The sequence below is a fragment of the Triticum urartu genome, chromosome 1 (assembly GCF_003073215.2).
Source record: "Triticum urartu cultivar G1812 chromosome 1, Tu2.1, whole genome shotgun sequence".
Lineage (NCBI taxonomy): Eukaryota > Viridiplantae > Streptophyta > Magnoliopsida > Poales > Poaceae > Triticum > Triticum urartu.
Window position 1 is genome coordinate 360,574,023 of NC_053022.1, and position 72,089 is coordinate 360,646,111.

A 72,089-nucleotide genomic window follows, 5' to 3' on the forward strand; every position below is an offset into this window, starting at 1 on the left:
ATCATTGGAATATACAAGCCAAGTTCTATAATGTAAAATTCCCACTAGTATATGAAAGTGATAACATGAGAGACTCTCTACTATGAAGATTATGGTGCTACTTTGAAGCACAAGTGTGGTAAAAGGATAGTAACATTGTCCCTTCTCTCTTTTTCTCTCATCATTTTTTATTTGGGCCTTTTTATGGCCTCTTTTTATTTGGGCTTCTTTGGCCTCTTTTATTTTATTTTATTTTTCATCTGGAGTCTTATCCCGACTTATGGGGGAATCATAGTCTCCATCATTCTTTCCTCACTGGGACAATGCTCTAATAATGATGATCATCACAATTTTATTTTTCTTATAACTCAACAATTACAACTCGATACTTAGAACAAAATATGACTCTATGTGAATGCATCTGACGGTGTACCGAGATATGCAATATGACAATGATGGAGTGTGTCATGATGAACTAGATGGTGGAAAGTTGCATGGCAATATATCTCGTAATGGCTATGGAAATGCCATAATAGGTAGGTATGGTGGCTGTTTTGAGGAAGGTATATGGTAGGTGTATGATACCGGCGAAAGGTGCGCGGTATTAGAGAGGCTAGCAAAGGTGGAAGGGTGAGAGTGCGTATACTCCATGGACTCAACATTAGTCATAAAGAACTCATATACTTATTGCAAAAATCTAGAAGTTATCAAAGCAAAGTATTACGCGCATGCTCCTAGGGGATAGATTGGTAGGAAAAGACCATCGCTCGTCCCCGACCGCCACTCATAAGGAAGACAATCAATAAACAAATCATGCTCCGACTTCATCACATAACGGTTCACCATACGTGCATGCTACGAGAATCACAAACTTTAACACAAGTATTCTTTAAATTCAAAACGACTCAACTAGCATGACTTTAATATTATCACCTCCATATCTCAAAACAATTATCATGCTTCAATCTTTTCTTAGTATTCAACACACTCAAAAGAAAGTTTCACAAATCTTGAATACCAAGCATATTATTATTAAGCAAATTACCATGCTATTTAAGAGACTCTCAAAATAATTTAAGTGAAGCATGAGAGATCAATAGTTTCTTTAAAACGAATCCACCACCGTGCTCTAAAAGATCTAAGTGAAGTACATAGAGCAAAATTATCTAGCTCAAAAGATATAAGTGAAGCACATAGAGCAAAACTACTTAGCTCAAAAGATATAAGTGAAGCACATAGAGTATTCTATCAAATTTTAATTCATGTATGACTCTCTCAAAAGGTGTGTACAGCAAGGATGATTGTGGCATACTAAGACACAAAGACACAAATCATACAAGACGCTCCAAGCAAAACACATATCATGTTGGTGAATAAAAATATAGCTCCAAGTAAATTACCGATGGAAGTGGACGAAAGAGGGGATGCCTTTCGGGGCATCCCCAAGCTTTGACTTCTTGGTGTCCTTGGATTATCTTGGGGGTGCCATGTTCATCCCCAAGCTTAGGTTCTTGCCACTCCTTGTTCCATGATCCATCAAAAGAATTCACCCAAAACTTGAAAACTTCACAACACAAAACTCAAAATAGAAAACTCGTGAGCTCCGTTAGCGAAAGAAAACAAAAGACCACTTCAAGGTACTGTAATGAACTCATTATTTATTTGTATTGGTGTTAAACCTAATGTATTACAACATCTCTATGGACTATAAACTATTTTACTAGCCATAGATTCATCAAAATAAGCAAACAACACACGAAAAACAGAATCTGTCAAAAACAGAACAGTCTGTAGTAATCTGTAGCTAGCGCAATATCTGGAACCCCAAAAATTCTAAAATAAATTGCTCGACGTGGGGAATTTATCTATTAATCATCTGCAAAAAGAATTAACTAAATATCACTCTTCAAATAAAAATGACAGCAGTTCTTGTGAGCGCTAAAGTTTCTGTTTTTTACAGCAAGTTCAACAAGACTTTCCCCAAGTCTTCCCAACGGTTCTACTTGGCACAAACACTAATTAAACACAAAAAACACAACCAAAACAGAGGCTAAATAATTTATTTATTACTAAACATGATAAAAAGGCAAGGAATAAAAATAAAATTGGGTTGCCTCCCAACAAGCGCTATCATTTAACGCCCCTAGCTAGGCATAAATGTGAGGATAGATCTAGGTATTGCCATAATAGTAAGATAGATTATTGAAACTCATTTCATATTCTCTATGTTCGGCAGCAAGCTTTCTTTGAGGCAAGCAAAATTAATCAAAAGGACTAAATTTAACGGGACAAAAGTCCCCAAGATCAACCTTGGGAGGTATAGGTTCCTCCTTTGGTCCTTCGTAATGCTCAACCAATTCATCATTATAAGCATTCTTTTGACAGAACTTTGTAAGCCTATATTCAAGAGAATATCCTAGCTCATCATTTTGAATAGCCAAATCATCATTAAGTTCAGAAATTCTATCAACTAAAATATTGGTAGGAACCCTTCTTCTAAGATTTTCATTGAAAGCAACATAATCTAGAGATTAAAAACGCATTATTTCTTCTTGATCAAAGAGGATAGTTTCTATGGGAGGACGGCAAGCGTCCACCCTGTAATGCGCAAAGATTTCTTTGGCTTCTCTTATTATGAATCTAAACTCATGAGCCAAAAAGATAGTAGCGGCACGCTTAACAGAAGAATGCTCAATATTAGAAAATTCCAGAAAAATCCTTTGTATGGAAGGATGCATGTGCATGAATTGTCTTTCAAGTTCAACTACAAGCATGTCAATAGCGTCCGCAAGACTACTTGTTCTGTGAAGGATAGAACTACCCATAGAAGGTAAAGCACCGGCACAAGTAAAGAAATCTTGAATAAATCATTTTCCAATAATATTACCACTACCAACACGAAATTTTTTTGTATGAAAGACGGTAGGTTCTTTAGCAGGAGCATTAGAATTTTCCATGATATTGTCATCGCTCATATTGTCGATAACTTCCCCAGTTTCAGACATAACGACAAGCAAGAAAACTAGCACACGAGCAAACAAGAGGCAAACGCAAAGGAGAGGGAGGATAGGGAGAGAGAGGGCGAATAAAATGGCAAGGGTGAATTGGGGGGGAGAGGAAAACGAGAGGCAAATGGCAAATAATGTAATGCGAGAGATAGGGATTGTGATGGGTACTTGGTATGTTGAATTTTTGCGTAGACTTCCCGGCAACGGCGCCAGAAATCCTTCTTGCTACGTCTTGAGCTTGCGTTGGTTTTCCCCGAAGAGGAAGGGATGATGCAGCAGAGTAGCGTAAGTATTTCCCTCAGTTTTTGAGAACCAAGGTATCAATCCAGTAGGAGCCCACGCTCAAGTCCCTCGTACCTGCACAAAGCGATAGCTACTCGCAACCAATGCGATTAGGGGTTGTCAAGCCCTTCACGGTCACTTACGAGAGTGAGATCTGATAGATATAATATTTTTGGTATTTTGGGTATAAAGATGCAAAGTAAAAAAGCAAAGCGAGATTAAAGTGATGGAGATTGATATGATGATAATAGACCTGGGGGCCATATGTTTCACTAGTGGCTTCTCTCAAGAGCATAAGTATTCTACGGTGGGTGAACAAATTACTGTTGAGCAATTGACAGAATTGAACATAGTTATGAGAATGTCTAGGCATGATCATGTATATAGGCATCACGTCCGTGACAAGTAGATCGAAATGATTCTGCATCTACTACTATTACTCCACTCATCGACCGCTATCCAGCATGCATCTAGAGTATTAAGTTAAAAACAGAGTAATGCCTTAAGCAAGATGACATGATGTAGAGAGATAAATTCATGCAATATGATGAAAACCCCATCTTGTTATCCTCGATGGCAACAATACAATACGTGCCTTGCTGCCCCTACTGTCAATGGGAAAGGACACCGCAAGATTGAACCCAAAGCTAAGCACTTCTCCCATTGCAAGAAAGATCAATCTAGTAGGCCAAACCAAACTGATAATTCAAAGAGACTTGCAAAGATAACCAATCATACATAAAAGAATTCAGAGAAGATTCAAATATTGTTCATAGATAGACTTGATCATAAACCCACAATTCATCGATCTCAACAAACACACCGCAAAAAGAAGATTACATCGAATAGTTCTCCACAAGAGAGGAGGAGAACATTGTATTGAGATCCAAAAAGAGAGAAGAAGCCATCTAGCTAATAACTATGGACCCGTAGGTGTGAGGTAAACTACTCACACTTCATCGGAGGGGCTATGGTGTTTATGTAGAAGCCCTCCGTGATCGATGCCCCCTCCGGCGGAGCTCTGGAACAGGCCCCAAGATGGGATCTCGTGGATACAGAAAGTTGCGGCGGTGGAATTAGGTTTTTGGCTCCGTATCTGATCGTTTTGGGGGTACGTAGGTATATATAGGAGGAAGGAGTACGTCGGTGGAGCAACACGGGGCCCACGAGGGTGGAGGGCACGCCTGGGGGGAGGCGCGCCCCCTACCTTGTGGCCTCCTCTTTTGTGTCTTGACGTAGGGTCCAAGTCTCCTAGGTCTTGTTCGTTGAGAAAATCACGTTCCCGAAGGTTTCATTCCGTTTGGACTCCGTTTGATATTCCTTTTCTTCGAAACACTAAACAGGCAAAAAACAACAATTCTGGGCTGGGCCTCCGGTTAATAGGTTAGTCCCAAAAATAATATAAAAGTGGATAATAAAGCCCAATAATGTCCAAAACAGTAGATAATATAGCATGGAGCAATCAAAAATTATAGATACGTTGGAGACGTATCAAGCCTCCCCAAGCTTAATTCCTGCTCGTCCTCGAGTAGGTAAATGATAAAAACAGAATTTTTGATGCGGAGTGCTACTTGGCATAATTTTAATGTAATTCTTCTTAATTGTGGTATGAATATTCAGATCCGAAAGATTCAAGACAAAAGTTCATATTGACATAAAAATAATAATACTCCAAGCATACTAACTAAGCAATTATGTCTTCTCAAAATAACATGGCCAAAGAAAGTTCATCCCTACAAAATCATATAGTTTAGCCATGCTCCATTTTCGTCACACAAGAATGCTCTCATCATGCACAACCCCGATGAAAAGCCAAGCAATTGTTTCATACTTTAGTAATCCCAAACCTATAAACTTTCACGCAATATATGAGCGCGAGCCATGGACATAGCACTATGGGTGGAATAGAATATAATGAGGGGGGTTATGTGGAGAAGACAAAAAAGGAGGAAGTCTCACATCAATGAGGCTAATCAATGGGCTATGGAGATGCCCACCGATTGATGTTAATGCAAGGAGTAGGGATTGCCATGCAATGGATGCACTAGAGCTATAAATGTATGACGACTCAACAAAAAAAACTAAGTGGGTGTGCATCCAACTTGCTTGCTCACGAAGACCTAGGGCACTTGAGGAGGCCCATTGTTGGAATATACAAGCCAAGTTCTATAATGAAAATTTCCCACTAGTATATGAAAGTGACAAAACAAGAGACTCTCTATCATGAAGATTATGGTGCTACTTTGAAGCACAAGTGTGGCAAAGGATAGTAACATTGTCCCTTCTCTCCTTTTCTCTCTTTTTTTGGGCCTTCTCTTTTTTTATGGTTCCTCACTTGGGACAATGCTCTAGAAAATGATGATCATCACACTTCTATTTATTTACAACTTAATGATTACAACTCGATACTAGAAGAAAAGATGATTCTATATGAATGCCTCCGACGGTGTACCGGGATATGCAATGGACCAAGAGTGACATGTATGAGAGAATTATGAACGGTGGCTTTGCCACAAATACTATGTCAACTACATGATCATGCTAAGAAATATGACAATAATGAATGTGTCATGATAAACGGAATGGTGGAAATTTGCATGGCAATATATCTCGGAATGGCTATGGAAATGCCATAATAGGTAGGTATCACTACAAAAAAAAGACACATCCATGACATTTTGGGCCAAACGATTTTTTTTCCTGTCATACATATGACACTTCTATGAGGATAATTGTGACAAAACCCGGTATCATCATAGATGTGGTGGGCTCCTACTTCTATGACAAAAAATCATGACAGAAAATGGGCTTTTCGTCCTGGGCGGGCCGGAGACGCAGCTGCATGACATTCTTTGGGCCGTCCATGACGGAAAAAACCATGGTAGAAGCGAGGGGGAGGAAAATTTTGGGGAGTTCCCGGTTACGGTGGGAGGTCGGGGGCCGAGCGATGCGCGTTTCTCTCGTACACGTACGCGTGTGTGTGCGAGGCGTTGGCTCTAACTGAACCCGAGCGAGGCGTTGGGCTCTAACTGAACCCGAGTGATTGCACTGCAGGCTACGCGTTACTGAACCCGAGCGATCGATCGATGGCTGTTAACTGAACCCGATTGAGCGATTCCTTCGCTACTGCTGCTAACAGAACAGTGAGCGGTGGCGTTGCCTCTGGATGAAACATGAACCCGTGGTGTGGAGGGCTGGATGAACAATAGACGGTGGAGGGGTGCCCGTGGAGGGGTGGTTGAACAGGACCCCGTGGTGTGGAGGGCTGGATGGACAGTAGACGGTGGAGGGGTACCCGTGGAGGGGTGGTTGTCGGTGTCAAAACCGGCGGATCTCGGGTAGGGGGTCCCGAACTGTGCGTCTAGGCCGGATGGTAACAGGAGGCAGGGGACACGATGTTTTACCCAGGTTCGGGACCTCTTGATGGAGGTAAAACCCTAGTCCTGCTTGATTAATATTGATGATATGAGTAGTACAAGAGTAGATCTACCACGAGATCAGAGAGGCTAAACCCTAGAAGCTAGCCTATGGTATGATTGTTGTGATTGTTGTCCTACGGACTAAAACCCTTCGTTTTATATAGACACCGGAGAGGGTTAGGGTTACACAAGGTCGGTTACAAAGGAGGAGATATCCATATCCATACTGCCTAGCTTGCCTTCCACGCCAAGTAGAGTCCCATCCGGATACGAGACGAAGTCTTCAATCTTGTATCTTCATAGTCTAACAGTCCGGCCAATGGAGATAGTCCGGCTGTCCGGAGACCCCCTAATCCAGGACTCCCTCAGTAGCCCCTGAACTAGGCTTCAATGATGATGAGTCCGACGCGCAGTATTGTCTTAGGCATTGCAAGGCAGGTTCCTTATCCGAATACATCAGAAGAATTTGAATACGAGGATAGTGTCCGACCCTGCAAAATAAGTTCCACATTCCACCGTAGAGAGAATAATATTTTCGCAGATCTAATTTGCTGGCTTGTTTTGGCAGCATGACGTTATGTCATGGCCCGGTGATTATTCGAACCGTTTCTTTTAACCAGCCCCGCACATAACGCGAGGCAGTTTTTTCGACACATCTTGTCGAAGCAGAGATCGTGTCCCCTTATTACGGGATTCTCATCAATACGGGCGTGGGTAACCCAACCGCGCCATCAATTGCGGCACTTGGGGGATAAGCGAGTTTTACCAGGCAAGTGGGGACGCTTAGTTTCGTCCGCCCATATAAAGGGATAAGGATTCACCTTTCTATCCACGCCTTCTTCCTCCTTTGCTCATCCATTTTCGCACACTCAAGCTCTAGCGCCCAAGTCCACACTTCCACCTCAACCTTCTCCAACCATGTCCGGAGCGGGAGGCGAGTGGATGGTCTCCTCCGTCACGGAGGGAGACATCAAGAAACTGAGGAGAGCCGGATACCTGCCCAACGACATCGCGCATCGGCTCCCAGATGTGGGGCAGCTCATCCCCACCCCCAGGCCCCATGATAGGGTAGTATTCCTCACCCATTTCCTTTGCGGACTGGGATTCCCTCTCCATCCCTTCGTCCGGGGGCTCATGTTTTATTACGGCCTGGATTTCCACGATCTGGCCCCGAACTTCATCCTCAACATCTCAACATTTATCATCGTGTGTGAGGCCTTCCTCCGCATCAAGCCCCACTTCGGCTTATGGCTGAAGACCTTTAATGTCAAGCCGAAGGTGGTGGGTGGCCGCCAGGCAGAGTGCGGAGGCGCCATGGTGGGCAAAATGCCCAACATAACATGGCTCAAGGGCTCCTTTGTGGAAACCATAAAGGGGTGGAAATCGGGGTGGTTCTATATCACCGAGCCACGCGACCTTGCATGGGTAGCGGCCCCTGAGTTCCGATCTGGCATCCCCACGCGGCTCACCTCCTGGAAAGAGAAGGGCCTGTCCTGGGGTAATTCGAAAGAGCCGACCGGACTCCAAACATGTATTCAAAACATGGTGGACAAGAAGATCAAGCTTGTCAACATAGTCCAAGTCATGCTCATCCGCTGGATACTCCCGTGCCAACAACAGAGTTCAACTTGTGGGAGTTCAATCCGGCACAACACCGAACTCTGAACAGGCTCTTCGACACGACTCATGAAGACGCCTGGAGGGTGCTGTTTAAAAGTGCCGAGGTCCCCCCCTATTACGGAGGATCATGGATTCAGCGCGAAGCGCCAAGACAGTGCGGTAAGCTGCTCTACCTTTCACAGGATACTTATTTTTTTCATATAGATTGACTCTATGCGGGATCTAAACTCCCGTACCTTTGACAGGACTGGCAAAAGATGGCCGGACAGATCGACTGTCCGGCTCATTTCCCCGAAGGCCCCGCAGACGCTCTTCTGGCGAAGATGTTGACTCCGGCCCCTTATAAGGTGCCGGAGAAGACCAAGAAGGCCAAGGGAACTCGAAAGAGTTCCCGACGCCAGGCGTCATCGGACTCATCATCCGATGACTCTGCAGCGCACTCTTCCCCCGAAGACGAGGAAGAAGAAGAAGAAGAAGATGCTCCCCCACCGACTGGGGGAGACAAGAAAAGGAAGGCCGCCCCAACTGGGGAGGCCAGAGGGTCCAAGAAGGGAAGGACTCTCCTTCCGGACAGCTCCACCGCCGCCAACGAAGGCGAAGACGAGTGGTTGCCCAGGGTCAAGCCCCCGAGGAGATCGTAAGTATTCGGATACCAGAGTAACTCATAGGATTCCTTGGTCGCACTGTTTTTCCTAACGCCGAACGCGATTATGCAGGCCACCACGAGCCAGCATCGATGTATCATCGGACGGCTCCTTGGGCTTGTCGGACATGGATAGCGATCCAGTCCCGACCGCCACCTCCCCTCATCCTGCCGACAACGCCGAGGTGTTTTCTCAAGAGGCATCGGATCGAGGGGAAACAGTCCTGGAGGCGCATCAAGGAGACCTTCCGGACTCCGGGAGCCGCGGGGACGGGGCCCCCGAGAGCTCCGAGTTCGGCTCTCAGCCGAACACCGTGTCGGACCCTCCAGTGGTTCCGGACTCAGGCAGGCGGCCTCCTTCTAAGAGGAGCAAGACGCCTATGCCGGTGACCTCTATCCATCGAGAGGCGCCGGACAATCTGCTGGAAGCGCTTCGCAGCGCTTCCATCGACGAGGAGCACCGCACTATCATGACTGCGGTCATCCAGAAGGTTTAGTCTGCCAAGAGCGGATTGACTGAAGCCTGTGCCAGCCTTCTAACAGGCTTCGAGGTAAGTGTTTTAAAATGTAGTAGAAATATTACCGCATAAACAGTAGCCCCTGATGCTTTGTTCGGTGTTCACAAAGAAAAGCCGAGCAGAGGATCAAATAATATCGCAGGAGTATAATATAAGTATGTCAATATGCATATGCAGGCTTCGCTGCTGGCGTCCGCCGCACTGACTGCGGAGGTCACCATACTGAAGCAGGACCTCGAGGGGTCCAGGAAAGGCTCGACCTTGCTAAGAGGCAGCTCGAGGAGAAGAAGGGTAAGTAGTACCCTGTCGATAGATATGTATATATGAAAAAGGACGCGATTGCAAAATGACAGGATCATCGTATGTTTGCCAGGGGCCACGATCGAGGTGGCGACCCTGAAGCAAGCGCTAACCAAGGACGAAGATAAAGCGGCCAAGGAGCGCACCGAGCGAGAGAAGCATGAGGCTCGGGTGGGCGAGGTGCAGCAAGAGCTCCAAGCTCTCGTGACGAAGCACGAGGCGTTGGAGCTTGACTCGAAGACGCGAGAGTCTGAGCTTGCCGCGGCCCTTGAGAGCGTAAAGAGTACCAAGGCCGAGGCCCAGAAGGCCCTCTAGGAGATCGACACAATGAAGAAGATAGCGGCGGGTAAGGCTTTCTATATGCAAAGCAAGCATGTAAAAGTAAATTACCGATTACTTACCCGGATCCGGAGCTCTTCAGGAGCATTCGCAGATTTGCCCCGCAGTGTGTCCGATGCCGCACAATTTTACCAGGCCGAGGACGGAAGCTCGACGAAGAAGCTGTTCTGGTCTCAGTATGCTGAGGCCGAACATCCGGTGCCGATGAGCGACCAGCTGAAGCAGATGGTCAAGCTACATAAGGCGGCCGATCAGGCCATGAAGGGCTTTATAGTCCGGCTGTGGCCTGGCGACGCCCTTCCGAACAGCTTCTTCGGCCTGGTGAGGCGGCTTGTGGATGCCTGCCCACGGCTGGAGGTTGTCAAGCGATCCGTCTGCATTGAAGGTGCACGCCGGGCTTTCGCCCGTGTGAAATTGCAATGGGTCAAGCTAGACGCCGTGAAGCTGATCAAGGAGGGGCCGCCAGAGGGCAAGGAGCACCGCCACCCTGAGGTGTACTACGAGGGTGTTCCGCCGGGCGCCCGTCTCATCGCGGATGAGTGTTCAAAAGATGTAATATTTGAGTAAACTTGCTCGTTTATCCTGTATTTATGAAAACTTGTTTCATATGCGCTATGCAACGCTTGTTTGAATTTAAAAGATTACCTTCTGTTTGGCTGTTTATCCAATCTGAGAGATGGCTAGTCCTCGGCTTCTGCCCCCATGCCACGAGTGCTGGGGTGTTCGGGATAAACCTGAGCACTCTTTTTCCCATATTTGGGTCCTTCGAGGGAGGTGCTCAGCACAACGAACAAGGCAACCGGACTAATAATGCTTTATCACTCTCACTTAGCCATAGAATTCTATAATTTTAAATTTCGGCGAAGCCCCTGGTATTCGGAAGGCCGAATTCGGGGTGCGATACACGCTGTAAGCCGGACAGGGCCGACCCCTCGCCCTAAGCGGCATAAGTCTTTAAGGACTCAAAAAACCTCGCCGAACAGCGACCAGTCTCTCGCCTTATCATGACAGCCAGTTTTAGCTTTCTCTACTGAGGTGCTAAGCCCGGAAGAACCGGGGCACAATCGCAGTAGTTCTCCTAGCGCTACCATAGCCGATAGAGTGGAACGTAAGGTACCAAAACATAGGAGCCTGGCAAACCCAACATTTGACCAAAGACATGATTCGGAGTTGATGCATATAATGCTATAAGTTCGGGGTGCCGCACTTGTGAAATTGTTCGGACTTTTCACACCGCATTGTGGGGTACGCAAGCCCCTGGTGTATTGGCCGTACCAGAGTGTACGGTTGCAAGGCGTCATTAATGAACACATAGATATATGTATATATAACAAGAATGCAATAATAGTCGTAATGACATGCATTGTTTATTAAAAAATTGCGTTAAAGCAGAGTGATACATATAGTGCGATAAGCAAAGAGTAGGACTATGTCCCTTCCAAGGGCAAGCTGAGGAATGATATTAAATTGAATATTTCACTCGTTACTGTAATCAACCTGGGAATTCTGTGGTATAACGTAGTTGTCTGCCTCCTTGGTTGCTGCAAAATGTGTTCGGCAACAGTGCTGCCGGACAGTGTTTCCAGAGATTAAGGTCCTGAAAGAAAAAGAGAAATAACCAAACGGGAAGCCCCTAGTGCGGTTTAGGCCGCGTTTTGGGGCGTGCCGCAGTTGTGCCCCCCTCCCCACCTGTGCCCATGGTATTTTTAATGCGTAATTATGTACGCGCGGCACGATTTTCGCTATTGGGCTGGGATTGGGGTGGCCGCCGTATTGCTACACGAGCTCAGATCGCGCCAGGCGGTCTATTTGCCGATTGCCCCGAGCGCACTTGAAGGTGTCCAGGCTTTGAAGCGCCGAACTGGTTGATTGCCTTGAGAGGTTGCTTTGCGCTTCTGCTGCGAGGGCCGCTGTGTGCTCCTCTGTTCAGAGAGAGCGCTCTGTGTTTCCATTGACTGTAATAACTCCGCGAGGTCCTGGCATCTTGAGCTTGAGGTATGCATAATGCGGTACCACATTGAATCTAGCGAATGTGATTCGCCCGAGCAGCGCATGATAACCACTGCGGAACGGGACTATATCGAAGATTAACTCTTCACTTCGGAAATTATCCGGGGATCAGAAGACCACTTCCAGTGTCACTGAGCCTGTGCAATGGGCCTCTACACCTGGAATGACGCCCTTAAAGGTCGTTTTTGTGGGTTTGATCCTTGAGGGGTCTATACCCATTTTGCGCACCGTGTCCTGATAAAGCAGGTTTAGGCTACTGCCGCCGTCCATAAGGACTCGAGTGAGGTGAAATCCGTCGATGATTGGGTCTAGGACCAGTGCGATGAATCCGCCTTGACAGATACTAGTGGGGTGGTCCCTGCGATCGAAGGTGATCGGACAGGAGGACCAAGGGTTGAACTTTGGGGCGACTGGCTCCAACGCATATACGCCCCTGAGCGCACGCTTCCGCTCCCTCTTGGGGATGTGGGTTGCGTATATCATGTTCACCGTCCGCACTTGTGGGGGAAACCTCTTCTGTCCTCCAGTGTGCGGCTGCCGGGGCTCCTCCTCGTCATCACTATGCGGCCCCTTGTCCTTGTTTTCGGCAATTAACTTGCCGGCCTGCTTGAACACCCAACAATCCCTGTTGGTGTGATTGGCTGGCTTGTCTGGGGTGCCGTGTATTTGACACAAGCGATCGAGTATATGGTCCAAGTTGGACGGACCCGGCATACTTTGTTTGAAGGGCTTTTTCCGCTGACCGGGTTTAGAGCCTTTGAATCCGGCATTGACTGCCGTATCCTCAGTATTTTTGCTGTTAATGCGGTGCTTATGCTTGTTGCGACGTGACCTGCTATTGCCATCCTTGGTATCTGAGGTACCATGGTTCTTTGATATGTTATTACTGCGAGCCAGCCAGCTGTCTTCTCCCGCACAAAAGCGGGTCATGAGTGTCGTGGGAGCTGCCATAGATTTCGGCTTTTCCTGACCAAGGTGTCGGGCTAGCCACTCGTCTCGGATGTTGTGCTTGAAAGCCGCTAAGGCCTCCGCATCCGGACAGTCGACGATTTGATTTTTCTTTGTAAGGAACCGAGTCCATAATTGCCTGGCCAATTCTTCTGGCTGCTGAATTATGTGGCTCAAATCATCGGCGTCTGGTGGTCGCACATAAGTGCCCTGAAAGTTGTCGAGGAATGCAGCTTCCAGATCTTCCCAACAGCTAATGGAGTCCGCTGGCAAGCTGTTAAGCCAATGTCACGCTGGTCCTTTGAGCTTTAGTGAGAGGTATTTGATGGCGTGTAAGTCATCACCGCGGGCCATGTGGATGTGGAGGAGGAAGTCCTCAATCCATACTGCGGGATCTGTTGTGCCGTCGTATGATTCAATGTTTATAGGTTTGAAACCTTCTGGGAATTGATGTTCCATTACTTCGTCTGTGAGGCATAAGGGGTGTGCGACGCCTCTGTATTGGGCTATATCGGACGCAGCTCGAATGGGTCTTGCCCGCTGTGTTCGGCCCGGCCGGATTTGCTTTTACTGTATCCGGCGTGACGTTTGTCGTCTCGCAGAGTGGTGCGCCCTCGTGATCGGTAGATCGATCTTGAATGCTTTGCCTTGTCCTCCAATATGACTCGCAGGTATGGCGTATCTCCCCATGCCTTTTTATTTGAATGGCGTTTGGGTGGAGGCTGGGCTTTTGGCTGGAATGCCTCTCTATCGCGGCCACGAGGTGGCCGATCAACCGTATCATACGCTTCTTCCTCCAGTCGGGGTAGTAACCCGCGCCTTGGGTAACTCTTGGAGGGGCGCTCGAGTTTATATTCCTCGGTCGCGAGGACTTCAGTCCATTTTTCAGCTAGCAGATCTTGATCAGCTTGAAGCTGCTGCTGCTTTTTCTTCAGGCTATTTGCCGTGGCCATGAGCCGGCGCTTGAAGCGCTCTTGTTCGACGGGATCCTCTGGGACGGCGAATTCATCGTCGCCGAGGCTTTCCTCGTCTTCCGAGGGGGGATGTAATTGTCATCCTCCTCCTCTCCATCTGCCGCTCTCTCAGGAGAGCTGGCTCCTTCATCCTCCTGCTCTAAATCTTGCTGGAGGGGATTGTTGTTGTCTTCAGCACTATCCGGAGTATTATTATATCCTGTGCCGGTATCACCACTTTTTCTTTGGCGGGACTTAGAGCGGCGCCGCTGACATCGGCGCTTGGGTTGCTTCTTGGAGGGGTCATCCTCCGCTATCTCGTCGCCATTGCCTTCGTTGGGTGTATCCACCATGTATATGTCATATGACGAGGTGGCTTTCCAGTGCCCTATAGGTGCTGGTTCATGTTCATCTCCTACATCGTCGTCCATACCGTCGATGTCTTCGGAGTCGAAGTCGAGCATGTCGGTTAAATCATCGACAGTGGCTACGAAGTGGGTGGTGGGTGGGCGTCGAATTTCTTCGTCGTCCGCATCCCAATCCTGTTGGCCATAATCCGGCCAGGGCTCTCCTGACAAAGAGAGAGACCTTAGTGAATTCAGAATGTCGCCGAAGGGCGAGTGCTGAAAGATATCCGCGGCGGTGAATTCCATGATCGACGCCCAATCGGATTCGATTGGCCAGGGCGCGGGCGGTTCGGAGTCAGAAAAAGAGTCCGGCACCTTGGAGTCACGGGCTGCGTAGAGGATTAGGCTGGTGTTCGGCTCGATCGCCATTGAGACTGCAGCCCCTGAGGCGGTGTCTAACCACCCGTCCTCGATTGGCGCAGTTGGCTCCAAACTAAGGGTCAGAGCTGATGCGGGCGCGGCCTCTGGGGTACTGTTCGGCGGCAGAGCTAGGTCATACCCATCGCGACGGTGCAGCGCGCCCGACTGTGGCTCGAATCCGTCGAAGATCAAGTCTCCGCGGATGTCGGCCATGTAGTTCAAACTTCCAAATCTGACCTGATGGCCAGGGGCGTAGCTTTCAATCTGCTCCAGATGGCCAAGCGAATTAGCCCGCAGTGCAAAGCCGCCGAATACGAAGATCTGTTCGGGGAGAAAAGACTCACCCTGGACCACATCGCTATCGATGATAGTAGGAGCCATCAAGCCTAACGGCGACGACACAGAGGAACTCTCAATGAAAGCACCAATGTCGGTGTCAAAACCGGCGGATCTCGGGTAGAAGGTCCCAAACTGTGCGTCTAGGCCGGATGGTAACAGGAGGCAGGGGACACGATGTTTTACCCAGGTTCGGGCCCTCTTGATGGAGGTAAAACCCTACGTCCTGCTTGATTAATATTGATGATATGGGTAGTACAAGAGTAGATCTACCACGAGATCAGAGAGGCTAAACCCTAGAAGCTAGCCTATGGTATGATTGTTGTGATTGTTGTCCTACGGACTAAAACCCTTCGGTTTATATAGACACCGGAGAGGGTTAGGGTTACACAAGGTCGGTTACAAAGGAGGAGATATCCATATCCGTACTGCCTAGCTTGCCTTCCACGCCAAGTAGAGTCCCATCCGGACACGAGACAAAGTCTTCAATCTTGTATCTTCATAGTCTAACAGTCCGGCCAATGGAGATAGTCCGGCTGTCCGGAGACCCCCTAATCCAGGACTCCCTCAGTGGTTGAACAGTAGCCGGTGGAGTAGCGCGCGGTGGAGGCTGGATGAACAGGAGCCCGTGGAGGCTGGAGGAGGTCGACGGTAGCCCGTGGAGGCTGGAGGAGGTCGACGATGGAGATGAACAGTATCCCGTGGAGTCCTGTTTTGCGGTACGCCACACCCCTCCCGATGAACAGGACCCCCGTTTCGACCGTAGCGCTCCAACACAAGTCCGTTTCGTCCGTTTTGCGGTACGCCACACCCCTCCCGATCAACAGGACCCCCGTTTCGACCGTAGGAGGTCCGTTTCCTCCGTTTTGTAGTACGCCACACCCCTCCCGATCCACAGGACCCCGTTCCGAACATAGGAGGTCCGTTTCCTCCGTTTTGTGGTACGCCAGGCCTCGTTTCCATCGCCTGTTCCATCCAAGCCCTCCTGATGAACACAACCATGCATTCCGTTCCGACCCAGCCGGTTGGCTCCCACGCGTTCCGTTGCCTCCCGATGAACACGACGCATTCCGTTGCCTCCTCATGAACATGACGCATTCTATTGCCTCCCCATGAACACGACGACGACGCTGTTTCTCCGTTCCGACCAAGCCATGTACACGAGACCTGGCCGTACGTATGCGTGAGTAGGCGTTCGAGACCCCACCCATATGTACACATACGTGGCCATATTTTCTTTCTTGCACCCTGGCCACTGTACGTACGTGTACATGCTACGTGCGCGCCTCTACTACGACACATACGCGCCTCTAGTACGACACGTCCACCAGTATATATGTACTTACACGTTCGCGACCAGAATGACAATGCTACATACGCTTCGACCAGGTGGGTCCCGACTGTCAGGCACTTCCTTGCGTGCGAAGATGTAGCTGGTGGGTCCCAACAGTCAGCGGGGCGAATCGTTTTTTTTCGAACACACTTCCTTGCGTGCGAAGATGTAACTCGTGGGTCCCAGCAGCCAGGGGGCGAATCATTTTTTTCGTGAAATACGGTGGCCCGTCCGGTGGGTCCCCTCTATCAGGTGGAGGAATAATTATTTTGCGCGTAATAAGGAGGCACTTCCTTGCGGCTGCCGTGGACCCAGCTGTCAGCCTCTCCACGTATAGTCCACGTTCGATGGAAGTCGTTCCTTGAACACGTTGACCACGCCGCACCGAGAGCACCAGGGCGGTGGACGACGGCGAGGCCTAGGAAGGGGACGACGCGGAGCCGGGGAAGACGCGACAGTGGATGCACACGCGGAGAGGAGTACGAGGGTTCACTGGTTCGGCTGTGCTGCCGTCGCCGCAGAATAACATGGGGTGTGGGTGAGTGGAGGGATGGCCTGGCCAGTGGTGGGAGCAGTAGGGGGCGGTGAGGCCTCCGCGGCAGCACAGCCGGCCACGGGAGGCAGGAGCAGGCGGCACGACCGGCGCTGCTTTGGGCGGCTGGAGCAAGAAGACTAGAGGTTGAAGAAGCATGACGGGCGTTGGATGGACATCGTACGGTCACTGCAGCTAGAATTGTTTATATTGACTAAGTTGACAAAGCCCTTGGTACGTCAACTTAGTAGGCCCACAGGTCAGCTTCTGAAATGGTGCGCCCCAGATGTCAGGGGGAGGAATCATTTTTTGGGCGGGTGAAGCTAGAATATCCGAGATTGAAGAAGAAGCACGGCATCCGTTGGATGGACATCCAACGGCCACTGCTGCTAGAACCGTGTGTTGACTATAAGTTGACAAAGCCTTGCATACGCGTCAACTCTGTTTTTTTAGGGGACGCGTCAACTTAGTAAGGCCAGAAGTGTGTGGCAGAGAACTTATAGCCCATTTGAGATTTGTAAGAATGTGTGGCCCATTTTTGAATTCTAATGGAATTTACTACAACCCATTTATAGTTTGTTAAAAGTACAACCCATTTCAACCAACCGTTCAAAACGGAATTCAATAAAATTTCCCACATTTTGATGAGATCCAAAATATTTTTATCCCAAAATTTCTAGTCAGATTAAATACAATTTCAATATAAATTTATATTACGTAAAAATTGAACGAAACATTGCGCTCGCAACAATTAATGAAATTAAAATTTTCAATATCCAAAAATAATATTTTATAAAGTAATCACGTGTTTGGTGCATTTTTTATAGTTACTGCCCAGTTTTTATAATTACATCCCATTTATTATTTCTTAAAGCCCATCTTCTTGTTAAGCCTAATGCATCCCTCCCAGGAAAGATTTGCAGCCCAGCGGGGCGGAGAATAACAACTTGACCTTGCCTGGGTATTCCTAAAAAAAGTATAGCTGGGCTAGCCATTTTCAGCTTGAAAAAAAAATTAATATCTGGGCTGGATATCTGGCCTGGGCTAGACGGGCCACAGCCCGCCCAGTTAATACCTGCAGCGATGTTTTCGTTGTTGTTCAGAGGAGAAAAATTAATATCTGGGCTAAACATCGAAAAACTCTGCAGTGCTCACACCTCAAAAACACAAATACTGCTCGAGCTGCTTGGTCCCAGCTGTCGGCCGCTTCTTGTGCAATTCTCTCGTTTATTGACTACTCCCTCCTTTCCGGTTTATAAGGCTCAATTCAAAAATCTCACCAACCAAGGTAGATGATGAGTGGTGGAATATTTTTTGTAGTTTGCAAAAGCACCCGATTAATGCTCTTGTTTTCCTCAAAAAATTATGTTTACGAATGCATTAATTGCAATGCATGCATGCATAAAGTGCATGCATTGGTTAGTTTTCTCTTAATACTTGCATGCAATGATTTAATGCACCTTGAAGTCTAAACATGTGATGGGGAACAACCAAATTGAGCCTTATAAAATGGAAAAACTAAAATTTTGAGATAAGCCCTATAAACCGGAAAGGAGGGAGTACTACATAGGTTGACAATGGTGTGGGACCGTGATGTCAGGAAACCAGGAGGAAGCAAAATAAATTATAGTTATATATATATAATAAGGAGGCACTTGCGTACGTGAGGCTATGGACCTGGTGGGTCCCCATTGTCATCCTCTCCAAGTAAAGTCATCTCCTCGCCCGCGCGCACTTTCCGCCCGAAACAGTCAGCGCTGCCCGCCCCGCTTCCCGGTGCAGGCGATTGCTCCGCCTTCAAACGACACAAGTGTCGTCCATCCGTCCATCTGCCGCCCACATTAATGATACGCGGTTGCCAAGGCGGCTACTCCGGCGCCACACGTCCGTCCCTCCGCCCGCCCACCATTGCTATATAAACTGTTGTGCCGGCCATAGCCGCACTCATCTGCATCCGTTCCCTTTCTCCTGTCCACACCACTACTGCCCACCATGGTTTCCTCATGCTCCAGCGCTCTTTGGGACAGGCAGACGACAGACCACAAGGAGATGGCAACCATTGCTGCCGACCGGCTGGCCGGTAGGCAGCCGGAGGACGACGACGTCCCAATGGAAAACATGGTAGTCGATGATCCGGCGCCAACCCCCTCCTTCGCGCCATCCTCGCTGGTGCATTGCACCATGACCATCGGTGAGGCCCGTGCCCAATATATGGACAGGGTGAGGCAGATGCATGAGGAGCAGTTCCGGGAGGCGCAAGATGACGCTGCCTACAACCACCATCTCCTCCAGGAGCACCTGCAGGCGGAGGAGAAGATCGCCGCGGAGCGGGCGGAGCAGGAGGCGCTGCTCGACTCGTACCGCTCCACCTGCAAGGGCCGCCTCGAGTGCTGGCGGTACCGCATGCAGGTGGCGGAGGCTGTGGCCACCTACAAAGAGGCTAGCAAAGAGAGCGATGAAGCAGGCGAGGCGATGTTTGGTGAGACCGAGGACGAGGCAGAGGACAATGCCAGCTCCGACGAGTCCCCTCTCCGCTGGCGTCGACGACGCCCTGCTCCGCCGAGGCCCCGTGGCGCCAACAACGAGGCAAAGGACACCGCCGGCTCCGCCGAGGCCCCTCCCCGCCAACAACGAGGCAGAGGACATCGCCTTCTCAGCCGAGGCCCCACCCTGCCGGCAACGAGACAGAGGACATCGCCGGCTCCGCCGAGGCCCCGCCCCGCTGCCAACGAGGCCGCGCCACACAGAAAATGAGGAAGAGTAGAACACGGTAGGTCGCCGCTGCTCGGGTCCAAGTAAGGCCACCGCTGCTACCCTCCGGTTGAAGCCAAGCTAGGCGGGTTGACCATTGACGGCCGGTTAGCTTCTTGGCGGCGACGTGGAGTCAGAGAGCTGCGCTGGAGAAGAACGCTGCTTCTATTTAACTGCTGGTGCAGTTGGCTGACTGACACATGGGCCCAACAAGCCACATGTCAGTTACGCAACTGCACCTGCAGTTAAGTCACTGAAGCTTCTGTTCGGCTTAGCGGGACACATGTGGGTAGCTTTGGTTAATTAATTATACCTCCAGCGCACCCCTTTTTAGTTGAAGAATGTATGAAATGTAATGAAATCTGGCATGTTTATATGAAATCCGACCGTGTATGAATGAATTTATTTCAATTAGTTCGAATTCCTGTATCACTGGCATTGGATGAACATGCAAAACAATATGTACTAGCATTATTCCCAGGGTGATCACTTCGTTTGCAGTAGTTTCACATGTACTCCCTCCGGTCCTTTCTAGTCTGCATACACGTTTTGTCTGCAGTCAAAGTATCTCTACTTTGACCAATCTTATACAAAAAAGTATGCTCTTTCACAATGTGCGAAGTAAAAAGGAACAGAAGGAGTACAAAGAGTTTGAGCAGCTTTTTAGCGTTTCTGTACATTGCAATCAAACACACATGCCTGGCAATTCGTAGAGAACATTAAAAAAAATCAATGATTATGCATCTCAGCAACTCACATGTCAGAGGCAATATTTACTTCACAACTAAAGAATAAATAAAAAATTGATCAGCGCTGCTGACAGCAAAGGGCGTCCCGTTCGAAAATATCAAACGCATGTCTTGCTAAAATCAATGAGCAAAATTTGACAAGGTTGTCCCATTCCAAAATATCAAATGCCTACGATTGTGGAATGGGCAGGGTTTGCCATCAGTTCGGACATTGACATGGCACCTCGTGCTAAATAAACCAGCTATTCTTTTTGTGCAGTTCCACCAAAATCAACCAAATTCGCGCGTATCTTGTATGATTTCGCCCTTATATGTTGCAACGCCTTGAACTTATCGGCACCTCCTTTCTTGTGGTGGAAATGAATGATTTGATGTATTAATGAACATTTTGTGTAGTTCCCATTGAAATCAAGCTGAGCACCCCTGTTTGCACAAATACAAAAAAGTTATTAGTATAAAGCAAACTATACTATGAATTGATAGTTTCAACAGGCACATACATGGTCCATGTAGAGCACACTTTTAGAAAAATGGAACTCACCAGAAAGAATCCTAGAACAACATTGTACTCGCGCATCACAGCAAAAAAATGGAGATTTGTCAGTCCTTCTGAGCTGAAGTTAGTTTGGTCTTATGGGGAGTAATGTAACCATCCTTCAACCGCTCCTTCTGATGAGAAGATAGACAGGGCTTCTTCATCCTGGCATAATCGGAACTAGTCACTTCACGTACTCCATATTCTTCTTCAGAGGAAGATGATCCTGTTATGCAAAGACAAGAGGACTACTAAATGCTAGCATCCCTGTTTGCTCGAAAAAAAGGAAAGGAAATATTTAAAACATCACAAATGAAGCACTTCTCAAGGACAATACCACCTTTTCATGACAGTATCTAAACAGTAGCACAACACCAATAGAGATGACAAAGCTCAATTATATGGATGAAATAAGTGGGCGAGTACCAACCTTTGTCAGGAGGCTTATTGTGTAGAGCATACAGATGAAGCACTTCTCTGGAACCATCTGTTGCTATCTACGGTGGTGGCCATGCTTTCTATATACTCCTCGATTAGTTTAATGTTTCCAACATCTTCTTGTGCAGTTCCACTAAAATATATGGTATCTTCAAAGAAGATCCCTGTTTGCACAAGTAGAGATAATTACATATTACATTAAGAGTGGCATCAAATCAGTGGCAAAACAATTGCTCGTTCCAGCCATAACAATAAATTAAGATGCAAAACTATATCATTACTTGTGTCATCACAGTTCCAGTGCTTCATTACAGCACCGGGAGTTGATTTTTGTTTTTCTTCCGCTTGTTCTTCCCCTTCATCACTTGGTTCAATAATAGACAAGCTTAGCCTTCAATGTAAGATTTGGCATGTCAATTAGGGAGCACAAGTATAGTACTAAACTTAATTTTCTGATGAAAGTGGCAAAATATAGGCCAACAGTTGTGAAATATCCTTATCTTACCTCAATGGGATATTACGGTGCACATACATATTGGAAGTCTTGTCTCCATTTGTGGAGTTCACTAAAATCAAGCAACATTATTGTACAAGTAGCACAACATATGAAAGCACACTGCGGAATCATGTGAAAGAAGGCAAGTACTGACCTCTCATGATGCGGAATTCAAACAACTCACAAGAACAAGATCTGAACCAAATTCACCTTAACGGATAGGAAGTAAGATCTCCTCCTGTGCAGTTCCACTAAGATCAAGCAATCAAGCAACGTTATCAGTGTGACATTTTGGTTGAACTGCACAAAACACTCTTAAAACAAAAGTGTTTTGTGCAGTGCAACAAAAGGTCACAATGGCAACAAGGTGAAGTAGATAACCCTGTTTACACAGAGGTGCAAAGGAAACAATTAGTGGTCAATAACGGTGGATGACACAGAAGCCAACAAAAAGAAGCATCTACCTTATCTAAATGGGAAAGAAAGCAAGACAGTAGCATTTCTCAAACAGTGGCATTGATTAATATTAACATAGAGATTATACTAACAATAAAATTCGTTAAACATGTAATTTGCTTTTAACTGTGGCATTGCATCAATTTTCCAGCGGCATTATTAGAGGGTGTTTGTTTACAGGGACATTTTGGTGTAGGGACTAAAAAAACTCCGTGTCAGTCCCATCTAAACCAAACAGGAGGGACTTTTAGGGGCTAAAAGTGGGCATTTGGGACTAAAGAAAGAAGACCCCGAGGGAGTCTTTTTGGGACTTTTTCCAACAGTTTCCCCTGTCACGCATCGCACCTTGTCTCTATTAGTTCATTACTAGGGGTAACATGGTCTTTTAGCATGTCATTTAATAACCTCTAGTCCATGTTTAGTCCCTGGAACCAAGCAGGTATGGACTAGGGAGTTTTTAACCAAACAGGGCCTTAGATTAACAACAACTAATGAGTTGCACGGGATAGTGGATGCACCAGCACCATGTGCATCTACCGATGTACTGTGGTCATGCACAGTCTGTTGCAACAAAGAACAAACAACCAAGGAGCATATTTGTGTTGGTCCCAGTTTTGTTATGTTTAGACACCTTTCCCTATGTCAGCGTAGCAAATCTAGTCCTGCTCAAACTCTACAGCCTTGTCCCTTCCTTTCCTTTTTGAACTAGTACTTTCGCCCCTTCCTTTCCTCTTTGAACCACGTCCTAGATTTATGCGATACAACTTTCCCCACTATCCCCCATTCCTTTCCTCTTTGAACCACATCCTAGATTCATGCTATACAACTTTCCCCCTTCATTTCCTCTTTGAACCACGTCCTAGATTCATGCTATATACAACTTTTCCCACAACTTTCCCCCACTCCTTTCCTCTTTGAACCACGTCCTAGATTCATGGTATACATGCAGCTAGAGCAATGCATGTGGAGTAAGTAAATTATACCTTAAGGTTCTTGGGGCGTGGTTCGATGGGCGACGGGACGGTGGCAAAGAAGAAGGGGTCGGAGGCCCTCCCGCGTCGCCGCTGGGTGGAAAGTGAACAGCTGCGCCGGTAGTCCCTCGCCGACAGCGACAGCGTTAAGCCTCCTTCCCTTCCCGGCAGACGGATCCTGCCGACTCTTTGAGCAGCAGTGAGGGGAGAGAGGCCAACGAAGTCTTGTTTAGATCTGGAGAGGGCGAGAGAGTGTGAAGAGAGCAACTACAAGCGCTGAGGCTCCAGCGTGTATATATATACTCGAGAGAGAGTGTGAAGCATGCAAACCCTAGAAAACATTTTGACCAGTCAAAGAATCCTCCTGGCACAAATTATGCTCAAGTTTGATGAGAGAACAGGCTAACCAGCTACACAACCCTCCCGTTATGTTCAACGAGAGGGAAATAACCTTTTATACATTCTTGCATTCGTGTGACAAGCATGCCGTGTTTTTTTGTGTGTGGGAGTCATTGGGATTTCAATCATAATCATGTCATGTGGCTTTGGTGGTAAGACTATCCACAGTGGTGCAGAAATAATGCAACCTCAGTCACCTTACCTCTCTCCACGTAGTACGTTGGGTCCCACCAGTCAGAGGGTGAAACAAACAAATTAATAAGAAAAATTAAAAGCGCTAGCGGTGTTTCTTACCTCACACATCTCGCTACTGCTCGGGAACACTGTCCAGTTGATCCCTCTGTTCGCTCACGTACTATTTTAAGTGAATCCTTATTATAACATGCACACAAATTTTGGGCACTTGTATTCGACTTAAGTTAGTGTGCCACCGTATCTCGTATACTTGCTACTCCCTCCGTCTAGGTGTAATACGTCACGTTAGAAGGTGCAACGGGACCAAGGTGCGTGCGTGTGCGTGCGCCCGCGCGTGTGTGTGTGTGTGTGTTTAACAGCATGTGTGTGTGTTAGAGAGAGCGACAGATCGATCTACTCCTACAGAGAGATGTTGTGTAGTGTAGGATTTTAGCCACGAGAGTCGGTGCATCCTCTCGTTTCCGGGCGTGTCCGGTAGGGACATGCAGACAGCTGCCACGCCCGCTCCTGACCAGCCTGGCCCACCCAAAGCCCCTCCATCGCCCGCGCGCGCTTCCCGCCCGAAACAGACTGCGCCGCTCCAAATAATCGATGCCGCATTCATGCCCGGGCAGAGCGGACGCGACCTCTCACTGGCGCAAGAGTGATGGTTGCTTCGTTCGTCCAACTTACTGCTGGGTCTATGTGATTTGACGGCTCATTGGTCTTTATTACTGAGGTGGTAGGACTGCTGGATGTCCCACGCTTTCGGCGAAAGGAGGTACTACTACTAGATTATAATTTTCTCCATTCTTACAGCGGAGGCGTGCAAGAGCAGTGAAAACACGCAGGCTCAGTGATTACATGGCCCACCTCACACTATCACCGTGCGACACCTAACTGCATCACAAATGTGGTAGCCAAACCAAATAAACTCCCATCATCATTTAGATCATCCCACGTAAGGAAAAAAGATCAGCCAACTCCTACTGCATAATGGGATTATATTTTTCTTTTTGACATGTTAATGGGACTTAAAAACTCACTTACATGCATGCTACCGGTGCATGCTTGTATGCAGACATGTTCATGTGATTTAAAACCCACTCACATGCATGTGCCACGGTATTTCTGCATGCTTGCATGTGGCTTAGTGCGGACCCTCTCAACATCTAGATCAGACGGCTATTATGGACGGATTTACTTCATCTAAGGGCTACATCAATTTTGATGATGTGGCTCAAGGAGAGGATAGATAATTCCTAGTAGTGGGGGCTAGCTATTACTAGTAGATAAGTCTTTGTAGAGATTCCACTACATACGGAACAAAATGAATGAATCTACACTTAAAATGCATCTATATACATCTGCATGTGGTTCATGGTGAAATCTCTACAAAGACTTATATTTAGGAATGGCGGAGACGGCGTACTAAGCAAGCTTCTCCTCGTTCCGCGAGTTGACGGGACACATCAAAAGTACTCCAGTGTATAGAGCCTTGCCTCTAAGGTAGGCCCCACATGGTTTGCCTCTTTTTTTAACATAACACGTCAAGTCGCAATTTGTTTGTTCACCCATGGTAGACGATCCTCCCTCCACCAAGCGGACAACCAATACACGTGCCAAATTACCACGTGGGCTGCCTTTTTCGTACAGAAATGAGCTCCACCGTGTACCCGCGCGGGTGTGGTTGGGAAAGAGACGGGAGTACGCGCACCGTGCATGCACCTCTTCTCTTCGTGCACGTCCCCCACCTACGTGTGTGTGTGAGAGAGATACAAACCGCGTTCGTGAGTGTTTTTTGTTTTGGGGTGGGGGTGGGGTGGGGGGTTGATTTCGTGAATTATTTGCGGGAATATGTGTCGATGACATCTCAAACAAAATTTTGCATGCAATGTGTGTGAAATGGAGGCCTATCCATATCATACATAGAGGGCCGGGCAATCCACGAGAAGAGAGGGAGGGGTTATAGCTATCGATAGAGTCGAAGAGAGGATCAAGTGGGTGGGTGCGAGATCGATGAAGAGAGCCATTGAAATTGTGTGTGTGTGTGTGTGCAAGTCAAAGATATAGGGCGACTGGCCTACCGGAACGTTAGAGGGCACATGTTAAGTTTGTGTGTGGCAGGGAGACATGACTAGAGCGCTCGATATATCGGTGTGTGGGGGGGAGGGGGTGGGGGGAGGGGTAGGCAGAGGCCTAACTATAGAGGTAGAACAACTCGTATGTGTGTTGAGAAGGAGAGACCCAGATATGTCTTGAGGGAGATCGGTCGACATCCATACATAACTGAAGGACGGTAAATATGATGGGACAGAGAGAGAGGAGAGAGAGAGGGAGGGAGAGGGGTAGAGTGCTGGATGGGTGATGGAGTTGCTTCTCGAAGATGGTGGGAGAGGCCTACTAGACAAACTGAGGGTGGAACTGCAATGTTATCAATAAGAGTGGGGATGTGTTTCTGTGTGTGCCTGTGCGTGATAGATCTGTCGGGACGCATCCATGGATGAAGGGGAACCATGTGTTTGGTAAGCAAACCTAACTAGATCGGTAGATCAATTGTTGTTTGTCGGAGGAAGGGAGAGACACAACTAATGAGGTAGATCGATTGACGTGTGGGTAAAAACGAGTTATAAGGACCTAGCTAGCTATATGTATAGCGAGAGATCGGTCGGTGTACGTCCATTTGTTAGAGGCAAATAAGGCACAGCGAGACGGATAGACAGAGAGAATGGAGCTAGGAGGTGGTGCGAGAGGCCCAACTACTAGCTAGATAGGGGGAGGAGTGTGCGGTTGTGAGATCAATGAAAAGAGGGGCGAGAGTTTACACGTGTGTCTGACCGTATGAGAGACACAAGGCAAGGACACATAAAGGAGGAGATTGAAGGTGTGTGTGTATGTTGTAGGCAGGCATCGTTGGAGAGGTTTATCGATCGGTGTGTGTCGGAAAGGAGTTGTGGAGACTCTGGGAGAACGACCTAAAGAAAAAAAATGAATGTGCCCAGTGTATAGAATGCCGAGGGAGGGGGAGGGCGAGGAGGGCATGTGCATGCACGAGAGAAAGTTAGTGGTAGCTACAAAGGTTAGAGGATTGTGTGGGTGTAAGAGACTAACAAAGATCATAATTTGATATGAAAGCGGATTCATATATTTGAATAGGAGATCATAGTGTTTTAAACATTGCATGCATGAATCTAGAGGTGATACACGTGCTATGCACATGTTATACCATAATGTGATAATGCATGGCGTTTGCAACTCACAGCTAAATGCCGAACAATCTAAACCATACTATACATCAAACAATCTCACATTTTATTTGAATTTGTGATAATGTGTGGCGTTTGCAGCTTACAACTAAATATCGAACAATCTAAACAATACCATATATCGAACATTCTCACATTTTATTTGAATTTGTGGTAATGTGTGGTGTTTGCAACTCACATCTAAATACTTGTAGGCGTAGGGGGCGGGGCACCATACATAATGTGATAAACACATTATACATACGAGACATGGTTTAGATTATGAAGATCTAGCTAGAGCTAGAAATGTAATGTGATTTGAAATCAAAATAAAGTGGATTCAAAAAATCTAGTTCGAGTTCATATAGTACAAATAGTTCATATGTAACTCGAGACTAATCATGTGGTGTGATGTGAAGATAATACACAAACGATGGTTTAACTTGACAATAATGATGATTGTAGATCTTATTAAAATAGAGAAACGAAATCAAAAGCTTTGACTTCACAACAATCATTACTGTAGATCTTATTCAAATAGAGAAACGAATTCAAATTTAGTTCATATTCAAGCGGTAGTATATACGTTTGGAATGCACTAAAACGTTCATTTGAGTAGTAGGTTGCATGCATTATACACGTCGCGAAATATTTTAATTGAACATAACATGAATTCAAAGTTTTGAATGACATTTGTAGTGCGCATTGATTTGGTACAGTACATGTTAGGCTTGTCCAGAAATTTCAACCCGCGCCTTGTTAGCCCGAAATATTTAAGATATATCTTTGTCTCGTTGTGCTCCGACAACTCCCTCCATCTCAACCCGTGCCTTACTATTCCGAAATTACAACACGCGCGAAAACTCCCACCTCCTGTGAAATCCCAACACGCGAAATGCCCGTGGTACCCCTGAACCAAAAGAACCGCCTCAAATCGGTGGGGGTACTTTCGTAACTTACCCCACATTTCGGACAAGCGCGTCTCTAAGCCATGGTTCCCCACTACCATCCCATCCCCATTCCATTCGTACACCGAGGCCGCGAAAACCCGCGACGAAACCCCACACCCTGCTCCGTCCGCCACCCAGCCGGAGCCTCTTCCCCGACGACGTCGTCCACAGCAACACTTCGACGTCCCTCATCCACCGTACCGGATGAGGATCCGTCATCGATCTCATCGTCCCGCCGGTTCAGGCACCCTGTCCTCCACCTCCAAGGTGCTGCCCCGACGTTCCCCTCGTCTTTCGCGCCACCTCCATTCCCACACCGCCGTCTTCACCTGCAACACCGAAAGAGCATCATCATCACCATTTCCTCGGATGAAGCTGCGACCTAATCGGCGCCACCAAAGAGGTTGTACACTATCGCCGCATTTTCTTCTTGATTCGATCTCACGGTGCTGCCGACGCTCGGTCCTGAGCCGACACGGCGCGACTCCATCCACGGCGGTGTCACCGGCCACTTCCTCCACGGCGTCGCTCCCTTGGCGGCGACGTCCACATTAGTAGGAGCTGCTGCTGCTTTAGCTCCCACTCGCGTTGCTGCTCTGCTCTTGCTCTCGGTCCCCTGCCTGGTCTGCTCTTGCTATTGCTCTTGCTTGCGCTGCTGCTCTCGCTCTTGCTCTTGCTTGCGATGCTGCTCCGATTTAGCTACACTTCAGTCGACTGAATCGACTTTTGGGTCAGTCGATTTTTGGGGGGTGGGGGGGCTCGCCGGGGTGAAGGAAGAACCAGCCACAGCGGGGAGGGGGGCTCGCTGGAGAGGTACCCCACTATCTATCTTAGGGTTCAGGATGGGGGCGGTGGTCTCCGATGATGGCGGGGCGGTGGCGTGGGGATCGCCGTAGAAAAAGCTCGGCACAGGGGGGGCTAGAGGGATGGCCAGGGCGGCGGCGGACCGGCGGTGGGGAGTGTTTTCGGGGCGGGCGGGGTGGCGCACCGCCGGCCGCGGGCGGCGGGAGGCTGCTGTTTGGCCGGTGGTGGCTGGCGACTCAGGGGGGTGGAGGTTGAAGATGAACCGCATGCCCTTGATTTCGTATCCAACGGCTGCAAAATCGACTGACCAGAGATGAAAAAGTCAGTCGACGGACGTGTAGCCTCACCTTGCTAGTGCGTTCAGTTTCGACAGCCAAATTCAGTTTCGACAGCAAAATTCAGTTTCGACAGTTAAGTTCAGTTTCGACAGTTAAGTTCAGTTTCGACAGTTAAGTTCAGTTTCGATAGTTAAGTTCAGAGATGAGCGGCTGATGTATTTTACATCTAGCACTTTGTGGTTATGCATTTTACGTCATGTATTGGAGATGCTATTAGAATTCCACTCAGGTTAACGTTGTTTGTTGTCTCTCTTGTCCTGCTTCAGCCTCGGCGTCGTACAACTCACCGGAGCTGCTCCAACGACGAAACCCTCCGTCACAGCAGAGTAGTACCTTGGGCTCCATCTCCAGACGCCTAAGATCTTCTTCCCCTCCTCCAACAGCGTAGTCAGCCGGAGCATCCTCACCGGCCAACCCAATCACGCTGAGATCGACATGGCTTCGCCAAAGAGGTTGTACACTTGTTGCACCTCTTTTTTACTCTACATGTTATATATATTGTCCACCGAGCACAAGGATTTGTTCCTTTAGTGTCTCCTTGAAAGAAAAAATGTAGGAATTTTAATTTTCACTTGTCCTCCTTTTCAAATTCCTATTCATGAAGCACAATACTAAGAGATAGTAGCATAATAGCATTATAACCGTACATTTTCTTGTGGTTTGACTTAATCTCACCATGCTTCTTTACATCCTGTGATCTTCCAATTGTTATGAATCAAACACCCAGATTGGCAGAAATCCTATGTTTTTAAATTCTCTGTTTGGCACGTGCATTCCTATCCTATTCCTGTCTATTTCCTATCCCTGCATTGTTGGAATCCTCCAATTCAAACGAGCCCTTACAGAATTACTTCTCTTACAGATAGTTGTCAAAGAAAACCTTGCGTGGTTTGTCCCGCTCCTGCTGCGCCGTCGTCCACCCCAGCTCAGCTGCTCCAACGACAGAAGGGTCCAGCACAATAGGGATCGAGCCTCCAGACTGTCTTTCGCCGCCTCAGATCTTCTTCCCCGCCGCTGGCAGCCATGAAAACTGCATTACCATCATCAACCGAGCAGATGACCTCGAGGACTACACGGGTCCGCAAGAGAGGTCGCACTCTTTCGTGTCTGCTTACGTTATGCATCGCTTAACATTACATGCTACTTTATTGTCTTGTTCACCGATTAGACTCTAAGTCAGCTCCAAACTAATGGTCAAACTTGAGTTTTAAAATGGTTGTGGGGTACATATCGGGGCCGCTATCAATAGTATATATCTACTATCTAGTTAATCTCCGGTGTCTACTATGAGTTTCATGTTGGGTGGGAAACAAACAGTAAAGAAGCCATTATCTGTATTTTTTAATTAAAGCCATTATCTGCCTCCTATTATTGGTTTTGGGTCTATCCACAGGTTGCTACCATCACTCTGGATTTCTGCATGCACTCCTTACATAATTTCACTATGTTTTATTCCTATGCATGACAGTTATTGTAAACAATGGAACTGAACATGTAGAGCAAAAGAGACGAGCCTTGCGTGGCAATAAAATTTCATGCAGACGTCGCTCCATGGTAGGCGCAAAGGCAGCCCCCCTCCATGCATTTCGGACTGTAATCGAGAGGAAGATATCTGTTCTGAAGGGGATTCAGAAGGAGAAGACAACTCCTATTTACCCCCTGAGGTCTTCGCTCTAACTTGGCATGCTGATGTTGGTTATATCATGCATATGGTGTCTTGCATTGCTTACTTTATACATCAAATATGTCATCTGCTTAGTTTAGACATCCTTTGTGCGAATGCCATCTGTTTAGTTTATTCATCGTTTATGTGAATTATGCAACGCCATCTTGTTTAGCCAGGCATCATATATGTGAATTTTGCAATGCCATCCTGCTTAGCCAGTCATCTTATATGTAAATTATATCAGGCCATCCTTTTTTTGTTACATATTACATTTGTCAACAATGTTAGTACATTCAACTGCTCTTCGTGTGCATCAGCCATTTGACATGGTGATGGCAAATTCTGGAGTGAAAACAAGGTCTTCAGAGCAGACTATGCTATCTGACGAAGCGCATATCTCGCTGGTTACGGATAGCTCCTCAGAGGAGGATTCAGAGATAGATGACCAGTCCTATTCCCCCCCGAGGTGTATGCTCTAACTTGGCAGGGTTATGTTGCTCATATCGTGCGTATGGTGTCTCGCATTGCTATGTCATTTGATTAGTTTAGACATGCTTTGTGTGAATGCCACCCGTTCAGTGCCTAATTACCATATATGTGAATTATGCATTGCCATCTTGTTGCAAGACATTATATATGTGAATTATACAATGCTATCTTGTTGCAAAGGCATTATATGTGAATTATGCAATGCCATGATGTTTAGCCAATCATCATGTATGTGAATTATATCATGCTATCATTTTTGTATTACGTGTTCCATTTGTCGACAACGTTTGTATATTCAACTACTCTTCCTGTGCATCAGCCATTTGAAGCGGCGATGGAAGTATCTGGAGTGAAAAAAAGGTATGCAGAGCAGACAATGCTACCTGCTGAAGCAGACATCTTGCTGGTTACAGAGAGCTCCTCAGAGGAGGATTCAGAGACTGATGACCAGTCCTATTTCCCCCCTGAGGTCTATGCTCAAACTTGGCAGGGTTATATTACCCATGTCATGCATGTTGTCTTGCATTGCTTAGTTTTTACATCATATATGGATTGCCATCTGCTTACTTGCTTACTATATAAATCATATATTTGAATTATATCATGCCATCATGTTTACATAGTACATACACATCATCTATCTGAATTATGGCATGGCAACCCATTTAATAAAGACATCATATAGTTATATCATCTCATCCTGTTTAGTGTTTACAGTCATCATATTTTGAATTATGGCATTCTATCCGTGAATGTATGTGAATTATGGCGTGCCAACCTATTTAATAAACACATTATATAGTTATGTCATGTCATCCTGTTTACATAGTCTCATATTTTGAACTATGTCTTTCCATCTTTTTTAGTTAGCCATCATAATGTGAAATTGTGTCATGCTATCCTATTTAGTTAGCCATCATATATGTGAAATTGTGTCATGCTATCATGTTTGGTTAGACAACATAAATATGAATTATTTCATGCCCTCTTTTATTCCCCCACTATCCATTGCACCTGTCTATCATACAATGTCTATACTTTCAATTACTTTTCTTGTTTATCAGCCATTTGAATTGGAGAGCGTGATGGCAGTATCTAAGGGAGTAACAACATGGTCTTCAGAAAAGATAGTGCTACCAGTTGATGCAGATAGAACCACGATTGTACTTGCCCAAGGACCAGATCCACCACACATAACCCAGACTCTCGCAGATTGTACCCCTACCCAGTTGGACAGAGAACCAGCTACACCCCTTCTAACCCCAACCCCGGTAGATAGTAACCCAGTTCCAGTTGACACAACACCGTCTCCACCACAGAGCACCCAAACACGAGCAGTTAGTAAGGGAACTGCAGTTCCCAAAGCACGAGGACCACCACTCTGAATCCTAACTCAACGCTTAAAGGAGAAGAAGATTTTTTCTCAGTTCAGGTTCTGTAGCTACGGTTCATACTCATTTGCTCTTGCATTACTGTATTTACTCATACCAACTATTTTCAAATTTGAAGGATGGAATTGAAACTCCAATGGTGCAACAGGTATGTTTTAAACCTGTTTCTTTAACTGGTTAGCTGTTGTAACCTGCTCTATGTTGATTTCAGTTTCGATTGAATAAACAGTTATGTTCTCATGTCATGCACATTACAAGTGTTGTTATTGCTCTATAGTTACCCACACTTATATTCTGTCTATTCTGCTTTGTCTTGAACAAATATTATTTGAACTGTGTCTCTATCTTGATTTGGCAACAAAAACTAGAATGATATAGACCATAAAGTGACCATGGTACATAGATATATGTTTGTTTCATGCTGTTATCCTGTCCACTTTACTACTGAAGTCATTTACCAACATGAGTTTCATATACAACATGGTAAACATATGATGTGTCTGCTTGTTTCTCTTTTAGAATGTGGACAAAATATTGGAGAACAGTACCACGTTATCCAATGGTAAAGGAAGTAATGCAGATAAGGTTCAAGATAGTGAGACATCCCTGTTGGTCTCCAAGAAAGCTGATAAAAACTATCTTGACGACAGTGAGGGAACCCAAAAGTCCTGTTTTGATGTAGTGTTCGAGTTACTGGCCACTACTGCTGGCACAAGCTCTTCGAACTCGCTGCCTGAATCAGTTCGTCTTCTCGAGTCTCAACTTCAAGTTGAAAGACATCGATCAGATGTGCTGCGACAGGAAGCTGAAGGACTGAGGAAGTCCCTGCTGGAGGATTTAAGTGCCAAACAAGAGAAAGTTAATAAGCTTGCTAAGCATCTTGCCAGCATTATGGGTACCCAGGATATTGTTTCTTGAGATCTTCTAAAGTGGTTTCAGTTTTGGATTTGTTTTGCTGCGGCGTTTATTTGCGCTAGTCGCCAACTTTGACAACCAGTGCATATGATATGCTGCTTTGTTCCCTATATTTGCACTGGTGGTGAACTTTGATGCCCAGTGGATGTAATATGTGTAATAGCCGTGATAGCCTAGCGTTAGTTGCTTGCTTATTTATTTCCTTGTTGTCTTGTTTATTTGTTTGCTTGTAGTCATTGCAGTTCTTTTTCCGTGGTTAGCTAGTGGCTGCAATAACCTATTTTTTAAAACTAGGCCACAATAACCATGGGCTAATATTTACTGTAGTGACACTGGGCCTCCTACTGGCCGTAGAAACAGTGGGCCTTCTACGGGCCGTAGAAACAATGGGCCTTCTGCGGGCCGTATCATCAATGGGCCTTATACGGGCCGTATGATCGATTGGCCAAACATGGGCCAAACAGACCGCAATATGGCCATAAATGGGCTAGAGTTGGAATCGTCCGTTCATGGGCTGAAAGCACAAGTGCTCCCTGGGTGGTTTTGGTAATTAATGTCAACATATCTCTTGTTGGACTAACACTTTTACCTAGTATGTTTCAGATAAGTTCAACAATGGACTGGCATGGACTAGAGGATGTGGAACCCCTTCAAGATGCTAAGGACAAAGGATTGGCTCAAGCTTCAAGATCAAGACTCTACATTTTCTATTTTAGTGATCCAAGATCACATTGAGTCTATAGGAAAAGCCAATACTATCAAGAGGGGATGAGGTGTTGCTTAATGGCTTGCTTGCTCAAAGTGCTTAGTGATATGCTCCAAAACCCTCAACTACCTTCCCACATCCACATATGACCTAAACCAAAAGTCAAACTCGGCCCCACCGATTCTATCTATCCGACGCCACCGAGTTTCAGATGTCATAGCCACTGCCACAAACCCTAGCAAATCGGTTTCATTGATAGGGATCTCGGTCTCACCAAGATGGGATTGTAATCTCTCTGTGTATGTCCATTACCAAAATCGGTCTCACCGAGTTTGAGCAATCGGTACTACCGAGATTACAATGCAAACCCTCTGGTTAGCTTATTACCAAAATCGGTCCCACCGAGTTTGTGTAATCGGTCCCACCGAGTTTGCCTAACCAACTCTCTGGTTAGCTTATTACCAAAATCAGTCCCACCGAGTTTGTGTAATAGGTCACACCGATATTACGTTATGCCCTAACCCTAACCATATCGGTCCTACCGAGTTGCATCTCAGTCCCACCGAAAATCCTAACGGTCACTAGGTTTGCTGAATCGGTCCGACCGAGTTTAATCATTCGGTCCCACCGAGTTTGGCAAATTGTGTGTAACGGTTAGATTTTGTGTGGAGGCTATATATACCCCTCCACCCACTCTTCATTCGTGGAGAGAGCCATCAGAACATACCTACACTTCCAATACACATTTTCTGAGAGAGAACCACCTACACTTGTGTTGAGGTCAAGATATTCCATTCCAACCATATGAATCTTGATCTCTAGCCTTCCCCAAGTTGCTTTCCACTCAAATCTTCTTTCCACCAAATCCAAATCCTGTGAGAGAGAGTTGAGTGTTGGGAAGACTATCATTGAAGCACAAGAGCAAGGAGTTCATCATCAACACACCATTTGTTACTTCTTGGAGAGTGGTGTCTCCTAGATTGGCTAGGTGTCACTTGGGAGCCTCCAACAAGATTGTGGAGTTGAACCAAGGAGTTTGTAAGGGCAAGGAGATCGCCTACTTCGTGAAGATCTACCGCTAGTGAGGCAAGTCCTTCATGGGCGACGGCCGTGATGGAATAGACAAGGTTGCTTCTTCGTGGACCCTTCGTGGGTGGAGCCCTCCGTGGACTCGCGCAACCGTTACCCTCCGTGGGTTGAAGTCTCCATCAACGTGGATGTACGATAGCACCACCTATCGGAACCACGACAAAAACATCCGTGTCTCCAATTGCGTTTGAATACTCCAAACCCTTCTCTTTACATTTTGCAAGTTGCATGCTTTACTTTCCGCTGCTCATATACTCATTGCATGCTTGCTTAATATGTATTGTGTTTGTTAAACTTGTGCTTAAACTCCACTTAAACTTAAGAATATTAAAAACTGCAACTTTTGGCACTTAGTGTCTAATCACCCCCCTCTAGACACCTCTTCTCGATCCTTTCATGGGCCGACCATAATGGGCCATCGTTAATAGGCCATATTTGATGACGCTATGAAAACGGCCCAACGTATTAACGGACCACAAACGGGCCGACTGTAAACATGGGCTGAATTTGGCCCACAAGCAGAAAATGACAGTAACGGGCCGTAAGTAAACGAATGCTGGAAATGAGCCCAGGAATAAATGGGCTCTGAGAAGGCCGAAAGATAACATGGCCTGGAAACGGCCCAACGGAATAACGAGCCGTTAATGGGTATAAAGTGATACACTGTTCATTACAGGCCAGTTTCACCACGGGCCGTTAATGGGTGTAAAGTGATACACTGTTCATTACGGGCCAATTTCACCATGGGCCGTTAATAGGCCAAGAGTTACATAGGGCCTCATATGGGCCTAAAGACGTCATGGGCCATACATGGGCCAGAAGTGAAAACGGGCTGGAATCATATTGGGTGGCCCAGATGACGCTACTGGGCCTAATTCGGATAGGGCATAACGGGCCTTGGGTTAACGGGCTGTAAATGGGCTATATGCGAACAGGCCGTTAACAAGCTTTACATGGGCCGGCCCGCCACCTTTTGACCAAGTCAAACGGGCCGGCCTTTTCACAGGAATGGGCCTCTGTTGGGCCGTGCCACGTGTCGACGTATCATAGGCGCCTTCTGTCCAATGAGTGGATGACATCTGTCCCAACGATGAGCCGACACGTGTTTCCTCCAGCCAATGATGATTTTACACATGGAAAATCCCCATTGGTCGGGGCTGTTAACAGGTTATCGGATCCAAAACCCGACCCGATAGCTTAACGGCGTTCTGTTACAGTGGATGCCACGTGTCGGTCACCCTTGACGAAAGCACTTATGTGACGCGGGATTTATCGTCATGGAAGTGGACACTTCCGTGATGATATTTTTGGTAATGTCATGGAACACTTCTACGACAGCACAGGTATGACTATCTTGATTCTGTCATAAAATCGTCATGGATGTACATGCATGACAGAAAATGCGACCTACTGTGACAAACACGTATCATCACGGAAGTGTATTTTTTGTAGTGTATGGTGACTGTTTTGAGGAAGATATAAGGAGGTTTATGCGTGAAAGAGCGTATCATATCACGGGGTTTGGATGCACCGGCGAAGTTTGCGCCAACTCTCAATGTGAGAAAGGGCAATGCACGTACCGAAGAGGCTAGCAAGGATGGAAGGGTGAGAGTGCGTATAATCCATGGACTCAACATTAGTCATAAAGAACTCACATACTTATTGCAAAAATCTACAAGTCATCAAAAACCTCGGCACTACGCGCATGCTCCTAGGGGGATAGATTGGTAGGAAAAGACCATCGCTCGTTCCCGACCGCCACTCATAAGGAGGACAATCAAATAACACCTCATGTTCCAAATTTGTTACATAACGTTTACCATACGTGCATGCTACGGGACTTGCAAACTTCAACACAAGAATTTCTAAATTTCACAACTACTCAACTAGCATGACTTTGATATTATTACTTCCATATCTCAAAACAATCATCAAGCATCAAACTTCTCTTAGTATTCAAAACACTCATAAGAAAACTTTACTAAACTTGAATACCTAGCATATTAGGATTTTAAGAAAATTACCATGCTATTTAGGACTCTCAGAATAATCTAAGTGAAGCATGAGAGATCAATAGTTTCTATAAAACAAATCCACCACCATGCTCTAAAAGATATAAGTGAAGTACTAGAGCAAAACTATATAACTCAAAAGATATAAGCGAAGCACATAAAGTATTCTAACAAATTCCAAATCATGTATGGCTCTCTCAAAAGGTGTGTACAGCAAGGATGATTGTGGTAAACTAAAAAGTAAAGACTCAAATCATACAAGACGCTCCAAGCAAAACACATATCATGTGGCGAATAAAAATATAGCTCCAAGTAAAGTTACCGATAGAAGTAGACGAAAGAGGGGATGCCTTCCGGGGCATCCCCAAGATTTGGATTTTAGGTGTCCTTAGGTTATCTTGGGGGTGCCATGGGCATCCCCAAGCTTAGTCTCTTGCCACTCCTTGTTCCATAATCCATCAAATCTTTACCCAAAACTTGAAAACTTCACAACACAAAACTCAAAGTAGAAAATCTCGTGAGCTCCGTTAGCGAAAGAAAATAAAAGACCACTTCAAGGTACTGTAATGAACTAATTCTTTATTTATATTGGTGTTATACCTACTGTATTCCAACTTCTCTATGGTTTATAAACTATTTTACTAGCCATAGATTCGTCAAAATAAGCAAACAATACACGAAAAACAGAATCTGTCAAAAACAGAACAGTATGTAGTAATCTGTAGCTAGCGCAAGATCTGGAACCCCAAAAATTCTAAAATAAATTTCTGGACGTGAGGAATTTGTCTTTTAATCATCTTCAAAAAGAATTAACTAAATAGAACATTCCAAATAAAAATGTCAGTAGTTCTCGTGAGCACTAAAGTTTCTGTTTTTTTACAGGAAGTGTAACAAGACTTTCCCCAAGTCTTCCCAACGGTTCTACTTGGCACAAACACTAATTAAACACAAAAAACACAACCTAAAAAGAGGCTAGATAAATTATTTATTACTAAACAGGAGCAAAAATCAAGGAATAAAAATAAAATTGGGTTGCCTCCCAACAAGCGCTATCGTTTAACGCCCCTAGCTAGGCATAACAAGCAAGGATAGATCTAGGTATTGCCATAATAGTAAGATAGATTATTAAAACTCATTTCATATTCTGTATGTTTGGCAGCAAGTTTTCTTTGAGGCAAGCAAAAGTAATCGAAAGGGCTAAATTTAATGGGACAAAAGTCTCCAAGATCAACCTTGGGAGGTATAGGTTCCTCCTTTGGTCCTTCATATTGCACAACCAATTCATCATTATAAGCATTCTTTTGACAGAACTTTGTGAGACTATATTCAAGAGAATATCCTAGTTCATTATTTCGAATAGCCAAATCATCATTAAGTTCAGAAATTCTATCAATTAAAACATTGGTAGGAACCCTTTTTCTAAGATTTTCATTGAAAGCAACATAGTCTAGAGATTGAAAACACATTATTTCTTCTTGATCAAAGAGGATAGCCTCTATGGGAGGATGGCAAGCGTCCACCCTATAACGTGCAAAGATTTATTTGGCCTCTTTTATTATGGATCTAAACTCATGAGCCAAAAAGATGGTAGCGGCACGCTTAACAGAAGAATGCTCAATATTAGAAAATTCCAGGAAAATCCTTTGTATGCAAGGATGCATGTGCATGAATTGTCTTTCAAGTTCAACTACAAGCATGACAATAGCGTCCGCAAGACTACTAGTTCTATGAAGGATAGAGCTACCCATAGAAGGTAAAGCACCGGCACAAGTAAAGAAATCTTGAATAACTCCTTTTCCAATAATATTACCACTACCAACACGGAATTTTTTTGTATGTAAGATGGGTGGTTCTTTAGCAGGAGCATCAGAATTTTTCATGATATTTTTATTGTCCATATCGACAATAATTTCCCCAATTTTAGACATAGAGGCAGAAGGTAAAGGACTAGCCATAATGACAAGCAAGCAAACTAACACACAAGCAAACAAAAAGCAAGCGGGCAAAAAGAGGCAAATAGAGAAAGAGATGGAGGGTAGAGAGAGAGAGAGATAGGGCGAATAAAACGGCAAGGGTGAAGTGGGGGAGAGGAAAACGAGAGGCAAATGGCAAATAATGTAATGCGGGAGATAAGGATATGTGATGGGTACTTGGTATGTTGACTTTTGCGTAGACCTCCCCGGCAACGGCGCCAAAAATCCTTCTTGCCACCTCTTGAGCACTGCGTTGGTTTTCCCCGAAGAGGAAGGGATGATGCAGCAAAGTAGTGTAAGTATTTCCCTTAGTTTTTGAGAACCAAGGTATCAATCCAGTAGGAGGCTACGCGCGAGTCCCTCGTACCTGTACAAAACAAATAAATCCTCGCAACCAACGCGAATAGGGGTTGTCAATCCCTACACGGCCACTTACGAGAGTGAGATCTGATAGATATGATAAGATAATATTTTTGGTATTTTTGTGATAAAGATGCAAAGTAAAGTAAAGGCAAAGTAAAGAGCAAAGGAAATAACTAAGTAGTAGGAGATTAATATGATAAAGATAGACCCGGGGGCCATAGGTTTCACTAGTGGCTTCTCTTGAGAGCATAAGTATTCTACGGTGGGTGAACAAATTACTATTGAGCAATTGACATAATTGAGCATAGTTATGAGAATATCTAGGCATGATCATGTATATAAGCATCACGTCCGAGACAAGTAAACCGACTCCTGCCTGCATCTACTACTATTACTCCACTCATCGACCGCTATCTAGCATGCATCTAGAGTATTAAGTTAAAAACAGAGTAACGCCTTAAGCAAGATGACATGATGTAGAGGGATAAACTGATGCAATATGATGAAAACCCCATCTTGTTATCCTCGATGGCAACAAGACAATACATGCCTTGCTGCCCCTACTGTCACTGGGAAAGGACACCGCAAGATTGAACCCAAAGCTAAGCACTTCTCCCATTGCAAGAAAGATCAATCTAGTAGGCCAAACCAAACTGATAATTCGAAGAGACTTGCAAAGATAACCAATCATACATAAAAGAATTCAGAGAAGATTCAAATATTGTTCATAGATAGACTTGATCATAAACCCACAATTCATCGGTCTCAACAAACACACCGCAAAAAGAAGATTACATCGAATACTTCTCCACAAGAGAGGAGGAGAACATTGTATTGAGATCCAAAAAGAGAGAAGAAGCCATCTAGCTAATAACTATGGACCCGTAGGTCTGAGGTAAACTACTCACACTTCATCGGAGGGGCTATGGTGTTGGTGTAGAAGCCCTCCGTGATCGATGCCCCCTCCAGCGGAGCTCCGGAACAGGCCCCAAGATGGGATCTCGTGGATACAGAAAGTTGCGGCGGTGGAATTAGGTTTTTGGCTCCGTATCTGATTGTTTGGGGGTACGTAGGTATATATAGGAGGAAGGAGTACGTCGGTGGAGCAACGGGGGGCCCACGAGGGTGGAGGGCATGCTTGGGGGGGGGGGGGGGGGGGGTGTTGGGGGGGGGGGGGGGTAGGCGCGCCCCTACCTCGTGGCCTCCTCTTTTGTGTCTTGATGTAGGGTCCAAGTCTCCCGGGTCTTGTTCGTTGAGAAAATCACGTTCCCGAAGGTTTCATTCCGTTTGGACTCCGTTTGATATTCCTTTTCTTCTAAACCCTAAAACAGGCAAAAAATAGCAATTTTGGGTTAGGCCTTCGGTTAATAGGTTAGTCCCAAAAATAATATAAAAGTGGATAATAAAGCCCAATAATGTCCAAAACAGTGGATAATATAGCATGGAGCAATAAAAAATTATAGATACATTGGAGACGTATCAGGCAACGGCGCCAGAAAAGGCAACATCACCTTCTTCTTGTAGACGTTGTTGGGCCTCCAAGTGCAGAGGTTTGTAGGACAGTAGCAAATTTCCCTCAAGTGGATGACCTAAGGTTTATCAATCCGTAGGAGGCATAGGATGAAGATGGTCTCTCTCAAACAACCCTGCAACCAAATAACAGAGAGTCTCTTGTGTCCCCAACACACCCAATACAATGGTAAATTGTATAGGTGCACTAGTTCGGCAAAGAGATGGTGATACAAGTGCAATATGGATGGTACATATATGTTTTTGTAATCTGAAAATATAAAAACAGCAAGGTAACTAATGATAAAAGTGAGCACAAATGGTATTGCAATGCTAGGAAACAAGGCCTAGGGTTCATACTTTCACTAGTGCAAGTTCTCTCAACAATAATAACATAATTGGATCATAAAACTATCCCTCAATATGCAACAAAGAGTCACTCCAAAGTCATTAATAGCAGAGAACAAACGAAGAGATTATGGTAGGGTACGAAACCACCTCAAACTTATCCTTTCTGATCGATCTATTCAAGAGTCCGTAGTAAAATAACATGAAGCTATTCTTTCCGTTCAATCTATCATAGAGTTCGTGCTAGAATAACACCTTAAGACACAAATCAACCAAAACCCTAATGTCACCTAGATACTCCAATGTCACCTCAAGTATCCGTGGGTATGATTATACGATATGCATCACATAATCTCAAATTACAACACCAATAACATAATCACTAGCATCACACATAATTTCAAAAGGCAAGTTCCAATCAGGTGGTTGAACAATTGGTGCAGATATTAAGGCTTTCTTGAGTGTTTCAAAGGCTTCTAAACAATCATCATCAAAAACAAAAGGATTATCCTTTTGAAAAACATTAGTAAGAGGCCTAGAAATTTTAGAAAAGTCTTTGATAAATCTCCTATAGAAACCAGCATGACCTAGGAAGCTACAAATATCTTTGATGTCCTTAGGACATGGCATTTTCTCAATTGCATCAACCTTAGCTTGGTCCACTTCAATACCTCTTTCAGAAATTTTATGACCCAAGACAATACCTTCATTAACCATAAAGTGGCACTTCTCCCAATTCAAGACAAGTTTGTTTCTTCACATCTGTGCAAAACTCGCTCAAGATTGCTTAAACAATCATCAAAAGACTTCCCATAAACAGAAAAGTCATCCATGAAAACCTCAACAATATTTTCACAAAAGTCAGAGAATATAGCAGTCATACATCTTTGAAAGGTAGCAGGTGCATTACATAAACCAAAAGGCATACGTCTATAAGCATAAGTTCCAAAAGGACAAGTAAAAGTAGTCTTTTCTTGATCAGGTTGAGAGACAGGTATTTGTGAAAAGCCAGAATATCCATCTAGAAAGCAAAAGTGTGTGTGCTTAGATAATCTTTCAAGCATTTGATCAATAAAAGGCAAGGGGTAATGTCTTTTCTAGTTGCTTTTTTTAATTTTCTATAATCAATTATCATTCTATAGCCTGTAACAATTCTTTGTGGAATAAGTTCATTTTTATCATTAGGAACAACAGTAATACCTCCTTTCTTAGGGACACAATGAACAGGACTTACCCATCTACTATCAGCTATAGGATAGATTATACCTGCTTCCAGAAGTTTTAAGATTTCCGTTCTTACCACTTCCTTCATTTTTGGATTCAACCGACGTTGATGATCAACAACAAGTTTAGCATCAGGTTCCATATTAATTTTGTGTTGACATAGAGTGGGACTAATGCCCTTTAAATCATCAAGAGTATATCCGATAGCAGCCCGATGCTTCCTTAGAACTTTCAATAATCTTTCTTCTTCATGTTGTGAAAGGTTAGCACTAATAATAACAGGATACATCTTCTTTTCATCAAGATAAGCATATTTCAAAGTGTCTGGCAATTGTTTTAATTCAAACACATGATCACCTTTAGGTGGAGGAGGACCTCCTAGAGTTTCAATAGGAAAATTGTGTTTAAGCAGAGGACGTTGTTCAAAGAAAACCTTATCTATTTCATTTCTTTCATGCATATGTAAATCATTTTCATGGTCTAGCAATTATTGTTCTAAAGGATCTGTAGGTGGAACAACAATAGAAGCAAGACCAATTAATTCATCCTTACTAGGCAATTCTTTTTCATGATGATTTCTACTAAACTTGGAAAAATTAAACTCACGAGACTCATTACGAAAGCTAACACCAATAGTTTGTTTCTTACAATCTATCTTACCATTAACTGTATTCAAGAAAGGTCTACCAAAGATAATGGGACAAAAGTTATCTTGTGGGGAACCAAGAACAAGAAAATTAGTAGGGTATTTAATTTTCCCACACAAGACTTCAACATCTCTAACAATCCCAATTGGTGATATGGTGTCTCTATTGGCAAGTTTAATAGTAACAACTATTTTATCTATCTCAGCAGGTGCTATTTCTTTCATGATTTCTTCATATAAAGTGTAAGGAATAGCACTCACACTAGCACCCATGTCACATAAACCATGATAACCATGATCTCCTATTTTAACTGAATAGCACTCACACTAGCACCCATGCCAGAATTTTTTTGTCCCATTTGGGGCAGGTTTGGGTATAAGCTTCTCACAAACCAGAGCTTCTCACCACAAGCCTGGTGGTTTCGGTAGGGAAGGTGCCACCTTTGGGGACGAAACGATATCCGTTGCCTCTTATTGCTTTCAAAATATTTCAAGTGTTAACATAGAACAACAAGGGTGTTGTGTTCAATTTTGGAATTTTTCGGGGTTGGTTTGGACATTTTTATACATTAACTGGGTTTTCCAGGAATTTTATGTGCATAATTCAAATTTGAACTACATGCACACGCTACAGTGCATATAAACTGGTTGAAAAAACAAATATGTTTCCTTGGTGCATGCTTAGGTCCCATGCAAGAAATGGGGATGAATTTCAAACACCAAGACTTATACTAACCTTGAGGCATTTAGTATTCAATGTTAAATAATAATTTTAGTGATTTGCTATAGTAGAGAATGATAAGGTTTTGCATGGACTTATACTAACCTATCTCACAAGTTCTTGTTTAGTTTTGTGTGGATGAAGCTTTTAAGATTTAGGGAAACCGCGATATGAAAGGAATTAAGGAGACACAAATGCTCAATCAAGCTTGGGGATGCCCAAGGCATCCCAAGATAATATTTCAAGAAGTCTCAAGCGTCTAAGCTTGGGGATGCCCCGGTTGGCATCCCACCTTTCTTCTTCGACAACTATCGGTTAGTATCGGTTGATCCTAAGTTTTTGCTTCTTCACATGATGTTTGCTATTCTTAGATGTCATTTTATTTTTTTTGATTGCTGTTTGAATATCAAGATCTAAAATTATTAAATGGGAGAGTCTTCACATAGCTAAATAATTATTCAACTACTCATTGATCTTCACTTATATCTTTTTGGAGTAGTTTGTCATTTACTCGTGTGCTTCACTTATATCCTATGAGTAAATAGTTGAATGATTTGAATATCATAAATCTGAAATTATATATGCTTATCCCATGGGGAGTAATGACTTCACATATAAGAAGTAGAGGTGGTAAGTTTATTGAAGGTTAGCAAACATTGTATTGGTCACTTGAAAAATTCATAAAAAATATTGAGGGAAGAGAGATTTCACATATAAATATACTATCTTGGACATATTTTATGATTGTGAGAACTCATTAAAATATGACATGCTAAAAGGTTGACATTGGACAAGGAAGATAACGTAATGGGTTGTGTTTTCTTATATCTGAAATAAAGTATATTGTCATGGATCATTCAACATGCTGAGCTTGCCTTTCCCCCTCATGCTAGCCAAATTCTTTGCACCAAGTAGAGATACTACTTGTGCTTCCAAACATCCCTTAAACCAGTATTGCCATGAGAGTCTACCATACCTACCTATGGATTGAGTAAGATCCTTCAAGTTAGTTGTCATCGGTGCATGCAATAAAAATTGCTCTCTAAATATGTATGATCTATTAGTGTGGAGAAAATAAGCTTTATACGATCTTGTGATGTGGAATCAATAAAAGCGGCGAACTGCATAATAAAGGTCCCTATCACAAGTGGCAATATAAAGTGACGTTGTTTCGCATTAAGATTTTGTGCATCCAACTATAAAAGCGCATGACAACCTCTGCTTCCCTCTGCGAAGGGCCTATCTTTTATTCTTGTCTTATACCTTATGCAAGAGTCATTGTGATCTTTACCTTTTCTTTTTACATTTTATCCTTTAGCAAGCACATTGTGTTGGAAAGATCCTGATATATATATATATATATATAGCTTTGCTAAAGTGTGCCTAAGCGCAAATCACTTTATTCTACGCGCCGCACCCTCTAAGCACTCCTAACGGTCGACAAGTCTAATCCTTAGACGACTAAGAGACCAAACCGACCTGCATGCACCACGATCTAGTTTGATCGTATATAACTGGACAGAAGTGGTACAACATAGTAAACGGATTACCACTCAGTTTCTCTGTTTCATTGATAGGAAATTGTGGTGCTCTTATGGTAAAATAATATTGTATTAGTAAATCATGTAAACTTTTACTATTGTTATATGCACACATTCTAATAATTGTTTTACGAGAAAAAATACTTATCATTACTATAATTAACTGAAACAAATACTAAGAGCAGTCACTAGGATATACCTCAATACATAGTAATGGTTTTCCAGAACTGGTGTGCCATTACTTTTTTTCAAGAAGATAATGCAATTACTACGTCAGCGCCTCTTATTACCAGAACTACACTATTTTACTATGTTGATTTTGTTCTCAAGCATTTACTAGATGCAACGTTCTGACAATAGTTTTCATTGGAGCATTACTATGTGCCTTACTTACTTTACGACCACATCTAAGAAAGAAAAGCCGGTTGGCTGATTTGGGAGGCTCATGGTAACCCATTCAATTTCATTACTATACTTTCAAGAATTGTTACCACAGGATGCTTGGTTGGCTTATTTGAGAGGCTGATGGTAACACATTCAATTTCATTACTATACCTTTAAGAAATTTTACTATAGGATGGTTGGTTTGCGGGGCGAAGAAGCTGTCGTGACATCGAGTAATCAATTAAATGTCGTTACTTTTTCTGGCATGCGATTTTACCATCGATCATTAGCAAGCCCACCCGCTTGATTGGTTGAGCGGCACGCGCTGCGGTCGAAGCGTAGGATTAGTCTTTTTGCGCGCTCGCTCGTTTTAGCGCCACTATATATATATATATATATATATATATATATATATATATATATATCCAATTGAATGTAACGCATCATGAACTATTATTGTTGACATTACTCTTGAGGTAAAAGGTTAGGAGACGAATCTATAAGCCCCTATCTTTCTATGTCTGATTAAAACTTTGAACCCATAAATATCGCGTGAGTGTTAGCAATTGTGAAAGACTAAATGATAGTTGAGTATGTGAAGTTTGCTGAGTCAAAGCTCTGACATAGACTCTTCCTGAAAATAAGATGAATTGCAATTGTTTGATGACTAATAACACGGTTTGTTAGTTCTCAAGAAATTTTATGATCTATACTTTAACATGTGAATAGTTTGTTACTTGATCATGAGAAGCTTTATGATATGAGCCATTGTTATGACATACTAGATCATTGATGGCGCGCGTTGCTGCGCCCGTCCATTTTATCAATAAAATGATAGGAATCTCAGTTGTACATATGATTCCACAAAACATGGCAGAGTAGTACTTTGCACATATGTAAGTTCAATCATAGAACATGTTCGCACACTCATCCATTTTGATAAAAGAATAATATAAATATTTGTAAAAACCTCTGTGGTATAATTATATATAAAAGAAGAATGGTAGTACACTGGACATATACATTCAGTAAAAACATACAATAATGTTAGTAGTTTGTCCATAATAAAAGAAGACAACAAACAAGCGATAACAGTAATACACTGTACACAAGGGAGGTAGACACGAGTTGAATTATAAAAAACTCAAAAAGTTGGCAATCACACCTGACAAACAACACTCTGCATCTTTTCAAATTTGTTGCGAAGGTAACAAATTATGTTGGTGAGGGCATGTCAATATATTATGTGATAGTAGGCCGTTTCCAAGCAAAACACAACTACAAGAAGAAGAAAATATGCAGGTAACCTACAAATTGACTGAATGCCAGTATTTGCAACAGGCAAGACACCTAAGAAAATATGAAGATGCTTTTTTTGTAGCTATGGGCTGTGTCCACAAACAAATGGTACCAGGTAAAGCAATGACGTAATCCCTCGTTCCCACGGAAATGGTCAGAAAAAAAAATCCAAATCTGATCAGTTATAATTTTCTCTCCAAAAGCTAGCAAGCCCGGGAGTAATCTAATCGCCAATTAACATCATTCCAGATGTAGTACTTAAAGAGAATGAGTAAGACAACATATCTGGTAATGGAAAAATGTTTCATTTTCCCATCATCAGATAATACCATCATACAGAAAATGATGTTGACATCCAGGCCAGACCACAAATCCAAATTTCCAAACCAGTTTAGTACTTACAGAGAAACACATGTATGGAGGCGATGAAAAGCTCTCTTGCAAATGGGATTATCGTGTGAAATCAACCTCTGAGGAAACAAAGGAAATAAAAACAGAAAAACTAAATGCAAACTTACTGATTACATATGAAATTTCTATCCAAATGGTACTAACAACAGAAAAATATTAGACAAGGTAAAATCAAATCAAGGTCATTCAGATAGCTCCATTAAAACATATGTTTTGCAATATTGTCAAGTAACATAAGGTGGGACAATAGTGCGTAACAAATACATGAAACAACAATAACAATCCAATAAAAACTGTCCAAATTATGAAACTCAAACTAAAAGAAGGTACCCAACTGATTATTGTACAGATGCATTCATTATTTCTGATAGTGGGTAACCTTGTTTCAGATCTCTTCACAAGTTAATTAGTGAATACTTCTAAACATAGCTTTACTGTGTTAGAAAAGGTGGCTCATTTTCAAGTAAAGGAAATCTAATTCATCAAAAATCATTGATAATACAAGTTGCAATATGAGACAAAAATTTAATTCAAGACATGTATATACCGAATTATTGTCATTTTATTTTTAAGGGCTTTGAGTGAAAGGTTGCAGATTAGACTTTTCAAGTACATTTACCTGCAAGGCGAGCACAAGAAAAAACAAAAAATATTTCAATTAAGTGATGTTAGTAGGTTTACCAAATTATAGATCTAAGAAGCTTGCAATAACTAATAATTGAATGTGAGAATGAAAAATAATCCTATGGCATCCATACTACTTATCACTACTACTAATTCATGTAAAGATCATGAATTGTTGACGAAACCACAAAGAGGCAGCCAACCATACTATTTATCACTAATACTAATTGTTGTAAACATCAAGAATTGTTATCCATGTAATCTTCCGTCGTAAGCTTATTAGCTGGACCATTATAATGAGCAATTGCTGGGGACCTCTCTCTCTCTCTCTTGGATTGAGGTACAAAATCAACTAACCTGACACAAAAAAAGTTAAATGTCATTAGTACATCAATCTTAGTGTTGATCTTACTATTCAGGACGGAGGTCCAAAGTAAACAAGTATGCAATAAAAAAATAACATGTCCATCAGTACACCGATTATTTCAACTCCATTCTCATGAGATGCCTCATTGTTAGTTGCACATATTAATTTTAGTTTTAGTCACAGGTCAGATGGGAGAGAACCAAGGGCGTGAATATTTGGAAATAGACATATTGGGTGAAAGAAGAGTGGGCCTGAATACGCAAGAGGCTATGGCCATTGACTCTAAGGGACAAGTGCATAAGTCCAGTCGCTCAAGTTTTCGAGAAAAGATCAGCTAGATGAAGAGGAAGTTGCTCTATGTACAAAATCCTCTGGAGCATCTGCCCATCTCCTCTGGGATCCTCTCTCAGGTGGTGACTCGGGCAGTACAGCCGCGCGCCTACCAGTCTCCAAATATGCTCAAATCAATTGACCATCGCCAACAACATTACCTGTATGTACAAATTGGATTGGGAGTATGTCAGGACACAGAAATTGTTTTGTGGAAAAAGGAATCGTACATGAAAATGAAAGAAATATAGGGGGACCTGGTGTATTGTTGTTCCCATACACATGTCCTCTTGTACAGTGCCCTCCATCACCTCCAGCCTGAATTATGCAGTTGCTGGAGCACCATCGAGAAGAACAGGTTGCCCTACAAGAAGAAGAGAGGAGGATTAAATTAGAATAGGTTAAATTAGAATAGGCGTTGATCCACCGTCGCCGGCTAGGAGCAGGATGAGACGTCATCCGCTACCGCCGCCGTTTCCGCCAGAGCTATGGATGTTCATATGTGTTCCAAAGGCCAGTGGCCCATGCCGCACGCTCGCCCTGCCCAGCACCACCTCGCGCGGGTTCCATTGCCGCAACCTCAGCGGAGGCGTCGCCGGCTCGTTGCCGCTGCCGCCTTCAGGACCTGAGAGAGAAGGGGAGGGAAGATGAGCGAACTGACCTGGAGGTAGCCGCTCGAGCGCCGGATCCCCTCAGACGCCTCGCCTTGGCTGGATCCCCTGGACCGCCGATTGCCTCGCACGCGTCTCATCGGCGCTTAAGGCGCTGTTTAGTGTTTACCCCGCTGGATCCCGTCGACCACCGGTTCCCTCGCTAGCTTCGCCTCCTCAGCTGCAGATGATAAATGGGCCGTTGAGGCCCAATCAACGACAAGCCTTCAAAAAAGTCTCCAGAATAGCTGCCCATCAGGACAGGTGGCCCAGTCACGGTAAACTGGCGCCGAAACGTGATCTGACGGCGAGAAACGATCTAAATGCATAACCCGACAGCCGAAATCGCTGGGGCATGAGAGAGCTCGGTTTAGGCTTAGTTTTACTGTTCTTAATAATGATGCTAGAAAAGGTGATTGAAATTATCATTGATCAAACTTGTGCACCTGCTAGCATTCACACTTCATAAAATTATTTCTTTTTTCATTTACCTACTCGAGGGCGAGTAGGAATTAAGCTTGGGGATGCTGATACGTCTCCAACGTATCTATAATTTATGAAGTATTCATGCTATTATATTATCTGTTTTGGATGTTTATGGGCTTTACTAAACATTTTTATATTATATTTGGGACCAACCTATTAACCGGAGGTCCAACCCAAATTGTTGTTTTCTTGCCTATTTCAGTGTTTCAAAGAAAAGGAATATCAAACAGAGTCCAAACGGAATGAAACCTTCGATAGAGTTATTTTTGGAACGGAACCAATCCAGGAGACTTGGAGTAGATGTCAGGGAAGCTTCGAGGAAGCCACGAGCTAGGGAGGTGCGCCCTACCCCCTGGGCGCGCCCCCACCCTCGTGGACCCCTCGTGGCCCCCCTAACCGACTTCTTTCGCCTATATATGTCATATACCCTAAAAACATCAGAGAGGAGAATAGTTCGGGAGTTCCGCCGCCGCAAGCCTCTGTAGCCACAAAAAACCAATCGGGACCCTGTTCCGGCACCCCGCCGGAGGGGGAATCCCTCACCGGTGGCCATCTTCATCATCCCGGTGCTCTTCCTTATGAGGAGGGAGTAGTTCACCCTCGGGGCTGAGGGTATATACCAGTAGCTATGTGTTTGATCTCTCTCTCTCTCTCTCGTGTTCTTGAGATGGTACGACCTTGATGTATCGCGAGCTTTGCTATTATAGTTGGATCTTATGATGCTTCTCCCCCTCTACTCTCTTGTAATGGATTGAGTTTTTCCTTTGAAGTGATCTTATCGGATTGAGTCTTTAAGGATTTCAGAACACTTGATGTATGTCTTGCATGTGCTTATCTGTGGTGACATTAGGATATTCACGTGATCCACTTGATGTATATTTTGGTGATCAACTTGCGGGTTCCGCTCGTGAACATATGCATAGGGGTTGTCACACGTTTTTGTCTTGACTCTCCGGTAGAAACTTTGGGGCATTCTTTGAAGTACTTTGTGTTGGCTGAATAGATGAATCTGAGATTGTTTGATGCATATCGTATAATCATACCCATGGATACTTGAGGTGACATTGGAGTATCTAGGTGACATTAGGGTTTTGGTTGATATGTTTCTTAAGGTTTTATTCTAGTACGAACTCTTGAATAGATTGATCCGAAAGAATAACTTTGAGGTGGTTTCGTACCCTTCAATAATCTCTTCGTTTGTTCTCCGTTATTAGTGACTTTGGAGTGACTCTTTGTTGCATGTTGAGGGATAGTTATATGATCCAATTATGTTATTATTGTTGAGAGAACTTGCACTAGTGAAAGTATGAACCCTAGGCCTTGTTTCCTAGCATTGCAATACCGTTTACGCTCACTTTTATTACTTGTTACCTTGCTGTTTTTATAATTTCAGATTACAAAAACCTATATCTACCATCCATATTGCACTTGTATCACCATCTCTTTGCCGAACTAGTGCACCTATACAATTTACCATTGTATTGGGTGTGTTGGGGACACAAGAGACTCCTTGTTATTTGGTTGCAGGGTTGTTTGAGAGTGACCATCTTCAACCTAAGCCTCCCATGGATTGATAAACCTTAGGTCATCCACTTGAGGGAAATTTGCTACTGTCCTACAAACCTCTGCACTTGGAGGCCCAACAACGTCTACAACAAGAAGGTTGTGTAGTAGACATCAAGCTCTTTTCTGGTGCCGTTGCCGGGGAGGTGAGTGCTTTAAGGTATATCTTTAGATCTTGCAATCGAATATTTTAGTTTCTTGTTTTATCACTAGTTTAGTTTATAAAAGAAAATTACAAAAAAATGGAATTGAGTTTGCCTCATACGCTGCATCTTTTTAATATTTTTCGTGAGAATGATGGAAAGGAAAATTGTGCTCAAGTGCTAGAAGAAGAAGTCTATAAAATTTTTGGCACTAAATCTTTGAATGATGAGCATGATTGCAATGTTGTTAGTATGAAATTCTTGAATATCCATAATACTAATGATGATTGCACTAGTCATGATGAAAATGTCTCTTATAAGCATGTCATTTTTTGTGGAGTGCATAGAGTTTGCAAGTACACACCAAATAGGGAAGATATATTTTGCAAGAGGCATAAGTATTTGGAAACTAAGTGGTTGCAAGAAAGGCTAGATGTTTGTGTTGAAAATTTAAACTTTTTTAGCCGTACTTGTGAACTTTGCAATGAACGTGGTCATTTAAGTCTCCAATGCAAATTGTTTCATGATCGAATCGTGTCCAAGAATTGTGATGACTTGATTTCCCTTGCATATCATAATGAACTTAGTTTGCTTTTGGGTTATGAAGAAATGAAACGTATAACTAAGGATCTTCCAGAATTTGTCCTTGATAAAGTTCTTGATTTTGATCTAGAAGAAATTTTTATGTATTGTGCGGTGAATTGCATTGAAAATTCTTATATTGCCAATTACATAAAGACAAGAAAACAAATAGGATATGAAGAGAATACTAAAGAAAGGGAAGAGACTTCCCAATATCCTCCTATTATTTCTTATGATGAATCAGGTAACGAGGAGGAACCTTCTATTCAACCAATCTCATTAATAAGGAGCTCAAAAAAGAGGGTTAAACCCACACATGATGTGAAGAAGAAAAAGAAAAGACGGAGAAGCAAAGGTAATAAGGTAATCCTCCCAAAAGATGTTGCTCCTATTACTCATTGTGATGATGATAATTGTTATATTATTGGTGCTATCCATACTATTAATGATGAGAGTGATTATGCTTATGATATGAAAAGGCCCAAGCTTGGGGATGCTATGTTTGATGATAATGACATGTTTGAGAATGTATTTGCTGCAATTAATGTTGTCCCAAGCTTGGGGATGCTATGATTAATGAATATGATATTTTTAGTCTCCCAAGTTTTGATATGCAAATTTATTATGATGTTAGCATGCCTCCTATTTATGATGGTTATATTGATGAAAGTGGGTTTGGAAGATGTCAACTTTAGGAAGTAATGATCCCACTATTTTGGAGGGTGTTGAATCTTATTGTGACAATTATAAAAGCGGATTTGGAGAGGTCATGACTTTATTTAGTAATGATTCCACTATCTTGGAAGAGGTTTCAATCGATTATGATGAGAACAAAGTTGCTACTTATGATAATTATTGTGATGATACGTATGCTATAAAAAGTAGTGATGATTATAATTATAAAACTTGTCATGATTATGATGACCCTTTTTCTGAACATTACTCTTTTAATGTGGAAACAATTATAGTATTCGAGTCTCTTATGATACTCCTACTATTCCGAACGAGAAGAATTTTGCTTATGTGGAGGGTAATAAAATTTCTATGCTTGTAGATCATGAAAAGAATGCTTTATGTGATAGTTATATTGTTTAATTAATTCATGGTGCTACTGAAAATTATTATGAGGGAGGAACATATGCTTGTAGGAATTGCAATAATATCAAGTTTCCTCTCTATGTGCTTAAAGTTTTAAAAGTTATGCTTGTTTTGCCTTCCTATGCTAGTTGATTATTGTTCCCATAAATTGTTTTCTCACAAAATCCCTATGCATAGCAAGTGGGTTGGACTTAAATGTTTTAGTCATATTTTTCATGATGCTCTCTTTATGTTTCAATTCTTATCTTTTATGTGAGCATCATTGAAATCATCATGCCTAGCTAGGGGCGTTAAATGATAGCGCTTGATTGGGAGGCAACCCAATTTTATTTTTGTTCTTTGCTTTATGCTCCTGTTTATTAATAAATAATTCATCTAGCCTCTGTTTAGATGTGGTTTTATGCTTTTAATTAGTGTTTGTGGCAAGTAGAACCTTTGGGAAGACTTGGGGAAAGTCTTTGCGATCTTGCTGTAAAAAACAGAAACTTTAGCGCTCACGAGATTTTCTGCCATTTTATAATGGAGAGTGCTATTTAGTTAATTATTTTTGCAGATGATTAATATATAAATTCCTCACGTCAAGAAATTTAATTTATAATTTTTGGGGTTCCAGAAATATTCAAAATCTACAGATTACTACAGACTGTTCTGTTTTTGACAGATTCTGTTTTTCGTGTGTTGTTTGCTTATTTTGATGAATCTATGAGTAGTATTGGAGGGTATGAAACATAGAGAAGTTGGATTAAAGTATATATTACACAAATATGAATTTAGAATGAGGTCACAACAGTAACAAAAGTGGTGATTTATTTTCTTATACTAACGGAGCTTATGAGTTTCCTGTTAAGTTTTGTGTTGTGAAGTTTTCAAGTTTTGGGTAAAAGATTCAATGGACTATGGGATAAGGAGTGGCAACAACCTAAGCTTGGGGATGCCCAAGGCACCCCAAGGTAATATTCTAGGACAACCAAGATCCTAAGCTTGGGGATGCCCCGGATGGCATCCCCTCTTTCGTCTTCGTTCATCGGTAACTTTACTTGGAGCTATATTTTTATTCACCACATGATATGTGTTTTTCTTGGAGCGTCAATTCATTTTGTTAGGATATGCTTGCTGTTATTTAGGACAATGTTTTGCATCATTTATTTCAATAAAATTGGCATTGATAGCCTTTACTATGCCTATTTTACGAGTCTACATGTTGCTGTTTGAAAACAGAAAGTTTACCGCTGTTGCAAAAATTCCCTAGAAAATTAAGAATGTGAAAAAATGTTGAAAACTTTTGCATAATAATCTCTGATAAATTTACTACAGTGTGAATTTTCTTTCATAATTTTTGGAGTTAGGGAAGTATGGATCTTGATGCATTCTTTACAGAGTGTTCTGTTTAGACAGATTGCTGTTATGTTGGCATTGTTTGCATATGATTGCTTGTTTAATGATTCTATTTGAGGATAGGACTTTTAAATATGCAGAGGAATTTAGTATTCAATGTTAAATAATAATTTTAGTGATTTGCTATAGTAGAGAATGATAAGGTTTTGCATGGACTTATACTAACCTATCTCACAAGTTCTTGTTTAGTTTTGTGTGGATGAAGCTTTTAAGATTTAGGGAAACCGCGATATGAAAGGAATTAAGGAGACACAAATGCTCAAGCTTGGGGATGCCCAATGCATCCCAAGATAATATTTCAAGAAGTCTCAAGCGTCTAAGCTTGGGGATGCCCCGGTTGGCATCCCACCTTTCTTCTTCAACAACTATCGGTTAGTATCGGTTGATCCTAAGTTTTTGCTTCTTCACATGATGTTTGCTATTCTTAGATGTAATTTTATTTTGTTTTGATTGCTGTTTGAATATCAAGATCTAAAATTATTAAATGGGAGAGTCTTCACATAGCTAAATAATTATTCAACTACTCATTGATCTTCACTTATATCTTTTTGGAGTAGTTTGTCATTTACTCGTGTGCTTCACTTATATCCTATGAGTAAATAGTTGAATGATTTGAATATCATAAATCTGAAATTATATATGCTTATCCCATGGGGAGTAATGAATTCACATATAAGAAGTAGAGGTGGTAAATTTATTGAAGGTTAGCAAACATTGTATTGATCACTTGAACAATTCATAAAAATTGAGGGAAGAGAGATTTCACATATAAATATACTATCTTGGACATATTTTATGATTGTGAGAACTCATTAAAATATGACATGCTAAAAGGTTGACGTTGGACAAGGAAGACAACGTAATGGGTTGTGTTTTCTTATATCTGAAATAAAGTATATTGTCATGGATCATTCAACATGCTGAGCTTGCCTTTCCCCCTCATGCTAGCCAAATTCTTTGCACCAAGTAGAGATACTACTTGTGCTTCCAAACATCCATTAAACCAGTATTGCCATGAGAGTCCACCATACCTACCTATGGATTGCGTAAGATCCTTCTAGTAAGTTGTCATTAGTGCATGCAATAAAAATTGCTCTCTAAATATGTATAATATATTAGTGTGGAGAAAATAAGCTTTATACGATCTTGTGATGTGGAATCTATAAAAGAAACGGACTGCATAATAAAGGTCCCTATCACAAGTGGCAATATAAAGTGACATTGTTTCGCATTAAGATTTTGTGCATCCAACTATAAAAGCGCATGACAACCTCTGCTTCCCTCTGCGAAGGGCCTATCTTTTATTCTTGTCTTATACCTTATGCAAGAGTCATGGTGATCTTCACCTTTCCTTTTTACATTTTATCCTTCGGCAAGCACATTGTGTTGGAAAGATTCTGATATATATATCCAATTGGATGTAATGCATCATGAACTATTATTGTTGACATTACCCTTGAGGTAAAAGGTTGGGAGGCGAATCTATAAGCCCCTATCTTTCTCTATGTCTGATTAAAAACTTTGAACCCATAAATATCGCGTGAGTGTTAGTTATTGTGAAAGACTAAATGATAGTTGAGTATGTGAAGTTTGCTGAACCAAAGCTCTGACATACACTCTTCCTGAAAATAAGATGAATTGTAATTGTTTGATGACTAATAACAAGGTTTGTTAGTTCTCAAGAAATTTTATGATCTGTACTTTAACATGTGAATAGTTTGTTACTTGATCATGAGAAGCTTTATGATATGAGCCATTGTTATGACATATAATGATGCTAGAAAAGGTGATTGAAATTATCATTGATCAAACTTGTGCACATGCTAGCATTCACACTTCATAAATTACTTCTTTTATCATTTACCTACTCGAGGGCGAGTAGGAATTAAGCTTGGGGATGATGATACGTCTCCAATGTATCTATAATTTATGAAGTATTCATGCTATTATATTATTTGTTTTGGATGTTTATGGGCTTTACTAAACACTTTTATATTATTTTTGGGACTAACCTATTAACCGAAGGCCCAGCCCAAATTGTTGTTTTCTTGCCTATTTCAGTGTTTCGAAGAAAAGGAATATCAAACGGAGTCCAAACAGAATGAAACCTTCGGGAGAGTTATTTTTGGAACGGAAGCAATCCAGGAGACTTGGAGTAGACGTCAGGGAAGCTTTGAGGAAGCCACGAGGCAGGGAGGCGCGCCCTACCCCTAGGCGCGCCCCACCCTCGTGGCTCCCCTGACCGAATTATTTTGCCTATATATGTCCATATGCCGTAAAAACATCAGAGAGGAGAATAGCTCGGGAGTTCCACCGCCGCAAGCCTCAGTAGCCACCAAAAACCAATCGGGACCCTTTTCCGTCACCCCGCTGGAGGGGGAATCCTCACCGGTGTCCATCTTCATCATCCCGGTGCTCTCCATGATGAGGAGGGAGTAGTTCACCCTCGGGGCTGAGGGTATGTACCAGTAGCTATGTGTTTGATCTCTCTCTCTCTCTCTTGTGTTCTTGAGATGGTACGATCTTGATGTATCGCGAGCTTTGCTATAATAGTTGGATCTTATGATGTTTCTCCCCCCCTACTCTCTTGTAATGGATTGAGTTTTCCCTTTGAAGTGATCTTATCGGATTGAGTCTTTCAAGATTTCAGAACACTTGATGTATGTCTTGCATGTGCTTATATGTGGTGATGTTGGGATATTCACGTGATCCACTTGATGTATGTTTTGGTGATCAACTTGCGGGTTCCGCTCGTGAACTTATGCATAGGGGTTGGCACACGTTTTCGTCTTGACTCTCCGGTAGAAACTTTGGGGCACTCTTTGAAGTACTTTGTGTTGGCTGAATAGATGAATCTGAGATTGTTTGATGCATATCGTATAATCATGCCCACGGATACTTGAGGTGACATTGGAGTATCTAGGTGACATTAGGGTTTTGGATGATATGTGTCTTAAGGTGTTATTCTAGTACGAACTCTTGAATAGATCAATCCGAAAGAATAATTTTGAGGTGGTTTCGTACCCTACAATAATCTCTTTGTTTGTTCTCCGCTATTAGTGACTTTGGAGTGACTCTTTGTTGCATGTTGAGGGATAGTTATATGATCCAATTATGTTATTATTGTTGAGAGAACTTGCACTAGTGAAAGTATGAACCCTAGGCCTTGTTTTCTACCATTGCAATACCGTTTACGCTCACTTTTATTACTTGTTACCTTGCTGGTTTTATAATTTCAGATTACAAAAACCTATATCTACCATCCATATTGCACTTGTATCACCATCTCTTCGCCGAACTAGTGCACCTATACAATTTACCATCGTATTGGGTGTGTTGGGGACACAAGAGACTCTTTGTTATTTGGTTGTAGGGTTGCTTGAGAGAGATCATCTTCAACCTACACCTCCCACGGATTGATAAACCTTAGGTCATCCACTTGAAGGAAATTTGCTACTGTCCTACAAACCTCTGCACTTGGAGGCCCAACAACGTCTACAAGAAGAAGGTTGCGTAGTAGACATCAAGTATTAATTGCGCGCCCGAGCCGCCGGCCATAATAGGTGGCCGCACCCCCGGTCCACAGTGGTCACCAACATCTGGACTCTGGAGTGTATGACGATGCCGCCGAAGCGCACCATCAGAGGGAGTGGCAATGCCGGGGCTGGTGAAGCACCCGCGCAACGCGTGAAGCTGGCCAAAGAGGTTTCCGTCGCCGCCGACGAGGTCTCACGCGGGCATCAACATGACTGTCGGTGTCGAAACCGGCGGATCTCGGGTAGGGGGTCCCGAACTGTGCGTCTAGGCCGGATGGTAACAGGAGGCAAGGGACACAAAGTTTTACCCAGGTTCGGGCCCTCTTGATGGAGGTAAAACCCTACGTCCTGCTTGATTAATATTGATGATATGGGTAGTACAAGAGTAGATCTACCACGAGATCGGAGAGGCTAAACCCTAGAAGCTAGCCTATGGTATGATTGTTGTTCTGTATGTTGTCCTACGGACTAAAACCCTCCGGTTTATATAGACACCGGAGAGGGTTAGGGTTACACAAAGTTGGTTACAATGGTAGGAGATCTGCATATCTGTATCGCCAAGCTTGCCCTCCACGCCAAGGAAAGTCCCTTCCGGACACGAGACGAAGTCTTCAATCTTGTATCTTCATAGTCCAGGAGTCCGGCTGAAGGTATAGTCCTGCCATCCGGACACCCCCTAATCCAGCACTCCCTCAGTAGCCCCTGAACCAGGCTTCAATGACGACGAGTCTGGCGCGCAGCTTGTCTTCGGCATTGCAAGGCGGGTTCCTCCTCCAAGTACTTCATAGAAGATTTTGAACACAAAGATAGTGTCCAGCTCTGCAAAATATGTTTCCACATATTGCCATAGAGAGAATAATATTTACACAAATCTAATCTGCTGACGTATTCCGTGGTGTGACGCACCACGGCCAAGCCTTTATTCGAATCGTTTATTATCCCACCTCAGCACGTCATGCGAGGCAGTTTCCTTGGCACGTCTTGTTAAAGCAGAGATCGTGTCCCCTTATTCCGGGATTCTCATCAATACGGGCGTGGGTAACTCAACCGCGCCATTGATTACGGCGCTTGGAGATAAGCGAGTTTTACCAGGCTGGTGGGGACACGTAGTTGCGTCCACCCATATAAGGGGATAAGGATCCACCTTTTCACCTACGCCTTCTTCCTCCTTCGCCTATCCATTTTTGCGCACCCGAGCTCCAGCGCCCAAATCCGCACTCCCCACCTCAACCTTCTCCAGCCATGTCCGGAGCGGGAGGCAAGTGGATGGTCTCCTCCGTCACGGAGGGACACATAAAAAAACTGAGGAAGGCCGGATACTTATCTAACGACATCGCGCACCGGCTTCCCGAAGAGGGGCAGCTCCTCCCCACCCCAAGGCCCCATGAGAGGGTAGTGTTCCTTCCCCACTTCCTCCGCAGACTGGGCTTTCCTATCCACCCATTCGTCCGGGGACTCATGTTCTACTACGGCCTGGATTTCCATGATCTGGCCCCGAATTTCATCCTCAACATCTCGGCGTTTATCGTCGTGTGCGAGGCTTTCCTCTGCATCCGCCCCCATTTCGGCCTATGGCTCAAGACTTTCAATGTCAAGCCGAAGGTGGTGCGCGGCAACCAGGCGGAGTGCGGAGGCGCCATGGTGGGCAAGATGCCCAACTTCTTATGGCTCGAGGGCTCCTTTGTGGAGACCCTGAAGGGGTGGCAATCGGGGTGGTTTTACATCACCGAGCCGCGCGACCCTGAGTGGGTCGCAGCCCCCGCGTTCTGGTCCGGAACCCCAATGTGGCTCACGTCCTGGAAAGAGACAGGCCTGTCATGGGGCAGCAAAGGAGAGGTGACTGGACTGCAAACATGCATCCAAACCCTGGTGGACAAGCAGCCCAGGCTTGTCAACGTAGTCCAGGTCATGCTCATCTGCCGGATCCTCCCGTGTCAACAACGGGCCTTCAATCTGTGGGAGTTCAACCCGGCGCAGCACCGAACTCTGAACAGGCTCTTCAACACGACGTACGAAGACGTCTGGAAGGTGCTTTTCAAGGGCGCCGAGGCTCCCGCATCTGCTACCGAGGATCGCGGATTCAGCGTGCAGCGTCACGCCAGCGCGGTAAGTTGTTTGTGCCTTTTACGGGGTATTAGTTTTTCATAGTTTAACTCTATGCGAGATCTAAGCTCCCTTACCTTTGACAGGTCTGGCAGGCGAAGTCCGGACAGATCGACTGTCCGGCTCCTTTGCCTAAAGACCTAGCCGATGCCCGCTTGGCGAAGCTGCTGGTTCCGGCACCCTATGTGGTTCTGGAGAAGAAGGCCACGAAGAGGGCTACGGGGACTCGAAAAAGTGCCCGGCGCCAGGAGGTGTCGGGTTCATCATCCGACGGCTCGAAGGCGCAGTCCTCCCGTGAAGACGAGGAGGAGGAAGAAGAGACCTCTCCCCCTCCAGCGGGGGGAGAGAAGAAAAGGAAGGCCGCCCTCACTGAGGAGGCCGAAGGGTCCAAGAAGGGGAAAACCCTTCCTCCGGACTACTCCACCGACGCCGACGACGGCGGAGAGGAGTGGCCGCTCAGGGCCAAGCCCCTGGCGAAATCGTAAGTATCCGGATACCAGAGTAATTCATAGTATTCCTTTATTGCACAGCTTTCCCTTATGTCGAATATGTTTACGCAGCCCACCCAAAGACCGGCTCGACGCGTCGTCGAGCGGTTCACTGGACTCGTCGGATGTGAATTCGCTTCCGACGGCTTCCTCCCCCCGTCCTACGGACGACGACGAAGTGTTGTCCCAACAGGCTCCAAGCCAGGAGGAGGTGGTCCTGGAGGCGCCGTAAGGCGACCTCTCGGACTCCAGGAGTAAAGGGGATAAAACCCCCCAGGGCTCCAAGTCCGGCTCTAGGCCGGACACCGCTCCAGAACCTTCAAAGGTTCCAGAGTCCGGCGGGCGACCTCCTTCCAAGAGGAGCAAGCCCACCGTGCCGGTGACCCCCGTCCAGCCGGAGGCATCGGACAATCTGTTGGAGGTGCTCAAAGGCGCCTCCATCGACGAGGAGCACCGCACCATTATGAGTGCGGTGGTCCAGAAGGTTCAGTCCGCCAAGAGCGGACTGACTGAATCTTGTACTAGCCTTTTAACAGGCTTTGAGGTAAGTAAAGAATGTGTAAATAATATTACCGCATAGACAGTAGCCCCTGATGCTCTGTTTGGTGTTCGGGAAGAAAAGCCGAATAGAGGATCAAATTAAATTCGTAGGAGTCTAACAAAAAAGAGTCAATATGCGTATGCAGGCTTCGTTGCTGGCGTCCGCCGTACTGAGTGCGGAAGTGGACACGCTAAAGCAGAACCTCGAGCAGTCCGAGCAAGAGCTCAGGCATGCCAAGAAGCAGCTCGAGGACAAGGAAGGTAAGAAATACCTTGTTTAAATATATATATATATAAAAAAGGGTGCAATTGCAAAAAATGACAGGATTATCGTGGCTATTGTAGGGGCCACGTCTGAGGTGGCGACCCTTAAGCAAGCGCTGCTCGAGGCTGAGAAGAGGGCGACCACGGAGCGCACCGAGCGGGAGAAGTATGAGGCCCAGGTTGGCAAGGTGCAGCAAGAGCTCCAGGTTCTCATGAAAAAACATGAGAGTTTGGAGCTTGACTCAAAGATGCGAGCGTCCGAGCTCGCGGCGGCTATTGAAAATGCCAAGTCTGCCAAGGCCGAATCCCAGAAGACCCTCCAGGAGTTGGATGCGGGGAAAAAGATAGCGGCGGGTAAGGCATTCTTCATGCAAAGCAAACACATAAATGTGAGTTACTTGTTACTTACCTGAATCCGGAGCTCTCCAGGAGCATTCGCAGATCTTCCCCGTAGCGTGTCCGATGCCGCCGCATTCTATCAAGCAGAGGAGGGAAGCTCGACAGAGAAGGTGTTCTGGTCTCAGTATGCTGAGGCCGGACACCCCGTGCCCCTAAGCGACCAGCTGAAGCAACTGGTCGAGCTCCACAAGGCGGCCGAACAGGCCATGAAGGGCCTCTTAGTTCGGCTGTGGCCTGGAGAGGCTCTGCCTGGGAGCTATTTTAGGCTGGTGTCGTGGCATGTGGGGGCCTGTCCAAGGCTCGAAGTCATCAAGCACTCCGTCTGCATTGAAGGTGCCCGTAGGGCACTTGCCCATGCTAAGGTGCACTGGGGCAAGCTGGATGCTGAGAAGCTTGTGAAGGACGGGCCACCGTTGGGGAAGGAGCATCGCAAGCCCGAGAATTATTATACGGATGTTCTGAAGGGTGCCCGCCTTGTGGCAGATGAATGTTCCAGGGATGTAATTTTTGAGTAAAACTCGCTCGTTTTGTCCTGTGCGCTGAAAACTTGTTCATATGCGCTAAGCAATGCTGTTGGAATTTAAAATATTACCTTCTGTGCGGCTGTTTATTGATTCTGAGAGATGGTGAGTCATCGGCTTCTGCCCCCGTGTCGCTAGTGCTGGGGTGTTCGGGGATAAACCCGAGCGCTCATTTTCCCATGTTTGGGTCCTTCGAGGGAGGCGCTCAGCACAACGAACAAGGCAATCGGACTATAATGCGTGAACACTCTCACTTAGCCATAGAATTCTATAATTTTAAATTTCGGCGAAGCCCCTGGTATTCGGAAGACCGAGTTCGGGGCGCTATCCACACCTTGGCCGGACGGAGCTGACTCCTCGCTCTAAGCGGCATAAGTCTTTAGGGACTCGAAAAACCTCTCGAAAAGCGACCAGCTCTCGCTTCATCATGACAGTCAGTTTTAGCTTTCTCTACTGAGGTGCTCGACCCAGCTCAACTGGGGCACAATCGCAGTAGTTCTCCTAGTGCTACCTTAGCCGATATAGCGGAATGTAAGGCACCAAAACATAGGAGCCGGGCAAACCAAACTATTGACCCAAGACATGATTCGGAGCCGATGCATATAATGCTATAAGTTCGGGGTGCCGCACTTGTTAAAGTGTTTGGACTTCTCACACCATATTGAGGGGTACTAAAGCCCCTGGCGTATTTTGGCCGTACCAAAGTGTATGGGTGCAGCATGTCGTTAAGGAACATATATTTGTAAAAAAAGAGTAATGCAAAAATAGACAAAAGCTATGCATTGTTTATTAAAAAAGGCTGCGATCGAAGCAGAACGATACAAAATAATGCGATAAGCAAAAGGTTGGACTATTTAACATGTCCGTTCCAGGGGCAGGCTGCGGAATGGTATGCGAAACAGGTATACTGCTCGTGATAGAGACCACCTGAGAGTTCCGTAATGCGGCATGGCTTCTCTGCTTCCCTGGTTCTTGCATCGTTTGTGCGTCCATTGAACTGCCGAACAGGCCTTCCGAAGAATGGAGTCCTGAAAGTAAGAGATAATTAAAAAATCGGCAGCCCCTGGTGCGGTTTAAGCCGTGTTTCGGGCGTGCCATGATGGTGCCCCTCCCCCTGTACCCATGGTATTTCTAGAGCGTAGTTATGTACGCGAAGCACTGGTGTCGCATTTTTGCGAGGGCTGGGGTTGGGGCCGCATTGCTACGCCTGCTCGGAACGTGCCAGGCGGTCTTGTTGTAGGTTACTCCGGGCGTGCTTGATGGTGTCCGGTCGTTTAATGGCCGGACTGGAGAACTGCCTGGAGAGGCTACTTTGTACTTCCGTCGCAAGGGCCGCCGTGTGCTCCTCCGTTCAGAGGGAGCGTTCGGTGTTTCCATTGACCGTAATTACTCCTCAAGGGCCTGGCATCTTGAGCTTAAGGTATGCGTAGTGCGGTACCGCATTGAACTTGGAGAATGCGGTTCGCCCGAGCAGTGCGTGATAGCCACTTCGGAATGGGACTATGTCGAAGATTAACTCCTCGCTTCGGAAATTATCCGGAGATCCGAAGACCACTTCAAGTGTGACTGAGCCTGTACAGTTGGCCTCTACACCTGGTATTACGCCTTTAAAGGTCGTTTGGTGGGCTTAATCCTCGAGGGATCTATGCCCATTTTCCGCATTGTATCCTGGTAAAGCAGGTTCAGGCTACTGCCGCCGTCCATAAGGACTCTAGTGAGATGAAATCCGTCAATAATTGGGTCTAGAACCAATGCAGCGAATCCGCCATGATGGGTTCTAGTGGGATGGTCCCTTCGATCAAAGGTGATCGGGCAGGAGGACCATGGGTTGAACTTTGGGGCGACTGGCTCTACCGCGTATACGTCCCTTAACGCGCGCTTCCGTTCCCTCTTGGGGATGTGGGTTGCGTATATCATGTTCACCGTCCGCACTTGTGGGGGAAAACCCTTCTGTCAACTGTTGTTCGGCGGCCGGGGCTCTTCGTCGTCATCGCTATGCAGCCCCTTGTCCATATTTTCGGCATTTAACTTGCCTGCCTGCTTGAACACCCAACAATCCCTGTTGGTGTGATTGGACGGCTTTCCGCGGGTGCCGTGTATCTGGCACAAGCGGTCGAGTATTCGGTCCAAACTGGACGGGCCCCTAGGATTTCTTTTGAATGGCTTTTTCCGCTGACCGGATTTATAGCCTCTGAATCCGGCATTAACTGCCGTATCCTCAGCATTGTCGCCGTTAACGCGGCGCTTCTGCTTGTTGCGACGCGACCTGCCACTACTGTCCCTGGTATCCGAATTACCAGGGTTCTTGGTCATATTGTTGCTACGAGCAAGCCAGCTATCTTCTCCCGTGCAAAAGCGAGTCATGAGTGTCGTGAGTGCCGCCATAGATTTCGGCTTTTCCTGTCCAAGGTGCCGGGCAAGCCACTCGTCGCGGATATTGTGCTTGAAGGCTGCTAGGGCCTCTGCGTTCGGACAGTCGACTATTTGATTTTTCTTTGTTAGGAACCATGTCCAGAATTGCCTGGCCGATTCATCTGGCTGCTGAATTACGTGGCTTAGGTCATCTGCATCTGGGGGTCGCACATAAGTGCCCTGGAAATTGTCGAGGAATGCGGCTTCCAGGTCCTCCCAACAACTGATTGATCCTGCTGGCAAGCTGTTAAGCCAAGGCCGAGCTGGTCCTTTAAGCTTGAGTGGGAGGTATTTGATGGCGTGGAGATCATCGCTACGGGCCATATGGATATGAAGGAGATAATCCTCGATCCATACCGCAGGATCTGTTGTGCCATCATATGATTCGATGTTTACGGGTTTGAAACCCTCAGGGATTTGATGATCCATTACTTCGTCTGTGAAGCATAGTGGGTGTGCGGCACCTCTATACTGGGCTATATCACGACATAGCTCCAATGAGCTTTGTCTACTGTGCGGCCGTGCCGGATTTGTGTCTGGCGTGACGGTTTCCGTCTCGAGTCGTGGGGCGCCCACGCGATCCGTAGATCGATCTTGTTTGCCTTGCCTTGTCCTCCAACATATCTCGTAGGTCAGGCGCATTTTCCCATGCCTTGGTACGGGGTGTGGCTTGAGTGGAGGGCCGAGAGGCCTCTCTGTCGTGGCCACGAGGTGGCCGGTCGGCCGTATCAAGTGCTGGTGATGTAGGTTTAAGTGCTTCCTCCTCTAAACGGGGTAGCAACCTGCGCTTTGGGTAGCTCTTGGAGGGGCGTTCGAGTTTATGCTCTTCGGCCGCAAGGACTTCAGTCCATCTGTCGACTAGCAAATCTTGATCAGCTCTAAGCTGTTGCTGTTTTTTCTTGAGGCTTCTTGCCGTGGCCATAAGCCTGCGTTGAAAACGCTCTTGCTCGATGGGATCCTCTGGCATGATGAATTCGTCGTCGTCGAGGCTTGCCTCGTCTTCGGAGGGAGGCGTATAATTATCGTCCTCGACCTCTCTGTCTGCCGCTCTCTCATGAGGGCTGGCTTCTCCATCCTCCTGTGCTGAATCTTGCTGGAGGGGGTTTTCTTCGGCATTCTCCGGAGTATTATTATCTCCCGTGTCGGAATCGCCGTGTTTGCTTTGGCGGGATTTTGAGCGGCGCCGCTGACGCTGGCGCTTAGGCTATTTCTTGGAGGGGTCATCCTCCGCTGTTCCATCGCCATCTCCTTTTGGGGTGTCCACCATGTATATGTCATACGACGAGGTGGCTTTCCAGGGCCCAATAGGCGCTGGTTCTTCATCGTCTCCTGCATCGGTGTCCATACCGTCGATGTCTTCGGAGTCCAAGTCGAGCATGTCGGTTAAATCGTGGACAGTGGCTACAAAGTGGGTGGTGGGTGGGCTTTGAATTTCTTCATCGTCCGTATCCCAACCTTGCTGACCGTAGTCCGGCCAGGGCTCTCCTGATAAAGAGAGAGACTTTAGTGTTTTCAGAATATCGCCGAAAGATGAGTGCTGAAAGATGTCCGTGGTAGTAAACTCCATGATCGGCGCCCAATTGGATTCGATCGTCAGGGGCGCGGAGGGTTCGTAGTCCGGCTCCTTGGAGTCACGAGTCTCGCAGAGTGCGGGGATGGTGTTCGGCTCGATCGCCGTTGGGATCGCAGCCCCCGAGGCGGCGTCCAACCACCCATCCTCGATCGGCACAGTTGGCTCCGAATTAAGGGTCGAAGCCGATGCGGGTGCGGCCTCCAGGGCAATGTTCGGCGGCAGAGCTATATCATGCTCGTCGTGACAGTGCGGCGCGCTCGGCAGTGGCTCGAATCCGTCGAGGATCAAGTCCCCGCGGATGTCAGCCGTGTAGATTAAACTTCCAAATCTGACCTAACGGCCAGGGGCATAGCTTTCGATCTGCTCCAGATGGCCAAGTGAATTGGCCCGCAGTGCGAAGCCACCAAAGACGAAGATCTGTCCGGGGAGGAAGGTCTCACCCTGGACTGCATCGCTATTGATGATCGTAGGAGCCATCAAGCCTAACGGCGACGACACAGAGGAACTCTCAATGAAAGCACCAATGTCAGTGTCGAAACTGGCGGATCTCGGGTAGGGGGTCCCGAACTGTGCGTCTAGGCCGGATGGTAACAGGAGGCAATGGACACGAAGTTTTACCCAGGTTCGGGCCCTCTTGATGGAGGTAAAACCCTATGTCCTGCTTGATTAATATTGATGATATGGGTAGTACAAGAGTAGATCTACCACGAGATCAGAGAGGCTAAACCCTAGAAGCTAGCCTATGGTATGATTGTTGTTCTGTATGTTGTCCTACGGACTAAAACCCTCCGGTTTATATAGACACCGGAGAGGGTTAGGGTTACACAAAGTCGGTTACAATGGTAGGAGATCTGCATATCCGTATCGCCAAGCTTGCCCTCCACGCCAAGGAAAGTCCCTTCCGGACACGGGACGAAGTCTTCAATCTTGTATCTTCATAGTCCAGGAGGCCGGCTGAAGGTATAGTCCGGCCATCCGGACACCCCCTAATCCAGGACTCCCTCAATGACCTTTACTTCATCGGCACCATCGTGCCCCCCCAGCCGGAGCCGGAGGTCAACAGCAACTCCGGCAACGACTGCGACTCCGACGGAAAACCGGTTATTCATCTATATACCCATTTGTGTGGCAAACATATCATGTGTTTTCTCTGGTTAATCCCCCCACACCCGCCCCTCTATAATTTTTCTGGAATACAAATCCTATGGTTATGTTCTCTCAGTACATGAAATCAGAGTAATTTAGATCCGTTAGATGCACATAGTGTATTGATTGTTTGAATGTTATCTTTATAGAGTTAATGATTAATTGTTTGTTCTGTACAAATGATTTTTGCTAATAATCCGACTAGGGTTAGTGTCGGTGTCAAAACCGGCGGATCTCGGGTAGGGGGTCCCGAACTGTGCGTCTAGGCCGGATGGTAACAGGAGGCAGGGAACACGATGTTTTACCCAGGTTCGGGCCCTCTTGATGGAGGTAAAACCCTATGTCCTGCTTGATTAATATTGATGATATGGGTAGTACAAGAGTAGATCTACCACGAGATCAAGGAGGCTAAACCCTAGAAGCTAGCCTATGGTATGATTGTTGTATATGGAGTTGATTGCCTACGGACTACAACCCTCCGGTTTATATAGACACCGGATAGGGTTAGGGTTACACAGAGTCGGTTACAATGGTAGGAGATCTTGAATATCCGCATCGCCAAGCTTGCCTTCCACGCCAAGGAAAGTCCCATCCGGACACGGGACGAAGTCTTCAATCTTGTATCTTCATAGTCCAGGAGTCCGGCTGAAGGTATAGTCCGGCTACCCGAACACCCCCTAATCCAGGACTCCCTCAGTAGCCCCTGAACCAGGCTTCAATGACGACGAGTCCGACGCGCAAATTGTCTTCGGCATTGCAAGGCGGGTTCCTCCTCCAAGTCCTTCATAGAAGATTGTAAACACCAAAAGTAATGTACGGCTCTGCAAAATAAGCTTCCACATATCGCCATAGAGAGAATAATATTAACACAAATCAAAACTGCTGACGTATTCCGCAGTGTGTCATCACACTACGGCCAAGTCCTTTACTCGAATCGTTTTTACTTTTCCACCTCAGCATGTTTTGCGAGGCGGTTTCCTTGGCATGTCTTGTCAAAGCAGAGATCGTGTACCCCCTTTACGGGATTCTCAGCAATACGGACGTGGGTAACCCAATGGCGCCATTTATCACGGCGCTTGGGAGGCAAGCGAGTTTTACTAGGCTGGTGGGGACGCACAACCGCATCCGCCCATATAAGGGGATAAGGATCCACCTTTTTACCTACGCCTTCTTCCTCCTTTGCCTTTCCATCTCCTGCGCACTCGAGCTCCAGCGCCCAAGCCCGCACTTCCCACCTCAACCTTCTCCAGCAATGTCCAGAGCGGGAGGCAAGTGGATGGTCTCCTCCCCTACGGAGGGCCAAGTCAAGAAGCTAAGGAAGGCCGGATACCTGTCCAAGGACATCGTGCACCGGCTTACCGAAAAGGGGCAGCTTCTCCCCACCCCAAGGCCCCATGAGAGGGTAGTATTTCTCCCCCACTTCCTCCGCGGACTGGGTTTTCCACTCCACCCATTTGTCCGGGGGCTCATGTTCTATTACGGCCTGGATTTCCATGATCTGGCCCCGAACTTCATCCTCAACATCTCGGCGTTTATCGTCGTGTGCGAGGCTTTCCTCCGCGTCCGCCCTCATTTCGGCCTCTGGCTCAAGACCTTCAACGTCAAGCCGAAGGTGGTGCACGGCAGCCAGGCGGAGTGCGGAGGCGCCATGGCGGGCAAGATGGCCAACGTCCTATGGTTCGAGGGCTCTTTTGTGGAGACCCTAAAGGGGTGGCAATCCGGGTGGTTTTACATCACCGAGCCACGCGATCTGAAATGGACCACAACCCCCGAGTTCCGATCCGGACCCCCACGCGGCTTATGTCCTGGAAAGAGACGGGCCTGTCGTGGGGTGACGAAAAAGAGGTGACCGGATTGCAAACATGCATCCAGTCCCTGGTGAACAAGCCAATCCGGCTTGTTAATGTAATCCAGGTTATGCTTGTCCGCCGGATCCTCCCGTGCCAACAACGGGATTTTAATCTATGGGAGTTCGACCCGGCGCAGCACCAAACCCTTAGCAGGCTCTTCGACACGACGTACGAAGATGCCTGGAAGGTGCTATTCAAGGGCGCTGAGGCTCCCGCATCCGCTTCCGAGGACCGCGGATACAGCTCGCAGCGTCACGCTAGCGAGGTAAGCTATCTTCACATTTTACAGGATGTTAAGCTTTCTTCATAGTTTGACTCTATGCGGGATCTAAACTCCCTTACCTTTGACAGGCTTGGCTGGCGATATCCGGACCGATTAACTATCCGGCTCCGCTGCCCGAAGACCCAGCCCCAGCTCTACTAGTGAAGTTGCTAGTTCCGGCGCCTTATGTGGTGCCGGAGAAGAAGGCCAAGAAGAAGAAGACCACGTGGACTCGAAAGAGTGCCCACAACGTGGTGGTGTCGGACTCGTCATCCGACGAGTCCGAGACGCCCTCTTCTCGTGAAAACGAGGAGGAGGAAGAAGCAAACTCTCCCCCCCAGTGGTGGGAGGAGAGAAGAGGAAGGCCGCCCCAACGGGAGAGGCCGAGGGGTCTAGGAAAAGGAAGACCCCTCCGCTGGACTACTCCCCCGACGCCGAAGAGGAAGGAGAGGAGTGGCCAAACAGGGCCAAGCGTCCGGCGAAAACGTAAGTTCGGATATCAGAGTAACTCATGATGTTCCTTTGTTGCACATCTTTCCCTAATGTCGAACATAATTATGCAGCCCGCCCCGGGCCGAATTCAACGAATCGTCGGGCGGCACCCTGGACTCATCGGACGTGAACTCAGTTCCGCCCGCTGTCTCCCCCCGCACTGCAGACGACGCCGAAGTGGCATCGCGACAAGCTCCGGGGCAGGAGGAGGTGGTCCCGGAGGAGCCGCAAGTCAACCTCCCAGACTCCAGGAGTGAAGGGGATAAGGCCCCACAGGGCTCCAAGTCCGGCTTTGTGCCGGACACCGCGCCGGAATCTTCCATAGTTCCGGACCGCGGTAGGCAAACTCCTTCCAAGAGGAGCAAGCCTTCTGAGCCGGCGGCCTCCGTCCAACCGGAGGTGCCGGACAATCTGCTGGAGGTGCTTGACGGCGCCTCCATCGACGAGGGGCACCGTACTATTATGAGTACGGTGATCCAGAAGGTTCAGTCCGTCAAGAGCGGTCGGACTGAAGCTTGCGCTAGCCTTCTAACAGGCTTTGAGGTAAGTAAAAATATGTAAAAATATTACCGCATAGACAGTAGCCCCTGATGCTCTGTTTGGCGTTCGGAAAGAAAAGCCGAATAGAGGATCTATTAAATATCGCAGGAGTCTAACAAAAAAGAATCAATATGCGTATGCAGGCTTCGCTGCTATCCACCACCGCACAGACTGCGGAGGTGGGTGTCCTGAAGCAGGACCTCGAGCGGACCGAGCGAGAGCTCGGCCTTGCCAAGCGGCGGCTCAAGGAGAGAGAAGGTAAGAAATACCTTACAGAAAAAGTGCCTATAAAAAGGCGTGATTGCAAGAAAAAAACAGGATTGTACTGCTTATTGTAGGGGCCACGACTAAGGTGGCGACCCTTAAGCAGGCGCTGTCTGAGGCCGAAAAGAAAACGGCTGCGGAGCGCACCGAGCGAGACAGACTTGGGGCTCGGGTCGGCGAGGTGCAGCAAGAGCTTCAGGCTCTCATGAAAAAACATGATAGTTTGGAGCTTGAGTCAAAGGCGCAAGCATCCGAGCTCGCGACGGCCCTTGAGACTGCCAAGTCTGCCAAGGCCGATGCCCAAAAGGCCCTCCAAGAGTTGGAGCAGATGAGGAAGATAGTAGCGGGTAAGGCATTCTTCATGCAAAGCAGAAATATAAAAGTAAACTACTTGTTACTTACCCGAATCCGGAGCTCTCCAGGGGCATTCGCAGATCTTCCCCGCAGCGTATCCGATGCCGCCGCATTCTACCGAGCTGAA

The 72,089-nt window shown here is 45.4% G+C and overlaps 1 long non-coding RNA gene across 2 annotated transcripts; it reads right to left on the minus strand.

Annotated features, from left to right (window-relative positions):
* Positions 1-47,229: 47,229 nt before the first annotated feature.
* LOC125512381 lies at positions 47,230-50,119 on the minus strand. 2 transcript variants are annotated; one of them, XR_007285341.1, is made up of 3 exons: positions 49,963-50,119; positions 49,559-49,665; positions 47,230-48,961 (listed from the first exon to the last, which is right to left on the minus strand). It is a non-coding gene; the product is annotated as an uncharacterized LOC125512381 (long non-coding RNA). The 2 variants fall into 2 exon arrangements; XR_007285343.1 differs by lacking the exon at positions 47,230-48,961 and adding an exon at positions 49,099-49,462.
* Between the last annotated feature and the right edge of the window lie 21,970 nt (positions 50,120-72,089).